This window comes from Salvelinus sp. IW2-2015, linkage group LG33, assembly GCF_002910315.2.
Source record: "Salvelinus sp. IW2-2015 linkage group LG33, ASM291031v2, whole genome shotgun sequence".
Classification (NCBI taxonomy): domain Eukaryota; kingdom Metazoa; phylum Chordata; class Actinopteri; order Salmoniformes; family Salmonidae; genus Salvelinus; species Salvelinus sp. IW2-2015.
The window spans coordinates 11,200,700-11,260,622 of NC_036872.1; the positions used below are offsets into that span (position 1 = coordinate 11,200,700).

General features: G+C 42.5%; 3 protein-coding genes, 1 long non-coding RNA gene and 2 pseudogenes across 7 annotated transcripts in view; 5 read left to right on the top strand and 1 right to left on the bottom strand.

Moving 5' to 3' along the window:
• Nucleotides 1–3,193, top strand: part of LOC111957939 (uncharacterized) — a 7,223-nt gene extending 4,030 nt beyond the window's left edge. For both annotated transcript variants that reach the window (XM_023979050.2, XM_023979049.2), the window contains 2 exons: nucleotides 1–2,446; nucleotides 2,503–3,193. The exon at nucleotides 1–2,446 is cut by the window's left edge and continues 176 nt beyond it. In XM_023979050.2, the coding sequence (XP_023834818.1) occupies nucleotides 1–561 (561 nt within the window). In that variant the 3' untranslated portion in view covers nucleotides 562–2,446; nucleotides 2,503–3,193. The remainder of the gene's footprint in view (nucleotides 2,447–2,502) is intronic.
• Nucleotides 3,194–8,619: 5,426 nt separating this feature from the next.
• On the top strand, nucleotides 8,620–29,761 carry shoc1 (shortage in chiasmata 1). The gene is made up of 26 exons (XM_023979296.2): nucleotides 8,620–8,702; nucleotides 13,548–13,626; nucleotides 13,960–14,089; nucleotides 14,312–14,402; nucleotides 14,568–14,770; nucleotides 15,029–15,191; nucleotides 15,403–15,519; nucleotides 17,808–17,902; nucleotides 18,112–18,375; nucleotides 18,500–18,529; nucleotides 18,689–19,216; nucleotides 19,371–19,547; nucleotides 20,048–20,224; nucleotides 20,498–20,590; nucleotides 20,718–20,899; nucleotides 21,089–21,161; nucleotides 21,408–21,477; nucleotides 21,574–21,752; nucleotides 22,037–22,142; nucleotides 22,248–22,359; nucleotides 22,677–22,792; nucleotides 22,887–22,974; nucleotides 23,069–23,200; nucleotides 26,398–26,544; nucleotides 26,799–27,618; nucleotides 27,821–29,761. Coding segments are annotated over exons 1-26 (4,260 nt in total). The 5' UTR covers nucleotides 8,620–8,700; the 3' UTR covers nucleotides 27,907–29,761.
• Nucleotides 16,381–17,232, top strand: LOC139023558 (uncharacterized). The gene is made up of 3 exons (XR_011474687.1): nucleotides 16,381–16,518; nucleotides 16,686–16,802; nucleotides 17,090–17,232. It is a non-coding gene; the product is annotated as an uncharacterized lncRNA (long non-coding RNA).
• A 2,639-nt stretch (nucleotides 29,762–32,400) lies between the features above and the next one.
• LOC111957370 (T-cell acute lymphocytic leukemia protein 2) lies at nucleotides 32,401–38,217 on the top strand. Of its 3 annotated transcripts, none has more exons than XM_023978163.3 (3): nucleotides 32,401–32,737; nucleotides 32,938–33,233; nucleotides 34,022–38,217. In XM_023978163.3, exon 3 carries the CDS (start codon nucleotides 34,034–34,036, stop codon nucleotides 34,370–34,372), a length of 339 nt encoding a protein of 112 aa, XP_023833931.1. In that variant the 5' UTR covers nucleotides 32,401–32,737; nucleotides 32,938–33,233; nucleotides 34,022–34,033; the 3' UTR covers nucleotides 34,373–38,217. The 3 variants fall into 3 exon arrangements, with proteins under 3 accessions (XP_023833931.1, XP_023833929.1, XP_023833930.1); XM_023978161.3 differs by having other exon boundaries at nucleotides 32,412–32,737; nucleotides 32,938–33,286; XM_023978162.3 differs by having other exon boundaries at nucleotides 32,412–33,286.
• A 6,486-nt stretch (nucleotides 38,218–44,703) lies between these two features.
• On the top strand, nucleotides 44,704–45,400 carry LOC111958116 (UDP-glucuronosyltransferase 2A3-like; annotated as a pseudogene).
• A 3,557-nt stretch (nucleotides 45,401–48,957) lies between these two features.
• LOC139023615 (uncharacterized) lies at nucleotides 48,958–56,219 on the bottom strand (annotated as a pseudogene).
• Between the last annotated feature and the right edge of the window lie 3,704 nt (nucleotides 56,220–59,923).

Sequence of the window (59,923 nt, forward strand, 5' to 3'; positions counted from 1 at the left end):
ATCATGGAGAATGATGCCCACTCCCAAAGACTGTTCCAGGTCACCAGCAGAGATGGTGGAGGAAAGGTGCCCTCTCCATCGGACGTAGTCACCAACGGCACGGGACAGAACGACCTACAGGACCAGAATGCTCCAAAGGTCTGTAACGTAATGTTGATTTGTGATGCCTCCAGCAGCCAGCCCTGCTCTGGGCCTGAGGACAACTCAACAGACACACACGAGACTCTAACAGAGACTTCAACTATGACCTTTGTGGATGCACACACCATTGATGAGTCGGGGGAGACACACAGCCTTCTCTGTGTAATGGAGGTACACATTAATAAGGAGTTTGTCCTCATTGATGATGATGATGACGGTGACATGTCCCTAAGAGAGAAGACTGTCACTAACATGTCCATCATGGATGGTAATGCTGCAGACCTGGTCTGTGGCAGACGGCTGTCCATCTCGACTGACACTTTCTCTGAGTGTAAAGAGGAGAGTGTGGCCCCGGAACCCACTTCACAAGCAGACACACACACTAAAAAGCAGGCCTGTTGCTTCTGTTCCATTCTATGATCATTCTATCTGTTCCTTTTTATGACCATTTCATCCGTTCACACTGTATCAGAGGCAGAGCACATACTGTAGTAAATTTTAGTTTTTGTAATTTTGTATGAATTTTCTATCAATCAATCCCTATTGTCTTCAAAAGCTACCCACTACTCTGCACAAAATGTGTGGTAATGTTAAAATTATGGTTATTTGTCATGTCATGTCACTGCACAGTATTTGCATCGATTTTGCGTTCTTATTTACAGTGTTGGGTAATACGAAATAAAGGTGCATAGTGAAATAATCAGCATTTCTCTTAACTACTTAGGACCACTTTGAATGCTTCTTGAATCAAACACTGATCTGAATAATAGGTTCTCTACAGAAAGCCTTTGAGTGTGTCACGACTTGTGTCACCGGTCTTCTAGCCATCGCCGATCCACCTTTCATTTTCCATTTGTTTTGTTTTTTCCATTTGTTTTGTCGGGGTGGTCGCGAGAGTGCTCGGGGAGGTGTTAAGGGGTTTCCGTTGGTGCTACTACGGTGGAAAGTCCAGACCAGGTCTCCACCATGCGCATTCCCCCCGAATATTCAGTTTTGGCTCTCTTTTTGACTCAATTACCACCCCATCGTCAGGGGGATTGTGCGATAAATCTCCTGGTAGACGCCGCACTTCCCCGGAGTCACGTGTATCCCCTGTCACAGGCGGAGACAGCGGCTATGGAAACATATGTCTCCGAATCCCTGCGTCAGGGGTACATTCGGTCCTCTACTTCACCCGCCTCCTCCAGTTTCTTTTTTGTGAAGAAGAAGGAGGGAGGTCTGCGCCCATGTATTGACTATCGAGCTCTTAACCAGATCACTGTGAAGTACAGTTACCCGCTACCTCTCATAGCCACAGCGATTGAGTCAATGCACAGGGCGCGCTTCTTCACGAAACTAGATCTCAGGAGCGTTTACATTCTGGTGTGTATCCGGGAGGGAGACGAGTGGAAGACAGCATTCAGTACCACCTCAGGGCATTATGAGTACCTCGTCATGCCGTACGAGTTGATGAATGTTCCGTCAGTCTTCCAAGCCTTTGTGGACGAGATTTTCAGGGACCTGCACAGGCAGGGTGTAGTGGTGTATATCGATGACATTCTGATATACTCCGCTGCACGTGCCGAGCATGTGTCCTTGGTGCGCAGGGTGCTTGGTCGACTGTTTGAGCATGACCTGTAGGTCAAGGCTGAGAAATGCTTGTTCTTCCAGCAGTCCGTCTRCTTCCTAGGATACCGCATTTCCACCTCAGGGGTGGAGATGGAGAGTGACCGCATTTCAGCCGTGCGTAATTGGCCGACTCCCACCACGGTAAAGGAGGTGCAGCGTTTTCTAAGGTTTGCCAATTACTACCGGAGGTTTATCCGGGGTTTTGGTCAGGTAGCGGCTCCCATTATCTCACTGCTGAAGGGGGGTCCGGTTCGGTTGCAGTGGCCGGCTGAGGTGGACAGGGCTTTTGTTCACCTAAGGGCCCTGTTTACCTCGGCTCCCGTGCTGGCCCATCCGGATCCCTCTTTGGCGTCCACAGTGGAGGTGGACGCGTCCGAGGCTGGGATAGGAGCGTGCTCTCTCAGCGCTCAGGTACGCCCCCGAAGCTCCGCCCCTGTGCCTTCTTCTCGAGGAAGCTCAGCCCGGCGGAGCGAAACTATGACGTGGGGGACCGGGAGCTGTTGGCTGTCGTCAAGGCTTTGAAGGCGTGGAGACATTGGCTTGAGGGGGCTAAACACCCTTTTCTCATCTGGACTGACCACCGCAATCTGGAGTACATCCGGGCAGCGAGGAGTCTGAATCCTCGCCAGGCAAGGTGGGACATGTTTTTTACCCTTTCGTACAGACCAGGTTCCCAGAATGTCAAGGCAGACGCACTGTCCCGGCTGTATGACACAGGTCTCTTATACACATCTAGATGTGTATAAGAGACAGGTCCCGGCTGTATGACACAGAGGAGAGGCCCATGGATCCCACCCCCATACTCCCATCCTCCTGCCTGGTGGCGCAGGTAGTATGGGAGCTGGACGCAGACATTGAGCAGGCGTTACGTGCAGAGCCCACTCCCCTCCAGTGTTGCTGGAGCCACGCGTCAAGGGGGGGGGGGGGTACTGTCACGACTTCCGCCGAAGTCGGTTCCTCTCCTTGTTCGGGCGGCTTTCGGCGGTCCTCGTCATCTGTCTTCTAGCCATCGCCGGTCCACCTTTCATTTTCCATTTGTTTTGTCTTGTTTTCCCGCACACCTGGTTTACATTCCCTCATTACTTGACGTGCATATAACCCTCTGTTCCCCCCATGTCTGTGTGTGGAATTGTTTGTTGTAAAGTTATGTGCACTTCAGACTGGTTTGCGACGGGTTATTTCAACCCGTATTTTGTTGTTCTGGGTGCAGTTTGTTTTGCCTCATTGAAGTGCTCCGGTTGTTACCTATTTCTGCTCTCCTGCACCTGACTTCCCTGCAGCCAGTTACGCACCGCTTACAGAGTGATCATGTGTTGATTTCCATTTATGTTCTGCTTGCTCTTCTTCACTTTAGATACACTTTTAATACTTGTACTTTTTGTACTAATATGTGTCCTTTGTTTACCGTGCATTCAATAAACTTCACATTTTTTGCATTCCTAAATATTGTAATCAAATGTCTTGAGAAAAGTAATCTGAAGTAGAGGTCCATGCCTGCTCTATACATTCTACGCCTATCTAGTTACAATGTTGTGTTCTCACACATTGAATCCTCCTCTGTACAGTATATGTGGAGAGACCCTAGTGGAGTGTTTGTTTGGTGGTTTTGAGGGACAGGCTGGTGCTTAATCAGGCCTCTCCAGCAGGCGCAGTGTGACATGGGCTCACTGGGGGAGTGATAGAGGGAGACCAGGACCACCTCTGAGTCCTGGTGGGCTGGGTGATGATAGCAGCATGGTGGACTTATCTCCCCCTCCCACACTACTGTATACTAGACTAACTCACTCCCCAAAAACCAACTGGAAACACAGCTCAATGGTGAATGGGTGTTCTCACTGTGTTGACCCTATTGTTGCGATTGGTGAGCCAGTTTTACTCCATTTCACACCTTGTTTTTTTAGCATCAGGGGACAGGGTTTTCCTTAAATACATGTGACAGAGCACCTAGTGTGGGTTGAAGTTATGATGGGTCTCACAAACACTGTGGATAAAGTGGATTCAGGAAAAGGTAGGCTGTTTAAACAAGTAGGCCTGCATACACTTTGAAGATTAATTTACTTTAATTAATTGTATATCACCAATTGTTCATGTCACTCCCATATCTATGTTTATCATTTATACATTGGACTGTTTATTTAACTAGTTTTAAACTTCTCTAATTCATAATGTTATGTTCAAGATGAAGCCCAGGCGGGTTTGCTATGTCATATATAGTAGCTCTTATTGGCGTACACAGCATAACTGTGGAATTTGCTAACGTGTTTTATATGTCTCCCAAAGTGTGGAGTACATAATCATACATATGAAGTAAAACTGAATATGTCAAAAATGCTGATGATGACAGACATGTCCCCAAACCACCATTGCCAACATCACCATTGAGCAGAGACAGAGCGGTGGTTGGATTTCATTGTGACCTCAGCTAACTCTGATACCCATCTCTCAAGTCTGGTTATCAAATCCGCTCAGCACCGCGGGGTCTGCAAAACGGAAATAAATACAGATGCGGATAAGAGGATGTGTAGAGGAGGTTCGTAAACGGGTCAGAGTCAGACAGGTACAGAACGGCAGGCAGGCTCGTGGTCAGGGCAGACTGAATGGTCAGAACCGGGGAAACAGAACTTGAGAAAGCAGAGAGATGGGAAAACATGCTGGTAAGACCTGACAAGACCAGACGAACCTGCAACAGACAAACAGAACACATCTATAAATACACTGGGGAAGATGGGCGACACCTGAAGGGGGGTGGAGACAAGCACAACGACAGGCGAAACAGATCAGGGTGTGACAAGACAGACAAGATTAATAGGAGATGAAATGTTGAGTTCCTAACAAGTTCAGAAAGCCAAAAGCTAGAGCTCTGTGAGACATTCACAGCGATGGGGGCAGACATTTTGATCAAGAGAGACCTTTAGAAAATAAACATACAAATATGTATTTTACAGTTATAAGGAATCTTATAGTTAGTCATTTTCTAATTTGATTATACTATATTTAGAAAGCATCATTTCAAGCCTTATTCAAACAGTTTTGTTGAATAGGAAATACATCATTTAAACATTTTCATATTTTCACATTTGTATCGTCTTTGTACTGTGTACTTCAGCTTGAGTCCTCAAAAGTGACTTCACCTCAGCAATTTATAACTATTTTTACCAGAAAGGTGACATTTTAACCTTTATTGGAGTATGCAGCATTACTAGTTATTGTTTATGGCCCTTCCATGATAAAGTATTACTTTTGGGGATTACTTAGATTACATTTTAAATGACTGTTAGCTTAATTTAACTGGTTAAATTCTAGAGATTGACTGTGGGGAGCCAGTGTTTATATCCCATGCTAAGATGCTATGGAACCGGACATCGTTGATTGGTAGTGTGGTTTATTACCAATGTGTTGAAGGATATTACACCACGAGTTGGAGACATTATACTGAGTGTGGAGATATGCACTTTGGGAGGATATAGAACTTCATGAATGAATGTATTTTAAAGACATGTATTTAAATGTACAGTATATTCAAATGCAAAATTGCTTTGTTGTTGTACTGTATGAGTCAGGAAATGCAAACTTGTAGTGCATTTGAATTTTAAAAAGGCTTCTAAAATTGGTCATTTCCACTTTGAAATTTCAAACCCTATAGAAGGTCTATTAATTACAATCCACATAATAATTCACATTTCCTTTTGCTGCCACCCATAAGGCCACTAGAGGGTGATTTGGTCATTTGACTGTAGGAAAGGGCTACCAAAAACAAATTGATTTCAATGAGAAGAGGTAAACTGTGGGGCTCCACTAACCTTTCCCCATACTAACATGTTGTGGGTCAATACAACTGGCCTGGGGAGAGTTATTGAGTTTGTATGTAAGGATGGATTATACCAGGAGGGTGGAAATAGTCTCTCAACTTGTACACCATCAGGGTAGTGGGGAATTGTTTCAATAATATGCAAAGTTATATTAACAATATAACCGTGAACTCATTATATTGTGTTAAAGTGCTCACATTCAAATTGATGCTGTGTTGTTTGTCATGTTTGCACCTACCAATGGAAGAGAGACGTTCAGCACCTAGCACTCTGTACCAGAAGGGGGTGATGTTGTATTGGGAAATTGGTTGTATTGAGAGTGTGCATCTGTGTTGTAAATTCATGTTTAATCATGATCCTGATTATGTTACAACAAAATAATCAAAACTAGTATTTGTATATACTGTATATTGTGATCTAACATTTTATGGTAATCGTCACAGGATCTCCTTTGTATAATTCAATTGATCTGACTTCTACCATGTTTTTACAGCTAAATGCGGGCTAGCCACTGCTCTGGCCTACTCAGAGGAGATGTGGCAGAACACACGTGTTGTGTTCCATCACTGTCTGGAGGGATTCCACAGCTGGAGAGGAAGGAACACCTCTGTGTGTGACATCACCGGGAAGTGGCAGGCTTCCACACTGCAATGCCAAGGTATGCCATTCATGAATCTGTAAACCATAGTTCACTTGAAAAACCTTTCAGTATATGGAAGGAATTTGCAAATCAGTAACCTTTTTTAAACACGTTGTTTCTCATCTCTTGTGAATACCAGAAATCAAGCCTGCCATCAGCGACTTGGTTGTTTTAATGAAAAATGTTTGCGTTGGAATGCAGACAAGTATGAAGAAGACACAGAACATTACAGAGTAAGTTTATCTGAACAAGGACCATAAACTTTACAAAATTGTTGATTAGAAAATGTGCTCTCTGAACTGCATACACCTACAGTATGCATACACCTTGACATAGTTATTTGATCTGTCTACCTGTCTATTACAGGTAGCATTTGCAGGATTCAGGGACAATCAAAGGTCATTCCATGACAAGAGGAAAGCTCCACAGCTCCACTTCAGACCTTCCTGATATCCACCTGAACCTGCTGCCTGTTACCAGCTATACCATCAGCATCACTGCACTGTGCAGGTTCACTTCCACAGTCACAGCTAACACCAGCCTACAACAAACAACCTCAACTAACAATAACAGTTTGATGATTAAATATTTTAAGGTATTATGAGAAATATGAAGCAGAAATATTGCTTTTAATTTTGACTTTGACTTGATATTTAAATGTGTCAATAACTTCTTCTCTTATAGTGCCTCAAATCAAATACATTTCTATAGAGAAGTTGAGGCTCCATTGCCACTGTGGCTACACAGATCAGCTAACACTGTGGACCCAATTAGATAATTACTATCCCTCTACCTCACTAAATGCTGATTTAGTATCTTGAAATGGGCCCAGTGACGTCTGCCACTCTTGACTGGCTATTATGACACAAACACTTTTCTCTTTTGTTCCTGGGTTTACAGTTTCTTCCAGGTGCCACTGGAGGGGACCCGTGTGTTTGACTGCAGCTCTCCTAAGAATCCAGTCTCCTCCAGTCAGAGGAAGTCCCATGGACAGTACGTCACTGCCCAGGTCCATCTGAGGGATGAGGGGAAAGAGATTACCCTACTATGATTTCTTCTACAACGCTCCACTACAGAATGGCAGAGACTATTACATCATATTACAAGCTGTCAGTCAATGGGGAGGGGTAAGACCAACTGCTATGCATAAAAAATAAATGATATGTGGAGTTTATTCATCAAAACGGAATGACAGTTTTGCAGGTCTTTAACAAAGTTATATTGATTGTTGATCTTATTGATCTCCTGTGCTATTAGTCATACTGTGCCATTTGAACTATTTTCTAGGATTTCAAGCACACTTGTGTTATTTGGGCAAAAGGGAGAGGTACGGTTACCTTTCCTCATCTTTATCCCTTTGGCTTTGTTGTGGTTTAATCAGATTGTTGTAAGATGTTTTCTCTCGTTTGGTAGGTACATCCTACATAATGAAGGTTTCATCACTTTTTGCTGGAGGATCAATTGGAGTCTTTGCTTTGGTCATTTTTGTGTGTATGCCTATATATGACATGTTCTATATGTGCAATTCTTTTTCAGTATATTGATCAAATCTGACTTAATACATCGCCTACTAAACATTTTGTATCCCTTTGTCAGGTTTTGTAAGAAGACATGACAGTCATCGTGATAACTGACTTTTTCAGATGGGTCACACTTGGTAATATCAGCATAATGTTCAACGACATCTATCTGTAAAATTGTGACTGTGTAAAAAATGTTTTGTATTATTATTTGTGATAAAATACAAGTGAACATGTTTTTAGTTTTTTAATTGTTCATATAGTTTTATTATCAGCAATATCATAAATAATATGTTCTTAAAATAGCCTACATGCAATACAATACACACTCTTTACTCTGTAGGTAGCAAAACCTTTTATAATTACATGCATTAATAACAAGTTCAGAATGAAATAGATGTACTATGTTATAATAGATGATAAAAACTGAAGGTGAACATTTATATTATACACAAAATTACAATATTTCATGAAGGAAAGATCAATACAATTTTCCTCATGAATGTCAACTCTGTGTTCAATGTCGAATAATCAGATCATTGAGCTCAAGGAAGCATACAAATATAATTCTGCGTGAAGGATGGGAGCAGAGATCCTGGGTCGTCACTAGTTAACACAGCCACAAAGTCATCATTATGGCTAAACCCCCGGCCATTTCTACAATGTATCTTCTTACAATCAATCTAACCCTAACTGTAACCTTAATCGTAACCACACTGCGAACCCTACGCCTAACTATAACCTTAAATTAAGACCAAAAAGCAAATTTATGTAGACAATTTTGACTTTGTGGCTGTGAATCTGACTTTGTGGCTGTATTGTCTAGTGGAAACCGAGATCCTGGGAGAAAGGTCGACTCGTGACGTCATGATTATCTGTCAAGTGAAGGTCACGAGGGCATCGAAAGGTGAGGTAACACAGAAGTAAAGAAGAGGTTGTTATTTCATTTGTTTTTAGATGAAGGGAGGTCATTGGCGCCGCCATGTAAGTGTCATATAACGTAGCTAGCTAGCTATAAGTATTGAACAAAAATGTATGGTTGGTCATATACAACTAACTTACTTCCTTTTATAGTTTTTTTTTGAGAGCTTGAGTCCATGTCCAGAGCTTGATAGCTAGCTCAGCTAACCCACATTTGATTTATTTTGGCAGTGAAGATAGCTAACGTTAGCTAGCCTCTGTGGCCTGGTTGGCTTTAGCTATCCAACATCATACTAGAGAACGAATGTCAATTTAAAAAGTGTTAGCTAACAGAATCCTTGTAATACCTCGCTTAATGTACTTCATGAGAATAGAAGATAACTAAATTAGGCATAATTTCTATTACAACGAAGACATTGGTTTTGTATAACACTATAACGTTACTCATTATAATATAGTTAATATCTCTTTAGCAACAAAAAGCAACATACAGTAAGCTCATTTAGGCCCTGGGTAATGTATTGTACAAAATACAGTACAGTATCGGCCAAGTGCTCCCTACTAAGGCCTATATCAGAGGAGTTGTATCTTCAACAGGGTGTACTAACTAACTAAAATGAATCACAAGCTACAGCTACAATAAACTATTAGCTACCAGAAGAACATTTAAAAATATATATTTTACCATTATTTAACTAGGCAAGTCAGTTAAGAACAAATTCTTATTATCAATGACGGCCTAGGAACAGTGGGTTAACTTCCTTGTTCAGGGGCAGAACAACAGATTTGCACTTTGTCAGCTCGGGGATTCGAACTTGCAACCTTTCAGTTACTAGCCCAGCACTCTAACCACTAGGCTACCCTGCCGCCCCTATAGCCTAGTCCAGGGGTTCTCAATTTTTGGGGGGCAAGGGATCCCATTTTGTGATAGCAAATTCATCAGGGACCCCCTCATAATCATAACACAACTGGAGTGCGATTAAAAATAGTCTACAAGGAGTTTTAATATGACATCTGCAGGCCATGGCTGGTTGAACCACGTCTCGGCCTGGAGAGGAAATTTTGCAGTTTTCAAGCAAATTTTCTACAAGTCTAAATATTTTTCCATGGGGCAGAGATTTTGAGTTGTTGCCGCTTTAACGCTAATATGCTGCAATTCTACACATTTAGCCATGAGGCAGAGAGAAAACTTTAACGTTTTAAACCTTAAATTACAGTGCATTGATGTGAAAATAAATACATGTTTTGAGTTAAGAAATGTATAAGTGGTGGAGTACTGTGCCTACCAATATCCCTGTGAGCCTCCCAGGCCCATGTTGCCCAGGGTTAAGAACATAATATTACATTGTATTACACACTTTAAACTTATTTCACAGATCCTTTGGCCAAAAGTTGTTTCATCTGTTAGTAATATTCATTATTCATGTATTTTCCTTTTGAGGTCTGCCTGCGGACCCCCTGCAGACCCCACTTTGAAAACCCTTGGCTTAGCCTAATATCAGGATTTTAAAGCTACAGTCTGGGAATATGTTTAGTTGTTTAATTCTCAAAGAATATAGGCTAACATAGCTACATTTGAGCTATAGTGTCCACCTCAATGTACATCTTTTGGACCCCTAAAACTGCATTGTTGGTTAAGGGCTTGTAAGTAAGCATTTCACTGTAAGGTCTACCTACACCTGTTATATTCGGCGCATGTGACAAATAAAATTTGATATGATTTAATACAGGGCAGTTTCCCAGCCCTGTGGAGGTAGAGAAGGGGCTGCACTAACCCAAAGAACACAGCCACGGTGATGCAAACACCGGGAACAATTCCGCTATATTTGATTGATCAAACAGGATGAAAACAACTAGTAACGGGACATAGTTTACCGCAACATATGGAAGTCATGAGAGTCAAAATGATCCTAAAGACCTTCATGTTATTTCCTGCCTTCCTCTCTCCTTCCCCGGGCCCGGGCTGTTTAAGAGCCCTGAGAACTGAGAGACAGCAAAACAACATCACCAAAAGGAATCAGGAACAAGACCTAGATCCCATAATATGGTACATGAGGATAGAAGATTCCAAAGACCACATAATTAACCACAACTACAAACCAAACTAAACCACTACATTACACCCTGTATCTAAGGGGTCTGAACTTTAAGAAAACCACAGTGTGGACCACCACCAGGTAGCGCTCTGCACAGACACAGCACTGGAACAGGGGACAACCAATCCAGATTAAATCCCACATGAAGGCTGCCACTTTTCCAAGAGCCGCCTCAGGGATGTTAACCTCCATTACGGTTGTATACGTTATCTATGCAGTGGAGGATCTCAGTCATGCTCAACTTGAGGAAGAGGATTTCTGCAGCCAACCCAGAGTCAGTAAAAATCAGCCACGTCACCCAACCGTTAACAGGAAGGCCAACTACAAAGTAGGAGACTTGGCAAACAGTATACAGTGCATTCGGAAAGTATTCAGACCCTTTGACTTTTTCCACATTTTGTTACGTTACAGCCTTATTCTAAAATGGATTACATTTGTTTTTTCCCCTCATCAATCTAAACACAATTCCCCATAATGACAAAGTAAAAATAGGTTTGTAGAAATGTTTGCAAATTCTTAAAAAAAAATGTAAACATATTACAAATATTACATTTACATAAGTATTCAGACCCTTTACTCAGTACTTTGTTAACACCTTTGGCAGCGATTACAGCCTCAAGTCCTATTGGGTATGAAACTACAAGCTTGGCACACCTGTATTTGTGGAGTTTCTCCTATTATTTTCTGCAGATCCTCTCAAGATGTGTCAGGTTGAATGGGGAGCGTCGCTGCATAGCTATTTTCAGGTCTCCAGAGATGTTTGATTGGGTTCATGTCCGGGCTCTGGCTGGGCCACTCAAGGACATTCAGAGACTTGTCCCGAAGCCACTCCAGCATTGTCTTGGCTGTGTGCTTAGGGTCGTTGTCCTGTTGGAAGGTGAACCTAAGCCCCAGTTTGAGGTCCTGAGTGCTCTGGATCAGATTTTCATCAAGGATCTCTCTGTACTTTGCTCCGTTCATCTTTCCCTCGATCCTGACTAGTCTCCCAGTCCCTGCCGCTGAAGAACATCCCACCCAGCATGATGCTGCCACCACCATGCTTCACCGTAGGGATGGTGCCAGGTTTCTTCCAGACGTGACTTGGCATTCAGGCCAAAGAGTTCAAGCTTGGTTTCATCAGACCAGAGCATCTTGTTTTGAATGGTCTGAGAGTATTTAGGTGCCTTTTGGCAAACTCCAAGTGGGCTGTCATGTGCCTTTTACTGAGAAGTGGCTTCAGTCTGGCCACTCTACCATAAAGGCCTGATTGGTGGAGTGCTGCAGAGATGGTTGTCCTTCTGGAAGATTCTCTCATCTCCGCAGAGGAACTCTGGAGCTCTGTCAGAGTGACCATCAGGTTCTTGGTCACCTCCCTGACCAAGGTCCTTCTACCCCAATTGCTCAGTTTGGCCGGGCGGCCAGCTCTAGGAAGAGTCTTGGTGGTGCCACTGTGTTCTTGGAGACCTTCATTGCTGCAGACATTTGTTGGTACCCTGCCCCAGATTTGTGCCTCGACACAATCCTGTCTCGGGGGTCTACGGACATTTCCTTCGACCTCACGGCTTGGTTTTTGCTCTGACATGCACTGCCATCTGTGGGACCTTATATAGACAGGTGTGTGCCTTTGCAAATCATGTCCAATCAATTTAATTTACCACAGGTGGACCCCAATCAAGTTGTAGTAACATCTCAAGGATGATTAATGTAAACAGGATGCACCTGAGCTCAATTCCGAGTCTCATAGCAAAGGATCTGAATACTTATGTAAATAAGATATTTCTGTTTTTGATTTTTTATAAATTTGCCTACATAAAAAAAAAATGTTTTCGCTTTGTCGTTATGGTGTATTGTGTGTAGATTGATGAGGGAAACAGTTGAATCAATTTTAGAATAAGGCTGTAACGTAACACATTTTGAAAAAGTCAAGGTGTCTGAATACCCTCCGAATGCACTGTAATATTAATTGAAGAGTAGTCCGGTTATGTTGCTGTAGGAGAGATTAGAGACAGCAGGGTGTTAATTATCAGTGGTGTTCATCTCCTCTTTGGTTGTAGTCTGGCTCGTCTGAAAAATACACCTGGGAGTATCTGTGGACATAAAATCAAAATAGTGGTCAGGAATTTCCAGTCTCTGAAATGTGATTTAAATCACATTATATTGTAGGTGTAAAACTCATTACAGCCGGCACACCACCCACGTTGCTTCCTACTGTGTGATCTAACTGAGTTCTCAAGGATTGCCATCAGACATTTTCATTGGATATTGACGACATGAAGCCAAGTACATTCTTAAAACATACGGATGTACTCATTGTGTACCTTTTTAAATAAAATATCTGTCAAAAGTACATTCATCTTAATCTCTAAGTTGGAGTGCATTTCACAAGTCAAACAAATGCAAATGTTTTTAGACAAAATATGATGAGGAGCCATGATACAAAATACTCTATCTTGCTCAAATTAATCATTTATTATTTGAAAATATTTGAAACTCAATCAAACCTGGGCTGATGGAATGCTCTTCTCTTTAGTAGTGATACATTGTTGTTGTTTTTCTTTCTTTCTTTTTTGGTTTACAATCTGTTGCATCTGACACAGTCCAAATACCTGTGTTTGTGTGTTTATGTTCATGCAGCCACTGGCTCACATGTCACACAATACTATAGGCTAGTAAGTCATGCAAATACAGTATGTTAGTGTTACGGGCCCAATATCCATAATTTAAGTCTGTTTCTCTAATATGATCAATCTATTACAGTTATAACAATTCTGCACAAGTGCTACTCAGATCTTGACTCTCCATTCTTGCTCTACTTTTGTTTGTCCCCCTCCAGGTCTGAAGATGGGTGCTCTTTCAAGTCAAGTCCTATTTTCTCAGCAGTCAAATATAGAGCTCTCGACTATTCTTCTGAGGTGAGTTGACCACTTAGGCCTTTCCCCTCTATCTGAAGCCTGTGTGTTAGCCAATGATTTATCCCCTGTTTATTATTTCTAGTAAACATAAGTTAGTGTTGTATATTGTTACCAAACTTTTTTTTATTTTATTGCTTCCATTGCAACAGGCAAACTCAATCGAGTACAGCTAAAGTATTTGAAATGATTTATTCAAGGTATTATTTTCGGCTTTGCCTCATACCTATAACTGCAGCCATGCTGAAATAAGTAGTTTACTATGCCGTCTCGTATAAAATTGCTTTATTTGAACCTTGGTCTGATGTTAGATTGCATCGTTGTCTCAATCTATAGGCTTCTACTAGTCTCAAATTGACCATGAACTGGCTGGCCCTGCCGATGCCCTACCATCTGGGTAGCAGTGACCTCTACCCCCACACTGGTAACCCCCCTGAGGTCACCTACAGGAAACCATGGAGCAGAGGTATGTTGAGTTACTCTTTTTAATGAGTTATCTACCCGACTACCCAGCAGTTGGCCCTATTCCAAGGTTTTTCAATGTAAATGCTTCAATTATATATGGGCCAACATAGATTTGTATGATTATGATTATCTATAGGAATTAGTCTAAACATTTACATTATTGCATCAGCAGTGGTTAGATAAGAACTCATAGACAAGTTTTTCCTATTCCTTGTTTTGACAGGGAATGTGATTTCCAACTGCAAACTGTTTGTCAGTGGATCTGTACTAGATGACTTGGGCATTAAAGGACAACCAACATGCTCTCTTGAGAAGTAAACACTTCATTTGAAAACATGTATATAGGCTACTGTACACCTACAGTATGTGTGTTTAAAGACAATCCAAATGCTTAAAGTTCAGTTTACACCTGAGAAGTTACTGAAGGATTGTATGCGCTACATTTGACAGGGTTTTCTCATCATTATGTAATTTTTCAGGCTGAGTGTTAGTCTGACCCAGGTGAGAGTGGATCTTCTGGAGGTGATACCGAGCTCCAACCCTAACTCGCAGCTTGATTTAGATAGAGATGAAGCAGCGTGGCTCCTGAGAGAGGCTAGGAAGGACAAGGGACACTTTGTCTGTAATGAATCCTTTAGCAAGAGCACAGGAGAGAAAATGAGCCCAAGACATCAGCGTGACGGTCAGTTCATAACATAATGCCTCAATGCAAATATTCCTACACTGTGTATCAGACAATGTTATTTTCCTGTTACTGGATGAATAACGATGAAGAGGGAAATCCCTTGAATTATTTTGAATTACATATCCAGAGATATCCTGTCCTAAGGTATCTGCTATAAGCTGTGTCTATGTCAGTAGAGGTAAGTTAAAAGAAACAAGTCGCAAAATAACTATGTGGACATGTACTGATATAACCAAACCTGTATTTTCCTCTCAGATCTTGTCATGCCAGAGGAGGTTCTGTTTGCTGATCACTTGCCACAGTTCAGGAAACATCTGCCCTCCATGAAAGCCAAGTTGTCCAGACTGAGGAACCTGCCTGTGTCAGATCCTCTTCTCAGCTCCACTGGAGGCACCCTGTCAGAGGAAGCTATATTCAGGTAGGCAACAGTATTGGGGTCATTTCAGTGAACTCAGTAAGGGAATTGGAATTAAATTAATGAATCATCCTTATAGAAAACCATGGACAATTTTCAATTCATTAAGGATATTTTCATTCATGGTGGTAATATACAGTTGTCTTTGTTGTGTAGTATCACTTAATGATCCGTTTTTGTTTTGTAAACTATTTAATGTCAATTGGGCTTTCAGGCACTGTGTGGCCTATGAGGTACCCCTTGATGCAGAGACGGAACGCTCCGAAACCTGTTCAAACACTGACGAGGACTTTAGCAAAGAGTCGTTGTTGAATGAAGAGGTCATTTATTTGTATTATTATTATTTTAATGTTTTATTAACAACAAAAAACTAAATATAGTCATACTTTGCAACACAGTATGCAAAATAAAGACAATCTTTATACACAGGGTATACACATTTAAAGCTTTTCTGGCGACCTGACTAAATTCACATAGAAATGTGAGTTATAGGTCTAAAGAAGCGGTAGATCTGTTCTTTGTGCGCTATTTTTATGCTTCCCGTTCTTAAGTTTCATTTTTTTTGTCTTTTCCATAACCATAAATATTGTAGTTTCAGCTGTTTGAAGCTGGTGTACAAAGCTGAAAGTAAAATATGTTTCGCAATGGTTTAGATGGTACAATGATACTCTACACTATGACTGCTCGTTTTGTCACATGAACTGAAATTAAGCGAACTATTAGAATTTTAGCAACCAGGAAATGGTGGAGCGATTTCTGCGTAGTGCATCTTTAAACAAAAATATATAAGGCTTCACATGCATTTAGGGTTCGCTTTGCATTACCATTTTTAAAATGTATTCATGCAGCATTTTAAAGTAATTTTCTTGACTTTTCTTTAGCACTTGCATTTATGTATAAAATATTTACAATACATAAAAGAGATTCATTATGTATACTTTGTTCTGATCCAAATCCTGATGATGAAATCAAAGTAATGCATCCTTACCGTCAAGCTGAACCCCAGCACCAGTTGATCTAATAAAGAAAGGCTCAAGGTTTGTCCCCAAAAAACCTTAGTACAAATACAATCATAGAGAATGAAGAGATGATTATACAGGACACTGAGGAGGAAGATTATATAACAAATCTGTTTAGCAAATAGTTACCAGATTGTATAAATTATTAATTTTTTTTCCTTTCTTATAGTCTCTGATGTTACCTGTTGAAATGGACACCTGCACACCCAAGAGAGAAGATTGCCTCCCTTTTTCAAATATTCCTAAACTATTGAATGTTCTACCCGAATTGATAGAGGAGCGAACCTCTTGCCTGGATATGCTCACTAAAGGTGGGGGGGTAACTATATCTAGGAACAGCATTTACCGTGTGGAATGACAGTGATTGAAGCTAATCGCAAAGTCCTGTGTCATCTGTTTATTTAACCTTTAGCCAGTTAAATCATTGAGAAGAAATATTCCTTACCAATAACAACCTGTTTTATGTTCTTTCTTTCAGCAACTCCCTCAGATGCACTGGAGTCAGTGGACATATCCCAGTTTGAAGTGCCAAGGCTGCCAGTCAATGACTCTCATTGTGAGATTAATGAAATCCTGCTGGATCTCAAGTCATCAGGTACCAAACTATCGCTTTACTGTAGATCTCACTTTACTGTAGATCTCACTTTACTGTAGATCTTACTTTACTGTAGATCTTACTTTACTGTAGATCTCACTTTACTGTAGATCTCACTTTACTATAGATCTTACTTTACTGTAGATCTCACTTTACTGTATATTCTCATTGTGTCAATAGTCAATAAATCAACAGAATGGCTACATACACTGTACAATGTATTATCGACATATGGTATAACCAAATCAATGTGTGAATTATTAGAATTTCCACCCCCCTCCTATCAGATCACTTGGTGTTGCCTACTCAGATGGAGATGGACCTACCCCTCACCCTCTCTCCCAAGCCTAACCTGACCCAGCTCTGTCTGGCCTCCTCSCAACTCCCAGCTGAGCAGATCTCTCCACTCTACAGATAGTAAGTCACCTCTTGACCTATCACCAGTMTGAGGGTAAGACTAMAYKGATAATACCATGTATTTTTCATAGCTGGGGTACATTCCTTGGCGTGTTCTACCACTGCAGATGTGGCTGCTTATATCAGGATACAGGATATAGCAACCTGCAATGTTGTTTGTTCTGYGATTCCATCACTAAGTGTGCTGCACCCTATACACAGTACATCATATCTCTATATATGGCTTTGTAAGCGTGCCACTAAGTGATGCAGCGTGCCACTAAGTGATGCAGCGTGCCACTAAAGTGATGCATGCGTGCCACTAAGTGATGCAGCGTGCCACTAAGTGATGCAGCGTGCCACTAAGTGATGCAGCGTGCCACTAAGTGATGCAAGCGTGCCACTAAGTGATGCAGCGGTGCACTAAGTGATGCAGCGTGTCACTAAGTGATGCAGCGTGCACTAAGTGATGCACGCGGTGCCACTAAAAGTGATGCAGCGTGCCACTAAGTGATGCAGCGTGCCACTAAGTGATGCAGCGTGCCACTAAGTGATGCAGCGTGTCACTAAGTGATGCAGGGTCTCATGGGGCCGGTGATTGTCTTGTAGTTATTTTGTGTCTGAGAAAGATCAGGAGGAGATGGAAGAGGCACTTTGGAGGGCAGAGAAGCACCTTGACTTGGTATTGGGCTTTCTTTTGGCAGGTAAGAGCATAGTACTGTAGTTGAATGAGGTGTGTGACATAACAAGACTTATCACAACTTACAATATGCACTGTTACCAGTTCAGAGTTACCTAAGTTCCCTCTGTCACACTTCCTTTGCCTGCATTCATGCTGCATTTTGCACATTGCGTTGTTAGCAGCAGTGCATTACTAAGAATACATTTTCTTCTCTTTGCTAAATGCTAACAGAACCTCAGAAGTCAGAATCCGTTGTGCAGCTCCAGCCTTTGACCGAAGTCTTATTAGGGATTGGTCGGGACAACTCTGTGAGACTCGATGAAGGAATGGAACTATCATGTCTGGGAACAAACTCACCAGGACTGACAGGGATGTATGGGAATGGTTCCTCTGACTTCACTGAGAGTATGATGATCTCAGACCAACCCCACCTTATGGAGACATTGAGCAGTATGATAGAGGACTTCACACTACTATCACCCTGCCAGATGGACAGTAAGTTTGACTGATCTATAAAACTATTGTCCCACTGCTGTATTGCTAGCTACCTGTCTAGGTAACTGTAAATTCTTTCAAAGCGTGAAACTTATTGAGGATGTTGTGTTATCTTGTTTTACAGATATATTGAGTGAATCTGTAGATGACTCTGGTAAGTTTAATATCAGGCCGATATATGAATCAGTTTATTACCATATAATATAATAAGCACCTTGCTGCCGCTATCTTCCGCAGTGCCTCAAAAAAACATTGAAAAGGTGTATAATATGGCTGCAGCAAAATTCTGGATCTCGCTCCTCTCTGTCCCTAGAGTTGTCAGGCCCACCAAGTGAGATCAAAGGCAGGTCTATCCTGAAGAATGCAACGCCCATGGTTGTGCCATATCATCAGGTGAGAGAGAGAGCTGGGAACACAGTCATTTCAGCACCAGCTGTTGCCACTTCCCAGGAGAGAGAGAGAACCGGGAATGTGGCCCTCACAGCCCAAGCATCTACTTCTTCCCAAGAGAAAGAGAGATCTGGGACTGTGGTCTTTTCAACGCAGGCTGTTTCAACGTCTCGTGAGAAAGAGAGAGCTGGGAGTATGGCCATCTCAGCAGCACAGGCTACCACCACTACTTACCTGGAGAAGTTCAACCATGCCGTTAGACCTCAGAAGAAGGAGGGTTTACCTGACCAGAGAGCTAATGTATCCAAACCCGGTGTGAGAGACCGTCACATGAGTCTCCCAGTGGCTAAACCTCAGAAGGACTTAGACCCTCTGTCCACTTTCATGATGTTAAGGGCCCAACAGAGAACCTACGTCTCGGTGTCGCCTCAGAACCATACAAGCACCTCAGGTAAAGTATGAAGTAGATACGATATGATATTTTACTGTCCATGTTCATGGCAATTCACCATGACAAGCAGTATTCACAGCAACATGGGTTTGTGAGATTATTTTAGGCCCTCTAAGCATTTAACTTATTTAATAAGTAAGTGAGTGATTTTCAGTGGCACAGGTGGAGCAGCAGACACCACAGCCACCTACGACAGAAATGAGGCCTGGCTTCGATGTAAAGCCTGTTGCCTATGCAGTCACAGGAAATGACATCAGAGCCCCTGAGGAAATAATTCAGCCTGTCCCTGAGGACAGACATAACAGCAAAGTCATACAAATCCAAGCCACAGGTACAGTGTGATACTGTGGTACACATTGAACTAAATAATCCTACTAAATATGTTCACCTATATTAACAGCTAAATACTGTTACTAAACATGTATATAGCTACAGTATATTGATAACCAAATGCAGACGATTCTGTGAAAACTGATTCCATCGTCCCCTAACCTTGAGCAGGTTGGCAATCATTGTGATGACTCATGTACTGGAGGCAGCTTTGCAGGGTAGTCACTAGCTGGCACAGCCACAATGTCCTAAAATATTTTTTTAAACCTAACCTTAACCACAATGCTAACCTTTTGCCTAACCCTAACCTTAAATTAAGACCATTTCATGAATTATTACGATATATAGTCAATTTGGACTTTGCAGCTGGCCAATCTAGAGGATATCACTCAGCTCTGCCTCCAGGACAAGATTCATCCCAATAAACATCAAGCTGCTAACCATGATACACGTCCAATTCTGAGCACAGTTACAGCCGCCTCCCCTCCCTCTGTGCTGCAGAGAGTCAGTTCTGGGCGTACAGAGAGCTGCAGGCATTTGCTCTGCCCTGCCTGTCCAGAGCCAGGGAGCTGGGGCTGACTAACACAGCCTGTGGAGACTTCAGCACCCTGTACCCGGACCATACACGTTTCCTACTGAAACAGCAGGAGAAGGAGCTCAGCATTCGACAGGGCCAGGGTGAGACACACACACATTTACCAAACACAACCAGTCAGGCACCCATCATGCTTGGACACTGGTGTATATATGTGTTGGCTTATTCTGGCGTGTTCTTCCTTGACTTTCCATTTGTTTAGTAGATTTCTGATCTGATAAACTGTGTTTAAGCCACGATTGAAAGGATTAAAGTAATACAAATTAAGGTAATAATATACTGCAGCCTAGTAATTGAATCTGAACATCTCATTTTATGGCCTGACATTGAAGAAGTTGTTTGATGTTGTGTTGCAGACCCAGAGGCTTTGTTTAACTATGTGGCACTGATACATGTCCTTGTGACAGTGAAGGACCTGCTCTTCAAGTGTGACCTTAGCACTGCAGTGGGTCAGTATACAGGAGTTGAAAATGTCAACTCCAGCACACTGCTATTCAACAATGCTTTTAATTGATCGCAAACCACGGTTTTGTCCTCTATACATATGGAATTCCCCTCTTTTTGGTCCTGTAACAGAGTACCTATCCAAGGCCACAGAGGCCTGTGCGGGGCAGAGTCTGGACAAGCTGGTGAGAAAGCTGGAGATTGTTCTGTATCTCAGTCAGAAAAATCAAGAGCCCAACCCAAAGATACTGGAACTGCAGGAACAGCTTACCACATGGGTGCAGAGCAAGAGCAATGGGGTCCAAAACTCCAATGTGAGTTTTCTTTCCTATCAAAATGCATATGGATATGAAAAGTAAACATTGCAATTCATTCAACATGACAGCTAAAAGGCACGATAGGATCTACAGTATGTGAACTTCACCACAAACCCGACTACGTTGTGAAAGTCATCACAATTGATGACCGTAGTATTTCAGAGGTAAATACGTTTTATATTGTAGGTTCTGGTGATAATAACAATGGACTTGGACTGTGCCAGAGCTATGCTCATTAAAGCCCTGAGCCTAGTCACAGGTAAGGAAACTTTCTCGCTTCTCTCAGACTTGACCTAATATTGTCTAGTTTGTATTACTCAGTAATGCCAATTCAAGCAGACATGGCCTGTTGCGGTGCATTTATCTTACACTTGCTCACGGTTTTTATTTAATAGTCTTATGCAAGATTACTTTAGTAATCAGCCCCACCGTGTGTGTGTGTGTGTGTGTGTGTGTGTGTGTGTGTGTGTGTGTGTGTGTGTGTGTGTGTGTGTGTGTGTCCCAGGTGAGGCTGTAGCTGCAGTGTATCCTGAGGAGAGTCGAAGTAAGCTGGAGGGTTCGAAAATTCTAGATAGGTGATTATCTTCCAAAACTCTATTTATACATACTTCTTTTGTTTATTGGAACTCCTATTGAGAAATGATACTGTCATGCCTTCTCCCTTCTCCCAGCCTGCAGCGTAGCTGCTGTGTGGTGGTGTGTAGTCAGCACATGGGAGCAGACTTCCCCTGGGACTGTTTCTCCCTGGTGGTGGAGTACAGCAACACAGAACACTCGCCCTGGGCTGCCATCTGCACAGAGAGGAACATCACACACATCACCTTCCAGACCAGGATACCTAATTCCTCTGGTTTGTAATTGAACTCGGCAGGAAGATGATTCTTTAAAATGGTGTTAATTGCTTCTTGGCCATTTCTCATGAAATTCTGAAATGATCGATCAATTATGATAATCGAATGTATTTATAGAGCCCTTTTTACAACAGCAGTTGTCACAAAGTGCTTATACAGAAACCGAGCCTTAAACCCAAGAGAGCAAGCAATGCAGATGTAGAGGCACTATGATAATCAATTCTCCTTTCACCAATTACCATTTGTGTGTGCTTGCGTGTCTGTGTTTGTATTAATCCACCAGTGAGTGACCCTGAGTCTTGGTCCCTGGAGCAGAGTGTCCCCTTCGTGTTGTTTGTGACCGAGGGTCTGCTCAGCTGTCCTCTGTTGCTTCAGATACTGGAGTCAACGTGGGTCTTCTTTCCACTGAATCATTTGAAGTCACTTCTGAAATCTGTTGACTTTATTGGCCTTATTTTTTGGAGTAGGTTTGAGGGTGTGTCTCTTTGTTGCAGGTGTAATATGACTGTATTGGAGAGGAGCCACTCTCAGTCCTTACAGATGCTTGGAGGGACTCACCACTATGCTGTGATTACAGTAGACGAAAGCACGGCAGTCATCATTCAAGTAGGTCCTCCTGGCCAGTCCCAGTGAGGAGAGGGCCTTGCTCTGTCTGTCTTTAGAAGGATCTTATCCATTGTTTAGTTGTGTCCCAATAAATGTTCTTCAGAAGAATGTCTCTCCACCAAAATGTACTGTATGCCCATGGCCTTTTCCCTTCATACACTCCCCTCCCTATCCTATTATTACATTGTTGAATAACACATTTCCCCAGTTGATAATACTTTTCTATCTGTTTCTGTCTCATACCTAGAAGAACTGTAGGTTAAGACATTCTCAAACTGTGCATATGTGTTCTTTGCTCTGGTCTCCCCCATCACCAGGAGCAGGAGGAGCTGTGTCAGGAGCGGGCCTGTGAGAGTCTAGTGATTCGACTGACTGCTCTGTCTCTGCAGTACAGCTGCTGCTGGCTCATCCTTCACTGCCAGCAGGACTCTGGGTTAGTACTCAACACCAACGCGCACACCAACGCGCACACATTTCCCACAGATTACATTTTTCAATTGTTTTTGTGGTCGTCTCTGTGGGTGTAGGTTGACCAGCGAGGGCTTCAACAACCTGGTGTTGGTTTACTCCTCTCTGGTGCTGTTTGGCCTCAAGACTGAGGACCTGGATGTCAAGGTAAAATACATTCAGCTCTCATCAAAATCAACCATGCAAGTCTGATACAACATTTCTATGAATCTTTTCTTTCTTTCTTTTCTCTCAATACCAGGTGCTGATTGTATCAGAAGTGGTGGACATTGCCAAATGGATCTGCCAGATAGCCTTCCATACACTGCTGTCCAGTGACAGAGATCCTCTCAGCTACCTGGACAGAGAATGGCTTTCTGTGATTTCCTCAGAGGTGATTAGTAACTACTGTAGTCTAACCAAACTGCCTTTTTATCTCTCAGTAGCATGTGGTATTTTCATCCTTTCCACTGCTATTATTATCATTTGGTTCAGGTTATTAATCAACCTACTGGGGTGTTTACAAACACAACAGGAACAAGATTATCCACATGTATTGATTCCATTTTTCCTAATACTGTAGAGCTTTGTTCTAAAGCTGTATCCGTACCCATTGGATGCAGTGATCACAATATAGTGGCTATATCCAGGAATGACAAAGTTCCGAAAGCGGGGCCTAAAATAGTGTATAAGAGATCATACAAAAGATTTAGCTGTGACTCTTATGTGGATGATGTTAAAAAATTGTTGTTGGTCTGATGTTATTAATAAGGTGCATCCAGACACTGCACTTGATGAATTTATGAAATTGCTTCTCTCAATTATTGATAAACATGCACCTTGAATGTTAGAACTGTGAGGGCTCCATGGATTGATGAGGATATTGAAAAACTGTATGGTTGAAAGAGATGGGGCAAAAGGAGTGGCTAATACATCTGACTGCACATCTGACTGGCTGACTTACTGCAAATTGAGAAATTATGTGACTAAACTCAACAAAAGAAGAAGAAACTGTATTATGAAGCCAAGATTAATTGTATAAAAAACTTGAAATTAAAGTATGGGCAGAAAGACAAATTCAACTCCATCTTTCATCTAATCAGATGGCTTATTCATCACAAAACCATTTGATGTTGCCAATTATTTTAATGATTACTTCATTGGCAAAGTGGGCAAACTTAGGCAGGAAATGCCAACAACAAACAGTGAGCCATCATACTCATGCATAAAAATACAAATAATGAAAGAAAAGCATTGCAAGTTAGAATTTTGGTGGATTCTTTTTTATCAATCAATCAATAATGACAAACCTCCTGGCATTGGCAACTTAGATGGAAAGCTACTGAGGATGGTAGCTGACTCTTTAGCCACTCCTATCCGTCATATCTTTAATCTGAGCCTAGAGGAAAGTCTTTGTCCTCAGCCTGGAGGGAAGCCAAAGTCATTCCGCTACCCAAGAGTGGTAAAGCGGCCTTTACTAGTTCTAACAGCAGACCTATCAGCTTGCTGCCAGCTCTTAGCAAACTGTTGGAAAAAATTGTGTTTGACCAAATACAATGCTATTTCTCTGTAAACAAATTAACAGACTGTCAGCATGCTTATAGAGAAGGACACTCAACATGTACTGTACTGACACAAATGTCTGATGATTGGTTGAAAGAAATTGATAAGAAGATTGTGGGACCTGTACTGTTAGATTTCATTACAGCCATTGATATTATTGACCATTAACTGTTGTTGAGAAAACGTATGTGCTATGGCTTTTCAACCTCTGCCATATCGTGGATACAGAGCTATCTATCTAATAGAACTCAGAGGGTTTTCTTTAATGGAAGCTTCAATAATGTCAAACATGTAAAGTGTGGTCTACAGCAGTCAGCTCTCTAGGCCCTCTACTTTTTTCTATTTTTACCAATGACCTGCCACTGGCATTAAACAAAGCATGTGTGTCCATGTATGCTGATGATTCAACCATATACGCACAGCTAATGAAGTCACTGAAACCCTTAACAGAGTTGCAGTCTGTTTTGGAATGGGTGGCCAGTAGTAAACTTGTCCTGAACATCGCTAAAACTAAGAGCATTGTATTTGGTACAAATCATTCCCTAAGTTCTAGTCCTCAGCTGAATCTGGTAATGAAGGGTGCGACCCAGAACAAGTTGAGGAGACTAAATGACTTTGTGTTACCTTAGATTGTAAACTGTCATGGTCAAAACATATAGATTCAACATATAGATTCAATTGTGAAAATGGGGAGAGGTCTGTCTGTAAAAAAGAGAAGCTCTGCTTTTATAACACTTGCACTCCAAAAAGCAAGTCCTGCAGGCTCCAGTTTTGTCTTATCTTGAATATTGGCCAGTTGTGTGGTTGAGTGCTGCAAGGAAGACCTAGTTAAGCTGCAGCTGGCCCAGAACAGAGTGGCACGTCTTGCTCTTCATTGTAATCAGAGGGCTAATATAAATACTATTCATGCCAGTCTCTCTTGGCTAAGAGTTGAGTAGAGACTGACTGCATCACTTCTTATTTTTTATGAGAGACATTGTGTTGAAAATTCCAAATTGTTTGCATAGTCAACTTAAACTCATCTCTGACACACACACTTACTCCACCAGACATGCCACCAGGGGTCTTTTCACAGTCCCTAAATCCAGAACAAATTCAACAAAGCGTACAATATTATATAGAGCCATTGCAAAAACTGATAAAGCAACACCACACGGCACAACACCTCTCCCCTATTTGACCTAGATAGTTTGTGTGTATGTATTGAAATGTAGGTTACATGTGGCATTTTTAAATGTATGTAGTTCTGTCCTTGAGCTGTTCTTGTCTATTAATGTTCGGTATTATGTCATATTTTGTGTGGACCCCAGGAAGAGTAGATGCTGCTTTTGCAACAGCTAATGGGGATCCTAATGAAATACCAAATTAATGTAGCTAATTTCAGAGTGCTGTAATAGTGCCGATGTCATCATTTAGTTAATTAATGACGGAAGCATACAGTTTACACAGAGGGAATTAGTTGTCCCAGTGGGCGGTCTGTGTGTGCGTGTGTGCGAATGTGTTTGTATGTGTATTTGCTCTTGTGTATTTGGATGTACAGTACCAGCCAAAAGTTTGGACACACCTACTAATTCAAGGGTTTTTCTTTATTTTTACTAGTTTCTACATTGTATAATAATAGTGAGGACATCAACAGTATGAAATAACACATATGGAATCATGTAGTAACCAAAAAAGTGTTAAACAAATCAAAATATATTTTATATTTGAGATTCTTCAAATAGCCACCCTTTGCCTTGATGACAGCTTTGCACACTCTTGGCATTCTCTCAACCAGCTACATGAGGTAGTCACCTGGAATGCGTTTCAATTAACAGGTGTGCCTTTGTGGAATTTCTTTCCTTTTTAATGCTTTTGAGCCAATCAGTTGTGTTGTGACAAGGTAGAAAATAGTAAAAATAAAGAAAACCCTTGAATGAGTAGGTGTGTCCAAACCTTTGACTGGTACCGTGTGTGTCTTTCTGCGTGTATGTATGTGTTTGTTTATTTGGTCTCACCGGCTGCTCTTCCCTTATGTCTTCCCCCCAGGAGGAGAGGTGTCTGCTAGAGTTCCACTGTATGAACCCTCTAGCGGCTCAGCTGATGTTGAGGGGCCCCACTCGCCACTGGCTCCTGGGGGCCTCCCTCTCCCAGCTGCAGGAGCTGCTCCCTGAGGTCCCTCACAAAGTCATCAAGGTGACCTGGCCAGCCATCTCCTCTCACGAGTTTCCTAGTCTTGTCATACACCTTGCCTTCATTGGGAAGTAAATATGGGGTTGTATCTTACTTTTTTGTATATTACCATGTAGATGTATGCGTTTTCCATATGCTATGGAACATATGCATCGTCATCGTTACAAACTTTGTCTTCGGTTATGTTTTATCAGCCAAACTCTGTGATGGTGCTATATGGATAATACAAACTTGAAATAATGACCTTCTTATTTCAGCTCTTCAGTGACACCACGTCTCTGTACAAGCTGACTGCGGCTGCCTCCTCCACAGAGTCTCACACTGACTTCACTCATCAGAAAGACCACAATAGCCCCACTGAGCCTTGGGCCACAAGCAGAGACAATAAATACACACACCCCGACCCTAATACAAGCCGCGACCCACACGCCGACTGCAACCGTCACACACACCGCGACCCAGAACCATTCAACTCCAACTGCTTCCTCGCTGGCTCCCCCAGTGCTGAGAGTGTAGCGGGGAGGTTCTATGAAGAAAGCTCTGTCATGACCAAGGAAGGCGGTGACTTCCAGGTGGACTTGAGTCCTTCCTTCGGCTCCCAGCAGGCCCCTTTTCAGCACACCTGGAGCCACAACCCATGGGAGGTTGAGGAGAGCGATGAGCTGAAGTTTGTAGGCTGGAATAGAAGAGGAGAGGAGTGGACGGGCAGCGCACCCCTACACCAGGAGTCCTGTGGCTCCCCCAGAGACTACGCGCCAGAAAATCAATTTCCGACGGGCCTCTCATCCTCATTCAGCTACAGCACCAACACACAGAGACCAGCGTACTCCGACAACCAGATGTACTCGTTCTCTACAGTAGGGTACAGTGACCGGCTGCACTACCCTAATGTCAGCCACTACCCCAGCTTGGCCTCGCCTAGAGGATCTCTGTCATGGGGGGGCAGTAGCAGTGGCAGCCCCTACAGCACTGCCCAGGGGAGGGGAGACATGAGTGTGTCACCTGACTATGGGACCAGTTACAGAACGGGGATGGAGAGGAAGAGGAGAGCAGAAGGCCCAGAGATGGCTGGCACAGGTGAAGACTGAGAGTAACATGTTTAGAGTGCTGAGAAATCAAGTTTACATTTAAATAGGTTTTCAGAGAACTCCTTTAGTCGTTTGGAAAAGTTCCAATATAGCCTGAAGTGTGAAAAGAACATAATTATTTATGTAAATGTGAGCAATTACGAGATTATTTTGTCCTGTTCATGTATTTTACTATTCTTATTTCCCCCCAGTTTTAACGCCATTGAAGAGGGGAAAGCTCAGTTATGAGAAGGTGCCAGGCCGAAGTGATGGACAGACAAGACTAAGGTTTTTCTAAAATGTCTCATATTTATGAAGTGGCAAAATAGTAAGATTGACCTGAAAAATGACCAGAAAACTCTTAAAACATACAAGGATAGAATGCTGTCAGTCCCTTGCCCTGTCTACAACTAGTGATATTCAGTATGTAAGAAATACAGGTACAGTGCCTTCCAGAAAGTATTCATACCCCTTGACTTATTCCACATTTTGTTGTGTTACAGCCTGCATTCAAAATGGATTACTTTTATTTTGTTTTGTCACCCATCTACACACAATACCCCATAATAACAAAATGAAAACATATTTTTAGAAATCTTGGGAAATGTATTGTAAAAATAAAATACAGAAAAATCTTATTTACATAAGTATTCACACCCCTGAGTCAATACTTTGTAGAAGCACCTTTGGCAGCGATTACAGCTGAGTCTTTCTGGGTAAGTCTCTAAGAGCTTTCCACATCTGGATTGTGCAACATTTGCCCATTTAATTTTTTTCAAAATTCTTCCAGATCTGTCAAATTGGTTGTTGGTCATTGCTAGACAACCATTTTCAGGTCTTGCCATAGATTTAAATCAGAAGTATAACTTGGCCACTCAAGAACATTCAGTTTCTTCTTGGTAAGCAACTCCATTTTATATTTGACCTTGTGTTTTAGGTTATTGTGCTGCTGAAAGGTGAATTAATCTCTCAGTGTCTGGTGGAAAGCAGACTGAACCAGGTTTTCCTCTAGGATTTTGCCTGTGCTTTGCTCTATTCCGTTTCTTTTTTATTCTGAAAAACCCCCCAGTCCTTAACCATTACAAGCATACACATAACATGATGCAGCCACCACTATGCTTGGACATATTGAGAGTGCTATTCAGTAATGTGTTGTATTGGATTTTCCCCAAACATAAGACTTTGTATTTAGGACAAAAAGTGAATTGCTTTGCCACATTTCTTTGCAGTATTACTTTAATCACTTGTTGCCTACAGGTTGCATATTTTTGAATATTTGTATTCTGTACAGACCTCCTTCTTTTCACTCTGTCAATTAGGTTAGTATTGTGTAGTAACTACAATGTTGTTGAACCATCCTTAGTTTTCTCCTGTCATAGCCATTAAACTCTGTAACTGTTTTTGGCCTTGGTGAAATCCCTGAGCTGTTTCCTTCCACTCCGGCAACTGTGTTAGGAAAGACGCCTGTATCTTTGTAGTGACTAGGTGGAGTGACTAGGGATATTCAATGTCTTGCTTTCTTTTCTTTTTTTAATCATTTAACAATAGGTGCCCTTCTTTGTGAAAACCCCCCTGGTCTTTGTGGTTGAATCTGTGGTTGAAATTCACTACTCGACTGAAGAACCAATTTATCTGTATGTGTTGGGTTCAGAGATGAGGTAGTCATTCAAAAATCATGTTAAACACTATTATTGCACACAGAGTGAGTCCATACAACTTATTTAGGCTTGCCACAACAAAGGGGTTGAACACTTCTTGACTCAAGACATTTCAGCTTTTCATTTTAAATGTTTAATTCCACTTTGACATTATGGTGTATTGTGTGTAGGCCAGTGACACAAAATCTCAATTTAATCCATTTAAAATTCAGGCTGTAACACAACATTTCTAAAAAGTCAAGGGGTATGAATACTTTCTGAAGGCTCTGTAATATACCATAGGTTCTTGAGTGTTTTATAGGACACTATTAAATGTTCAACTGTTGTTAGGAAAATAATCACACATTTTTGTGTAAGTTGTTTTTTTAATAAAAATGTTGTGAATCTTTTTATAAGAAGGATGCGTGTAGACAGATTTGTGTAATTTTGACTTTTACAAATTCATATAAAAATTACATTAAAGATACTTTTTAAATAAAAGCAATCTGAAATGTTGTCCTCGATCTTTCTTTGCTTTTGCCAGAACATGTTAAGCATTGTATCAGGACTATGAACAAGACCGGATTAATATTTATGAACTCAATTGAATGTATGTCAGTAATTTCCATCAATTCAAATGTTCACTTAGTGCATTTCTAAACATCTTCTGTCTAGTCTAATGCTTTCATCCTGTGACCTTTCCGTAGCAGTCCACTGTCTCCATGGTTGGTGTTTTTAGCTGTGCCGCAGTGAGAAACAGCAGGTGGACTGGACATCAGGACTGCAATAAAAGCTCTGTTCACAAGCATAGCCACTGTATTTACCGACAATAAGGGACTAAGACTATACTGGTCCCAAATACCTCAGTTACAACTTGTAAAAATGCTTTATGTAGTCAGATAGACACTGCATTTCCACTGCAATGTGAATAGTTGCTGAGAGAAACATTTTGCAGGGTTCGAGAGAATTCCAAAAGGAATACTACATATATTCTATTTGGGAGATGTGTGTGAAATAACCATTGGGAAAGTAAAACGTGCTTTGTATTTGTTTTTGCTGGGGATTCAGGTTTATATGGATTGTCCCTGCACTGAAAATAAGGATAGTTTTTGCTCTGTAATTGACCTGCAATTTAGTCTTTGCCATTCCGACTTGATACATGAATAATTTTAGACTCTAAAATTAGTCAGTTTACGTTAGATTAAATACCAAGATACATTATTATTACGAATACTACTTTTACATAGAATAATATTTCATAATCAGAACATTTTATGAAGGTTCTATTTTTCCAGCTAAAACTGATAGTCTCCCCCCCACTTCATTTCAGAGCTCAAAAGGTAGTTTTTCATTTAGCACAGAAATCCTCTTATCACTGTCTCTCAGAGTGTGGAGAGAGTGCTTATCTCCACCAGCCAGCAGACTGAAGCCTGCTCCCGCAGGAATGAGCCTCAGACAAAGAGCCCCCGAGGGCATTGATTCCTGCCAGCAGCAAACCTCCTCTGTCCATAAGCTACACACACACACACACACACACACAGACACATACACACCATAAATAACCACCAAGCTAGCCTTTCGTTTCGGTTATATGTCTCTGGCCACATTGCCTTAACAACAAGCCCAACAAAAAGACCAAAAGGGGGTGTTTTTAACGGCAAGCAAAACAAAAGCTGAGGGAGAAAATGATTAAAGAAGTCCAACACGTGGAGGCTAAATCAACATCAGTGTAATGGTCCAGTAATTGGTCCTGCCTGCCACACTTTGGCCCTGGATTGAATAGGTGACATATTGTGAGAATTAACAGGCTGTTCAAATCTAACCTTCAAAGCAGAATTCTTCCCTAACCACCTCAAAGGTCAGGCTACTACTGTGATTGTTTTATAACACTATGTTCTTCTAGATAAAGTACTTTGATTGGACAGGCTCTCGATGTGGACGTCAGTTGAAAGGAGACGGTAACATTTACTTTTGTAATTGTAGTCTCTGCATAGTTGTTTCTTTAGCTACACTGATGTTTCTTTTTATTCTGATGACACCACTACAGCATGGCTGTCTTACTGCATTTGATGTTTATACAGTTCAATAAGATCTACAATTGAACAAAACTGACTAATGTATTTTTTTCTCACTTCTCCATAGGAGCTTCATGTTGTTTTCTTCAGGGTCGTCAAGCCGATTGGTTCTTTACCCCCACACACTACCCTCTGTGACAGGAAAACCAAAGCTAAAGCCGAGCTACAGTCCACAGCTCTTCAGATAAAAGTCCTTTGCTGAGCTAAATTTTATGATCATGGTCATGGTGGGGTAAATGCTCTGGGAGAGTGCTGGGCAGCGTTCAGCAGGAAATTGTTGTGGAACATTGCAGATAGAAATGTCATGAATAAATCTGACAATGTGATTCCTTATTCTACATGTCAGAGAGGCATGTTTATTCTACATAATACATTTCTATCTTAACATTCCACAAAGTTGTGCCCTGGCCCTGCTGAATGCGGCCCTGGGGTGTATTCATTAAGTCTTGCAACGTAAACCGTTTACCGTTTAAGAACCAAATGGAAGCAAACAGAGCAAACGGTACGAAACTGGGAGGGATCGACCTGAATTTGTCCAATAGAAACTCAAGTTTTTGTTGCAAAACAGTTTCCGTTTGGAGTTAACGATTTCGTTGCTAAATGTTTTGCAACAGAATCGGCGTAATGAATACACCCCTGGTGTGAGGATGGGGACGTAGGGACTGGCTGGCTGGCTGAAGGGGCCTACTGCCTGCTGTGAGTGCGTCTGCAGACCTGAGGCCGAGTAGAGTGGAGAGAACAGGGGAGAGGGGGACCCACCACTGCAGGTGCAGCCCCTTGGAAGTGCAGCAAGGCCCATGAATGGCAGCAATTCAGGGCCGGCCCCATTGGGCCTGTTCTCTAGGCCCCAGCGCTAATCCCAGGCCCTAATCGGATTATGTAAATTCCTACTCCACACAGAGAGACTTTTATGGAAGGCTGCGTCTTTGAAACAACACTTGAAGGGTGTAAAAAAGAACATTAACAATTGGTTAAACTAGACTTCGTTTTTAAAAATCTGAAACGGAGGTTGAAAGTGGGAGGCAGAGAGAGAGGGTGTAGGAGAGGTGGGCCGAGGAGGAGGGGTTGTAGAGAGATGGCTTGACTTGCGCTCATGCTTGTGGCTCAGGGAAGGACCAGCCCGCTCGCTCCCCATGCTCCCCCTGTAATTTATGTGTGGCCCCTGGAATGGCTCAACAAGATTACCATAGTCATAACAAAACGCACATTGTTAAACTGTCAATCTGGATATGGTATTTTTACCTTTTGTGGCCCAATCAGGGTGAATTCAGTGGTAGCAGGACTGGTGATATCAAAGTTTTACTGAATGGGTTACCCATGGTTGATGTTTGCGCATAGAAGGGAACAAATGTCCGGAATTGTAAGGGAAGGATCAGGAAGGGAAACGTCTCAGTTTCAGCTCAATAGGAATTTATTTGTAAGCGTAATGTTACCTTTTAAAAGTCACATCGTTGCGTATTAAAATTCATGAATCATTTAGTGAAATGACTCAACAAAAAGGAGTGGATGATATGAAAGTAAAAGTTTTCCAATATTCTCTGAAATTGTTAAACGTATGATATTACATCAGTATTCATATGTTTACCGCTAACCTATTGGTAATTTCTTTGTTTACAGACAGAATAGAACACCCAACGGGAAACACAGTGGTCTGGGGCTGGAAACATCACTCTTGAGTTGAACACCACAATGCAGCAGACTGGAGGAGAGGCTCAACGACCGCACACGTCACACAATAGGGGCTCACCCAGCTATAAAAATGTGAGATGTATGCGCCAGCCTTCCCTCTCTCCATCCCTCCCTCTCACACACAGTCATCAGAGTATGAGAAGGCTGTGACTGACTGGACCTACTACACACAGGACTGGACTACTACATCGGGCTACTGCAGCAGCCAACACTGATGACCTGAGGTACACACTTCTGCTACCTGATACCTCTGTCTGCACGCTACAGCACTTAACAGGTGAGATCAGGGACAATAAGTGGATTTTTGTTTTTTCCTCTGAGGTTTTCCTTTATTGAATTGTAAAATTGTTAGAGTAAAAAATAGTTGGAATGAAAATGTTAAGGAATCTCATGAAAGATGGAACACATTTTCCGTTTGTATTTTTTGTGTACCATTCAGGAATAAATAGTTCAACACAACAGAAGTGTATTTATTTGTATGTACGCTAATCGTGACGAACACACTAGCATCCTCTGTATGCATTGACTGAAGGTCAGACCTTTTCCATAAACATGTATTTTCATGATGGTATTTCTCATCTTCTGAAGATGAAACTGAATTCCAATATCAAATACATTACATTAGTCATACTTAAACTATATTATACATCTATTTCTTACAATTACGGTGTTAATGCACCCTATTTCAGTCATCGTGGAGATTTAGGTGCAATTAAAATGTTATGTGACACCACCATACAGCATTTCTGCCTGGGGTCTGCACCAGAAATGGCACCCTATTCCCTATACAGTGCACTACTTCTGATTAGACAAAAGTAGTGCACTATAGTGCCATTTCAGACTAAACTCCAGAGAAAAACATGTCACATAACATTCAAAGAACATTTACTTTTGCCATGGGCTAAGTAGTGCACTATATAGGGAATAGGGTGTAATTCCAGTAGAACAACACCGTGGTAGTTTTGAGTCTGTGTAGATTTCTCTCTAAAACGCTCCACTCTCCTCCCTCCAGGAGAGCAGCACGATGACCAAGAAGGTGTTCACCAACACACGGGAGCGATGGCGGCAGCACAACGTCAACACTGCCTTCACTGAGCTCCGCAAGCTCATCCCCACCCACCCGCCAGAGAAGAAGCTGAGCAAGAACGAGATCCTGCGGCTGGCCATGCGCTACATCAACTTCCTGGTGCAGTTGCTGGAGAGCCAGAGTGGTGAGCCGGCCTCGCACTCCCCAACCGCCCTGCTCACCTTCCTCAGGGGCAATGTGGAACGTCTCCACTCCTCCTCCAGGACCTGGGGCCTGGCCAGCGACACTGACGCCCCCTCCCCTGGATCAAGCTGTGACAGTACCGAGGCCTGGTAGTGTGCCTGCTGCAGTTTCCTCTGATGGGTGATCATCATCTACCACTCCCTGGGGTAAAACTGTCTGTCACCATACCCACATCCATAGACTCCATTTTAGCTCTGCAACACTTGAGGGGGACAGTGTTGGTGGTGATGGCAAGCAGAGGATGTTTGTGTGGTGTTTGTGGGTGATGCCCTCCCTGCTGAATTAAAGAGATGGAGATGGATTTATTTAGCCACACTTTTATGTTGAAATTATGACAGGGGATGATGGGAGCCTTGTGAAATGTAATCTGTTATCTGCATGGATGTACCGGTAGCTTGGATGTATTCCCATCTTCATGTCTGACATGTATGTTCATCCTGTCGGTGGTGAAAGATGTCTGCATCAAAAATGTTTCGTTTTGAAATGAGAAATGATGCATTAAGGCCATGAAGGACAATTTAAAGGATTAAGAAATAGAAAATGTCAAGGAATTTTTTTGGGGGGGGAAATTCATTTCAGGAAAGATAAAGTCTTGTCCAATTCACCAAGGACTACAATCCAATTACAAAAGTCTATGGAGATTTTTTGTTGTGTGCTGAATCTCTGATTCTGACCTTGCTTATTTGCAAAGCACTATTTATTATCAAATCCTGCAATATGACCACATTCCTTGAGTGACACATTGATCTTATATGTATTGATTACGTACAGTATTGATTGATTATTTATTTGGACGACAGGGAATGAGCTGTAGGATATCAACTGACAATTCTCTTTGAAATATGTTTCAATTGTAGGACTGTTGTATGAACACATACCAGGAATAGTTGTCTGTCCGTTCAAGTATTTATTCATCTTGCTCTTCTTGTACAATAGGCATGTCATGTAGCCAAAGATTTTTATTTTACCATCTTTTCTCAAGGCTATTGTGATTAATATGCTTTTTGTAAAATGTTGGTTAATATTGTTAATGTTATTTATTGGAACTATTTATTTAATAAATTATTTGTAAATTTAAAAAAATACTTTGAATTTATCAAAAGTAATTAAGTACCATCCTCTTATCATTAAAAGACACCATGCAACCATTTTTACTAATGTAACAGAAAGTGCCGATCCAGTAAGTCAAGAGTACAGCTGCTCCCTGTGTGTTTGTACTGGTCCATTCTGGATCCCCTAGTCTAGTAAAGCCCTTGTTCCCTCTCAATGGGCCAGTAATGGCCATCCCTCTGATTGTCCACTACAAACACCCTGACCACCGTGTGGACACAGAGACCACCCCTGACCTCTGAACCCTTATCTAGTGTCCGAGGGCAGAGAGAGGAGAAGAGTAAAAGGACAGCTTAACTTGTGCCCTGCAGTCACACAGGTCACCATGCAGTCAAACCCTGACCACTGACCACTGACCCAACAAGCAGATGTAATACTGCTCGTCCTGAGGGTCTCCCATGGGCTCTTGGAGTGTTTTTCACATCACAAATCTTTGTAAACAAAGTGAAAAGCTTACTTACGGCCCTTCCCAACAACGCAGAGAGAAAAAATGAAATAGAAAAACAACACGGGGAATAAATACACAATGAGTACCGAGTCGATATGCAGGGGTACGAGGTTATTGAGTTAGATGCACTACATGACCAAAAGTATGTGGACACCTGCTTGCAAACATCTCATTCCAAAAGCATGAGAATTCATATGGAGTTGGTCCCCCCTTTGCTGCTATAATAGCCTCCACTCTTCTGGGAAGGCTTTCCACTAGATGTTGGAATATTGCTGCGGGGACAAGAGCATTATTGAGGTCGGGCACTGATGTTGGGGGATTAGGCTTGGCTCGCAGTCGGCGTTCCAATTCATCCCAAAGGTGTTTGATGGGTTTGAGGTCAGGGCTCTGCAGGCCAGTCCTCCAACACCGATCTCGACAAACCATTTATGTATGGACCTCGCTTTGTGCACGGGGGCATTGTCATGCTGAAACAGGAAAGGGCCTTCCCCAAACTGTTACCACAAAGTTGGAAGCACAGAATTGTCTAGAATGTCATTGTATGCTGTAGCATTTCGATTTCCCTTCACTGGAACTAAAGGACCTAGCCCGAACTATGAAAACAGCCCAAGACTATTATTCCTACTCCAAACTTTACAGTTGGCACTATGCATTTGGGCAGGTTGCGGTCTCCTGGCATCTGTCAAACCCAGATTCGCATGGTGATCTTAGGCTTGTGTGCTGCTGCTCGGCCATGGAAACCCATTTCATGAATCTCCCGAAGAACAGTTTTTGTGCTGACGTTGCTTCCAGGGGCAGTTTGAAACTCGGGAGTGAGTGTAGCAACAGAGGACAGACAATTTTTACACGCTACGCACTTCAGATCTCAGCGATCCCGTTCTGTGAGCTTGTGTAGCCTACCACTTCAGTAAGGCCATTCTACTGCCAATGTTTGTCTATGGCGATAGCATGGCTGTGTGCTCGATTTTATACACCTGTCAGCAACGGGTATTGCTGAAATAGCAGAATCCACAAATTTTAAATGGTGTCCACATACACTATATATATACAAAAGTATGTACAGTGCCTTCAGAAAGTATTCACACCTCTTGACTTATTCCACATTCTGTTACAGCCGGAATTAAAAATGGATTACATACCTTTTTTTCCTCACCCATCTACACATATCATGACACTAGGCGAGACCCAAATGCAGACACAGGAGGCAGATGGTTGGAGTTTAAGATGTTTAATAAATCCAAAAGGAATAGGCAAGAGAATGGTCATGGACAGGCAAAAGGTCATAACCAGATCAGAGTCTAGGAGGTACAGAGTGGCAGGCAGGCTCGAGGTCAGGGCAGGCAGAATAGTCAGGCAGGTGGGTACAGAGTCCAGAACAGGCAAGGGTCAAAACCTAGAAAAGGCAAATTAGGAAACCGGGAAAACCACTGGTAGGCTTGGACATACAAGACGAACTGGCACAGTGAGACAGGAAACACAGGGATAAATACACTGGGGAAAATAAGCGACACCTGGAGGGGGTGGAGACAATAACGAGGACAGGTGAAACAGATCAGGGTGTGACAACACACAATACCCCATAATGGCAAAGTGAAAACATGTTTTTAGTAATGTTTGCAAATGTATTGAAAACGCAATACAAAAATATCTCATTTACGTAAGTATTCACACCCCTGCGTTAATACTTTATAGAAGCACGTTTGGCAGCGATTACAGCTGTGAGTCTTTCCACACCTGGATTTTGCAACATTTGCTCATTATTCCTTTCAACATTTTTCAAGCTCAGTCAAACTGGTTGTTGATCATTGCTAGACAACCATTTTTAGGTCTTGCCATAGATTTTCAAGTAGATATAAGTAAAAACTGTCTTCTTGGTTAGCAACTCCAGTGTAGATTTGAACTTGTGTTTTAGGTTATTGTGCTGCTGAAAGGGGAATTCATCTCCCAGTGTCTGTTGTAAAGCAGTCTGAACCAGGTGTTCCTCTAGAATTTTGCCTGTGTATACATTTTGTTTCTTTTTTTATCCCAAAATACTCCCCAGTCCTTAATGATTACAAGCCTACCCATAACATGATGCAGCCAGCACTATGGTTGAAAACATGGAGAGTGGTACTAAGTAATGTGTTTTATTGGATTTGCCCCAAAAATAAGACTTTGTATTCAGGACAAAATGTGAATTGCTTTGCCACATTTTTTGCAGTATTCCTTTAGTGCTTTGTTGCAAACAGGATGCATGTTTTGGAATATTTTTATTCTGTACAGGCTTCCTTCTTTTCACTCTGTCAAATAGGTTAGTATTGTGTAGTAACTGCAATGTTGTTGATCCATCCTCAGTTTTATCCCATCACAGCCATTAAACTTTGTAACTGTTTTAAAGTCATCATTGGCCTCATGGTGAAATCCCTGAGTGGTTTCCTTCCTCTCCGGCAACTGATTTAGTAAGGACCAGTGGTGTGTATTCATAGATGACAAGGGAAGCCAGGCTTACTCAAATTCTTAACTGATAAAAACAAAATCGAATGATAAAATAATGTAGCTTTTGTCTCTCTCTGTTTTCGCAATTTTCCATCAAATTTGCAAGTGGATGAATCTCACAATAGCCCATGTATCTGAAGCTGTCTGGACCTAAAGAGTATAACATTTTTCTGCCGTAGCATTTAATTCATTGATGCCAGCAAGCCTTTGGCCTCCCTTGATAAAAAAAACATATAGAATAATGAGCGAATCAGCGTTGAGCTGAGCTCAACTGTGGGTTGTTCTGGTGCAGCAAAACACCCCCGAAGGGAAGCCAGCTTGGATTTGGCTTCCTACTAATCAAATCACTTCCTAAGCATAACGTAATTTTCGTTTTTTCTGTTCTGTTTGTGCTGATGTTCTGCAGTAGCTATATGAACAAAAATATAAATGCAACATGCAACAATTTCAAAGATTTACAGTTACAGTTCATATAAGAAAATTAATTAATTTTAATTAATTAATTTTGCGGTAATCTATGGATTTCACATGACTTGGCAGGGGTGCAGCCATGGGTGGGCCTTGGAGGGCATAGGCCCACCCACGTGGCAGCCAGGCCCAACCACTGGGAAGCCAGGCCCAGCCAATCATTATGAGTTTTCCCCACAAAGGGGCTTTATTACAGACAGAAATACTCCTCAGAACCCCCCCAACCCTCACCAGACGATCCCGCAGGTGAAGAAGCCGGATGTGGAGGTCCTGGGCTGGCGGGATTACTCGTGGTCTGACAACATTCAATTCTCTGGCAACAGCTCTGGTGGACATTCCTGCAGTCAGCATGCCAATTACACGCTCCCTCAAAACTTGAGACATCAGTGGCATTGTGCTATGTGACAAAAGTGCTCATTTTAAAGTGGCCTTTTATTGTCCCCAGCACAAGGTGCACCTGTGTAATGATCATGCTGTTTAATCAGCTTCTTGATATGCCACACGTCAGGTGGATGGATTATCTTGGCAAAGGAGAAATTCTCAATAACAAGGATGTAAACAAATTTGTGCACAAAATTGGAGAGAAATATGCTTTTTGTGTATATGGAAAATTTCAGGGATTTTCTTTTAGCTTATGAAACATGGGACCAACACTTTAAATGTTGCGTTTAGATTTTTGTTCAGTGTAGCTTGCTAATTCTCTGTACAGACAGACCAAGGACTATGACAGCAATTCAGTTCTAACCATATATTCATATTTTGTGGCACTGGCCTGAGACGACTGAAGTTCAATATGTAGCCTAGATGTAGCCTAGTAGGCTCACGTTAACTAGCTAGCTAACTTCGTTTGTTCATTGTTGCCCATGCAAGAAAGTTAGGCTAGCAAGCATTTTAGCTAAGTAGCCTATGACAACAAAAACTAAAAGTGTACTATATGACAGAGTCATAGACCGTTTAGCCAACATGAATAAGAGGAGGATGACATTGGCATTCAACTAGTCTACATGTAGGTCACATTTTTTTTATTTTACTTGCGCACACACACACACACATAAATCAGTACCATGGACAGCAACATGATATTTAGCAACAATGATTGAACTAAATTGTTTTTTGATATCTAAGTTTGTTTTCGGTGTATTAAACTAACATATATAGCCTTGTTGATGTGTAAATGTTTAAGTTGAAATGGTGCTGGAAAGCGGAGGCAGTGCTCCTGTTGTCTTTGTGCTGACTTGTGGTAACTCCTTGGTTCTAAATCAGTAGTTAAGTAAATTGTCAAAAATATTCCATTGGGTCAATGGTGGTAGTTATTTGGTTAAGTATTTAACTAACTATTTAGCAGTGTTATGGCTTGGTGGTAGAAGCTATTCAGGGTCCTGTTGGTTCCAGACTTGCACTGGTACCACTTGCCGTGCGGCAGCAGAGAGCACAGTCTATGACTTGGGTGGCTGGAGTCTTTGACAATTTTTGGGCCTTCCTCTGACACTGCCTGGCATAGAGGTCCTGGATAGCAGGGAGCTTGGCCTCAGTGATGTAAGCACAACCCTGTAGCGCCTTGCAGTTGGATGCCAAGCAGTGATGCAGCCAGTCAAGATGATCTCAATGGTGCAGCTGTTGAACCTTTTGAGGATCTGAGGGCCCATGCAACATATTCTGAGGGGGAAGAGGCGTTGTTGTGCCCTCTTAACAATTGTGTTGGTGTGTGGACCATGATAATTCCTTAGTGATGTGGACACCGAGGAACCTGAAGCACTCGACCCTCTCCACTACAGCCCCGTTAATGTGGATGGGGCATGATCGGCCCTCTGTTTCCTGTAGTCCACGATCAGCTCCTTTGCCTTGCTGACGTTGAGGGAGAGATTGTTGTCCTGGCACCACACTACCAGGTCAGTGACCTCCTCCCTATAGGCACTCTCATTGTCGTCGGTGATCAGGCCAACCACCTTTGTGTCGTCACCAAACTTAATAATGGTGTTGGATTCGTGTGCGGCCACACAGTCGTGGGTGAACAGGGAGTACAGTAGCGGACTAAGCACCCACCCCTGAGGGCCCCGCGTGTTGAGGCTCAGAGTGTTGTTGCCTACCCTCACCACCTGGGGGCAACCCATCAGGAAGTCCAGGATCAAGTTGCAGAGGGAGGTGTTCAGTCCCAGAGTCTTAAGCTTAGTAATGAGCTTGGAGGGCACTATGGTGTTGGAACGCTGAGCTTAAGTCAATGAACAGCATTCTCACGTAGGTGTTCCTCTTGTCCAGGTGGGAGAGGGCAGTGCAGAGGGAAATAGAGAATGCATCATCTGTGGATTTGTTGGGGCAGTATGCGAATTTGAATGGGTCTAGGGTGTCTGGGATGATGGTGTTGATGTGAGTGATGACCAGCCTTTCAAAGCACTTCATGGCTACAGATGTGAGTGCTATGGTGCACTAGTCTATTAGACAGGTTAACTTAGTGTTCTTGGGTACAGAGACAATAGTGGTCTGCTTGAAACATGTAGGTATTACCAACTTGGTTGAACATGTCAGTGAAGACACCTGCCAGCTGGTCAGTGCATGCTCTAAGTACAAATCCTGGTAATCTGTCTGTGAATGTTGACCTGTTTAAAGGTCTTACTCACATTGGCTACGGAGAGAGAGATCACACAGTCATCTGGAACAGCTAGTGCTCTCATGCATGGTTCAGTGTTGCTTGCCTTGAAGCGAGCGTAGAAGGAATTGACCTTGTCTGGTAAGCTCGTGTCACTTGGCAGCTCGCGGCTGGGTTTCCCTTTGTTGTCCGTGATAGTTTGCAAGCCCTGCCACATCCGACGAGCATCAGAGCTAGCGTAGTAGGATTCGATCTTATTCCTGGTTGACGTTTTGACTATTTGATGACTCGTCGGAGGTCATAACGGAATTTTCCGCTTACTGAGGCAAAATGTCACTGAAGTCAGATGCCAGTGTAGGTTACATAGGCTTGGCCATTTCTCTGTCCAATGGTTTAATTTTGATATTTTCCCTTGATATAGATACGCACATATTAGATTTAATAGACTTGAATTCCTGAATTTCCCTGTAGGCTCTCTATCATGGATTACTATATAAGAACTGTGAAATTTGATTTAGAAAAATACATAACCTTACAGCACAATAAAAGGAATGTATTGAGAACAAAGGCCTATTTTGTCAAGTAAGTACCCATTGTTACCCCCACTTATGGGCTCACGAGTGGCGCAGCGGTTTAAACTGCATCTCAGTGCAAGAGTCGTCACTACAGTCCCTGGTTCAAATCCACGCTGAATCACATCTGGCCATGATTGGGAGTCCCATAGGCTGGTGCACAATTGGCCCAGGTTTGGCTGTCATAAATAAGAATTTTAAATAAAGGCTAGATTTAAAAAAAAGAATAATGTTCTATTAAATACAAAGAAAATACCAGTGGAAAAAGTCATGTAAAATAAAGTGCTACCGTAAACAGAAAGAAAAGTTTCCTTGTTCCATTGTGTTGGCCGAGATGTCATCAGCTAAGACGACGATTACACCCCAAGGTCACAAGTCTACAGCTCTAGTCACCTAGCCTGGTTAAACCAGCCTAAACGTGGAGCTCACCATTGTTAAACATTTAACCAGCCTACTAATCACCTATTGACACTGTTTAAATCTGCCCCATGTCCTGACTGTGCCAACATGCTGCAACTACTGAGCTGAAGAGTCAACTGTGAGTTGGTGTGAGGCTTTTGGCCTTTTCTCCACCACCATTAAACCTGCTAATGGTGTGTAAACGGAGCAATGTGCAGCTGCTGGACACAGGCATACAGCCTGTGGGAATGGACAGGCGACTACTCTTAATCCATTGGGGATACACTAGACTAGAATCATACTTTATTAGGATGATAGAACTACAGTACCAACAAGTTCTCTATGCAGTTATATCCCCCTTAATCCATCCTCAGTTACACAGCATTCCGGTTGTTTACAATGTATATATACAATATTACTATGTATATACGTCTGTGTCTTTTTGCTGTGCTAGTATTGATATATGGTAGAGAAATTGCACACATTATGCAGTACATGGATTTATTGTTGCTCAGCAAACTATAGAACTCTTTTAAGGCCAAACAAATTTTACATTTTCAACACAACACATAGGCCTTCAGTGTAATCATATTGAATCAAAGTATCATTTACTGTGTCATTTATGCACGTTATTTGCAGAAAACATCCAAACACAGTAGATGCTTCAATGCTAACTCACTAGCTACTGAAAATCAAATCTGTATTCTGCTCATCTCATTCAAGTATATTTGCCTGATTGACTATTCTCTCCCAAGTACAGGGGTAATGGTCTATTGACAGCACATTTCCTTATCTGCGTCTAGCACACTGTCTGAATCTGTTATCACAATGGACCAGATCAGTGCAGGCAAGCCCTCTCACTCCCGGCTGAGGCGCCATGAAAAAGAATTTCTGGAGCTGGGTGCCAACCGATAGGCCCTGAGCTCTTTATCCCCTTAAACCAATTCACACTCTGCATGTTTAAATATTTCAGCCCCCCCCCCCTTCCCTATCCCCTCCTTTCCTCCCCCTCTTTTCTTCCTACCCATTGCTCTGGTCTTCCCCCAGCAGCGTCGGCAGGGAGAGGAGGGCAGCCCAATGAAGGATGGATGCAGGTGCAGGCTCATCGAGGGAAGGGGGACCCCATTGTTGGCTGGACAGCACCCTCTCCTCTGGAGCACTTTCTTACAGGGCCTGACACAGACAAACCCACATTCTAATCAGATTATGCAAATGTATACTTCAAAAAGCAACACGCTGTAACCCACACCCAGGCGCTGAGAGGGAGAGAGAGAGGGGTGAGAGAGAGGGAGGGGGAGGGAGAAAGAGAGAGGGGGGGGAGAGAGAGAAAGAGAGGGGTGGGAGAGAGAGAGAGGGGGTGGGAGAAAGAGAGAGAGAGAGAGAGAGAGAGAGAGAGAGAGAGAGAGAGAGAGAGAGAGAGAGAGAGAGAGAGAGAGAGAGAGAGAGAGAGAGAGAGAGAGAGAGAGAGAGAGAGGGAGAGGGTGGGAGAGAGAGGGAGAGAGAGAGAGGGGTGGGAGAGAGAGGGAGAGAGAGAAAGAGATTACTAAGGATGGTTAGAAAGAGGAAGGAGAGCAGAGGCAGCCGTTTAGAGAACAACAACTTATAGTGTATACTGAACGCTCCACGCCAAAAGTTCACCTTATTAATATAATACCCACGTCCTTCATCATAAAAGTAGCATCGAACTATAAAAGGAAGGCTGACTTTCTTACAGCCAGGCAAATTAAGCATTCAAATCCTTATTGTTTTCACAGACACTCCTGGATCCAATGTCAAAAGGAATCTACAATGATAATGAGGGGGGCCAGAGTGGCATGTAGGAGATGACATTATTTCCCAGAGAAAAACAGTCAGTCACAATACCACAGCTTCCTAAAGGACCCTGACCCTGGAAGAACTCTGTGGCCCCACACTCAAACCAGCTGCCTCATTCACCTGATCACTATACTAGTACTACATTTCACATTAAAAACAGAGATTGGGTCATCTAAAATAAACTATACTATACTTAGTGAGAAAGTTTACTTAGTTTAGAAATGTCTATTCCCAATTATAATAATTGTTTGTCACACACATAATAGTAACACAAACATTTACAATAATGACTTCCATTCACTTTTATATTTGTTCTACTCTGTTGACTTCCTCAGTTTTTTTAACCATGTTCAGATTTACAATGTAGGCTTTTACTTTTCACCCCCAAAGACCAGCTGTTGGCTCTTTAATCTGGTGACGTGCGATACATTGAGTGCAACTATGATTCAGAGTTAAAGTTATTCTGTTAATGTTTGCTTTACTTGAACGACTAGTTTAAAAGGGATTGATTACAGCTGAAAGAGTGCATACCCGTTTGAATAATCACAGTTATATGTATCATAAGGCACAGACTGTTGGAAGCATATTAGTTTGGCCCACTGAAGCCAGTCACTGGATCAACTTCAAGCAAGTATTGGACACTGATAGACAGAGGACACAATGTTACCGTGCTGGTGCACTGTGCTTCTCTATACACGGACCCCACGGAATGCTGTTGTTTCAGCTATGAACCCTTTCATATCTCGGTCTCTGTGGAAGCCTTGGAGGATTTCCTTGAGGAGTTCGTACACTTCTCTGTGAACGAGATGGACTACCTGTACTACTAGCAGATCAACTTGAGACTTCATGAACTTATACAAAAATAAATTCAGTTTAACATGCAGATTTGGAACTTTTTGGACTGTTAAGGTAGGAGAGAGTCATGGGGAGACTGAAAGAGGTCAAGTACAACCAACTGTTAGTTGACCCCATTTAGCGGTGAGCTGATGACTGAGATTCTGGCCATTCCTCTCGTTTAGAACCTGCGTTTCTCTATCGCCCACACCTGGGAGAGGCTCTGTGAGCAGCTTCCCACCCCACGGTCCTACGTCCCCGGTGCCATGGTGAAATGAATGGGCAAAATAAGCTTCCTGTTCTGAATTTTCTGTTCTCTGCATCCCAGGACATGACAATACAGTCTGTGGCCATGATACTGATACTACAGTGAGGCTATGGGTGAGCTCATTTACAATATCATTGGATGAGGTCAATTTAATGATCACACCACAAAACAACAGAGTATAGTGTATTTTTTAAAGTTTAAATGGATGTTCTAATGCCAATACTACTCATGTTCTACTGATTTGTAGTAATTTGTAATGTCTAATTTTATTGGAGAAATGACTTTATTACTGACCCGGAGCATGGTGTAACAGGCAGGCAGCTGCAGCTGCACTCAATGTGTGTATGGGGTGCATTCCAATACTCTAGCAATGATACCAATAGGTACTCAAGGGCTACGCCCACTGGTGGCGTGTATGTGTATTATGGTTAATACCACATTCCTCCCCTCTTAAATAAGTCCTTTATTAGGATATACAATATAATACATTCCCTATGCTCTTCTATTGCGTTAATGAACTCATTATGAAATAAAGTTCCTCTAACTGAAACGTTCTTTATAACTTGTTATGTACTCTACTGATCCAAACAATAAACATGACATTTCACATGTTCACAATAATTGAATTTTCTTTTCACATGCATAGGTAACTGTTATGTATTTCATTCTTGAGTCTCATTTACTGTGAGTCTTTTAGTTGTCTTTTAAAAAACAATTTATATCAGTTCTTTTTTTTCTTGTTCAGAGTTAAAGGTTTTTTAAGCAGCTTGGGAAGCTCTGCATGCCTCTGTGAACGACGAACACTGGGGGTAGTATTTATTCTCAACGGTGGAAAAGCCACCCGCTGTTTCTGAGCCAGGCTCAGAGTATTTGACTGAAATTGGGTTTTTCTCTTGGTGAACTGTTTTCTCTGTTACTGTCTCTGTCTGTGGCACGTGCACCACAGAAGCACTTGGATAGCTAGAGAACAGCCTGGCCTCTGCCATCACAACTGGTAACCCACTTGTTGTTCCTTCCCATCTGGAAATAATCGGATCAACATGTCTGCAAACCACTTTACCATCTCCCAACTTTACCTTGTATGGGACAGGACCAGTCACTGAGTCTATGAATCCAGAAATCCATTTTGACCCCTGACTGAAATTTATGGTAAGGACAGGGTCCCCCTCTCCAAAACTTCGGCCATTGGTGAATTTGTCATGGTTCTCTTTCTGTCTGTTTTGTTTGCGTTCAACTTTCCTTTTCAGGTCTGGATAGACTAGGTCCAGTGTGGAGCATCTTCAACGACCTCGTAACATCTCAGCGGGAGAACGTCCTGTTGTGGGTTGAGGTGTTAGTCTGCAGCTGAACAGAACACGTGACACTTTTGCTGCTACGCTCCCTTCTGCACTTTTCTTCCTCATTTCTTTGAATGTCTGTACTGCGCATTCCACCAGTCCATTTGAAGATGGATGATATGGAGCAGATGGCACATGCACAATACCGTTGTTTCTGAAGAACTCTTGTGTTTCTGTACTCATGAAACAGGTTGCATTGTCGCTCACTACCCTCTCAGGTATCCCTTGATTACTAAAACTCTGTCGTAGGCCATGAATGGCCCTGCGTAGTCTATATGAAATCTTCTCCAAGGTTTCTCTGGGAAGTCCCAAGGGTGGAGGGAAGCTGTTGCTTTTGCCTGTGTTCCTGACGTGTTACATGTCTTGACTAGATTCTCTAGCTCCTTATCTAGTTTAGGCCACCATAAGTAACTCCTAGCCAACCCCAGGGCGACTCTGATGTAGCTGCTGTAGGATAGCCTGGCATGCTGATAGTGGAATAATCACTCGTGCTCCCCACAAAACGCAACCATCCTGTACGCAAAACTCTGTTTTCCTGACTCTGAAATTCAATCCCTTCTGTTTGTTGTGGTCATCCCCTTACCATATATTGTCTAACTCTAGACAGTACTGTATCTTTACCTGTCCAGGTTCTCACTTGCTCTGCAGTCACGAGTGCCGTGTCTGTCCACGAACATCAGCACTCTGTCCTCTTGAGCTGTTATGATGGCGTTGAAGATGGCTCAAGGCATCTACATTCCCATGGTACTTTCCTGCCTTGGAAACGATGACATACTCATACGCCCTCAACGTCACTGCCCACCTCTGAATTCTCAGAGACACCATCTGTGGAACTGCCTTCATTTCTTTGAAAAGAGACAGTTAAGGTTGATGATCTGTACATATGGTAAACTTCCTGCCATATACAGTGCATTCGGAAAGTATTCAGACCCCTTGACTTTTTTTTTCTTCAAAAATGTATAAAAATGTTCCTCATCAATCTACACACAATACCCCAAATGACAAAGCAAAAACAGGATTGTAGAAATCTTTGCAAATGTATTCAATATAAAAAAATGAAATATCACATTTACATAAGTTTTCAGACCCTTTACTCAGTACTTTGTTGAAGCACCTTTGCCCTCTTCTTGGGTATGACGCTACAAGTTTGGCACACTTGTATTTGGGGAGTTTCTTCCATTCTTCTCTGCAGATCCTCTCAAGCTCTGTCAGGTTGGATGGGGAGCGTCACTGCACAGCTATTTTCAGGTCTCTCCAGAGATGTTAGATCGGGTTCAAGTCCGAGCCCTTGCTGGGCCACTTAAGGACATTCAGACTTGTCCTGAAGTCACTCCGGAGCCGTCTTGGCTGTGTGCTTAGGGTCGTTGTCCTGTTGGAAGGTGAACCTTCACCCCAGTCTGAGGTCCTGAGCGCTCTGGAGCAGGTTTTCATCAGATATCTCTCTGTACTTTGCTCCTTTCATCTTTGCCTCGATCCTAACTAGTCTCCCAGTCCCTGCCGTTGAAGAACATCCCCACAGCATGATGCTGCCGCCACCATGCTTCATCGTAGGAATGGTGCCTGGTTTCCTCCAGACATGACGCTTAGCATTTAGGCCAAAGAGTTCGATCTTTGTGTCATCAGACCAGAGAATCTTGTTTCTCAGGTGTCGCTTATTATCCCCGGTGTATATATCCCTGTGTTTCCTGTCTCTCTGTGCCAGTTCGTCTTGTTTGCCAAGTCAACCAGCGGTTTTCCTTGCTCCTATTTTTTCCCCAGTCTCTTTTGGTTCTAGTCCTCCTGGTTTCGACCCTTGCCTGTCCTGACTCCGAACCCGCCTTCCTGACCACTCTTCCTGTTCTGTCTTCAAGCCTGCCTATCCCCTTGTACTGTTTGGACTCTGATCTGGTTACTGAACCCCTGCCTGGCCTGACCTCGAGACTGCACTTCGTCTGGTACTGTTTTGGACTCTGACCCGGTTTATGAATTCTCGCCTGTCCCCGACCTACATTTGCTTACCCCTTGGATTAATAAATATTGGAGCTCAACCAGGTGCATTCTGGATTGCTTGTACCTTGTCATTGAGTGGATGGATACCCGTGGCGTCTGTGTCCTAGGAACACTGCCTCGTTCCCTATGAAGGTACACTTACTCCGCTTGAGACGTAAGGCCGCACTCTCCTCCCCGTCACCAGGACGTCATCTCTCCTCCCCGTCACGAGGACGTCATCTCTCCTCCCCGTCACCAGGACGTCATCTCTCCTCCCCGTCACCAGGACGTCATCTCTCCTCCCCGTCACCAGGACGTCATCTCTCCTCCCAGTCACCAGGAGTCATTCTCTCCTCTGCCAGTCACCAGGACGTCATCTCTCCTCCCAGTCACCAGGACGTCATTCTCCTCCCGTCCCAGGCGTCATCTCTCCTCCCGTCACAGCGACGTCATCTCTCCTCCCCGTCACCAGGACGTCATCTCTCCTCCCCGTCACCAGGACGTCATCTCTCCTCCCAGTCACCAGGACGTCATCTCTCCTCCCAGTCACCAGGACGTCATCTCTCCTCCCCGTCACCAGGACGCCATCTCTCCTCCCCGTCACCAGGACGTCATCCAAGTAAATGGTGACATGTGGAATCCCTTGACGTACGCCCTTGATGGTCCTCTGAAAAATAGCAGGACTGCTGGAGACACCAGACGGTAAACGTTTATACAACCCCTTGTGTGTGTTTACTGTACAATACTTCTTAGATTCCTCATCCTGTTGCTATGCATGGCTCATATCTAACTTTGTGAACTTCTGTCCACCAGACAGATTTGCAAATATATCCTGTTTTTGGAATTTGGAATAGGATACTCTCTTAACAGTCAATTTGTAATTCCCACAGTATTGTCAGGTTTCAAAACAGGCACTATGGGAGCTGCCAATTCCAAGAATTTGACTGGTTCCATAATGTCCTCTCAAATGCCTCTACCTTTGACTTCATGTTATAAGGCACAGGTCTTGGTTTGTAAAACCTTGGTGTGTCCTCCTCGTCTACATAGATTTTAGCTGGGGAACCTTTCAATGTTCCTCTTTGAACACATTCTCATTCTTTGTAAACACCTCTTCCAATGTGCACCGTTGACCCTCATCAATCTGATTAAATGTTCCCCATTCTAACTTCAGTTCTTTTATCCTGCCTCGACCTAGCAGGTTCTGATACGACTCCTTCGGGTAGCTGAGTCACTGTGTCTCTGTGCTGCACAGTTACATTAGCTGCACCTAATGTGTCTCTCACCTGTGTACGTTTTGAGATGCAGAGAACAAGTCAAGCTTGGAAATGTTGCACTGTCCTACAACTTTGAGTACTCTGATCTGTTCATTATGTTTACACTGCACCCTGTATCCACTTCAAACTTCACATCTGATTCAATGACTTTCAATTTCAATGTGATAGGATCCACTTTTAGAATGTCATCTGACATGTTGTACATTGTAAACATATCCTCTTCTTCCTCTTTGAATTTTGTTCAGCTTCCCCACTGATGTAAATGTGTCCCATACTTTTGTACAAATTTTTCTTAGTTTTGCTTTCCTCACACTTTTGGATTGGAACAGCCCTGCATGCGCGTTTTATAGATCCTTGTTCACCACAATTATGGCACTTCCTCCTGAAAATGGCACTCACTTCCCATGTGATCACCTTCGCATCTGTAACATACTTTCACGTGCTCACCTAGCTCGTGCTGGTTCGTCTTCCTGAGGCATCCTTAGCTTGTGCACACTTCCCTGGTATGTCCCTTGTTTCCAAGTCACATTAACACTGTCCACACATTTTCCCTGGATTTCTTTTACACCCTTGTTGGCAGGAACAATGCTATAATCAAATGTAAGTCCAGTCTCGGATAATAACTTCAGTTGGATCCAGTCATTATTTATGCTGCAAACTAGCCTCTCAGAATTTCCTTCAGATTGTCCCCATAATTGCAATCTTGTGCCAGTATACGCAAGACAGCTACACAGTCCACAACACTCTCATCTGCATTTCTGTTGCTTGAATTAAACCATTGCACAATCTCACTCGGCTTCCGGTTGAAATGTGCTTTTCGCAAACTCCACTATATCCTCAAAGTGTTTATCCCCAGGCTTACCAGGACCATGCAGATGTCTCATAAGATTGTAGGTTTAGCTCAACAGAATGGCTCTTTTCTTGACATAATCTACAATTTCATTTGCCTTGAAAAAACGACCAAGGACTTCACAGTATTCCTCCCACAACTGTGTCTGATGATGAAAAGGAGATACCTACACAGATAGTCTGATGATGAAAAGGAGATACCTACACAGATAGAACAAGGAAACAGATATTTCACTAGATGTATAAATGTGAAGCATCTGATTGGCGTTTCCACTCACTACCAAATATGACATTCTGCTCATTTTCTCATCAATGAAACATTTGATCTCACTACAGTTTTCTGCTCCCAAAACTACAATCTGTTACGAACAGAGTGTACTAAGTTTTGTAGACTTTACCCTTTGCCAAAGTAACAAAAAGTTGCACTGTTTAGGAGTGCAAAAGCGAATTGAGTTATTGCACACGTGCACTTCGCACACAAGGCGTTCCTTAACAGAAATACGCAAATGTCGCTAGAAGGTGCATTCCAATACTCTTAACAATGATACCAATAGGTACTCAAGTGCTACATCCCCTGGTAGTGAGTATGTGTAATGACGTTAATACCACATTACCCCTATTTTTCTGGGAGGGTTGCCTGTTTTGCATGTTATTTTGGTATTAATATGTGTCACATGTCACTTTGCAAACAATGTAAAAAATTAATAAAAATCATTGAGTTAATAAAGCCGCATTCAAGCATGGTCTCTTTGTTTTCTTGAGTAAGGCAGCTCCAAAATGCAGGTGTTTCAGTCTAGCTCAGTGCTTTCAGTGGTGGGGAAGCCAGCGGAAAATATGGAGTGTAGGGGTTGCTAATGTTCTCTAGTTGCGCCGTGATTAGCTCAGTGCTCTGTCACTCATGGGGACACTATGTCACTGACAAATCTAAGGGTAGAGCTCGAAAATTCTAGCCCCTTGGGTGCTGCCATACAGTTACATTAGAAGTGCCCATCCAAGAAGGCTCAAGGTCATTGGCCACAGATAAAATTGTCAAATCACGTTATATCTACAGTAACTTTGACTCATGTCAACATCATACTTAATCTTAGCTAGCAGTCATCATCATGAATCAAGTCGACAATCTGCTGGCAAAGCCTTTTTAATCCTTGTCATATGAAGAGAAGAATTTATAGATAAAACGTATCGGAGCTCATCGGCCATTGGACTTAAACATTACACAACAAGTTGGAAATTGCAAATTCAACAATGAGTGGTTTGGAAGGAATCAGTGGTTAACTGCATGCATTGCAAAGCCATCACTAGCCTGCTATTCAGTGGAGTGGGTGTGTGGTTCCACGTCTGGGATTAAGGGTCTCTTTTCAAACTTAAAATTATAAACATTCAACATTGACCATGCTGTCAATCCAGCATGATTTCTGCCGCGCTCAAAACAACTGTTAACCAGAAACTGGGAAATCTGACTTCAGTGAGTACAAGACAACTGGGAACTCGGGAAAAAAAGCAACTGGTATCGATAGACTTTCCATATCGGTGCGCATTCAGTAATAAATAGTTACTACTAATAACTAATGCAGCTTAACTCACCTTAAGTGCGCAGAGGTCAGTTTCTAAGCGTTGGCCAATCAGTATAGTCGCTGCACTGACAAAGCTCAGAAGAGTCTCCTGAACATCTCGTATGGACGAGCTTGTTCCTTTCACATTAACTTCACTGATGCCTGAAAACCTGATCAGGAGAGAGCATTAGTGACTGCGATGCCATCTTTGTTTAAAATGCTGGATAAAATAAAGCAGTCTGTCAAGATTCTATATTAATTCTGGAGTGTTATGTGGCCCTTCCTGGTGTTGTAGTCAATGACTTCATTATCAGCTTTCACAAAAGGTGTCATAGGTTACCTGCAAACTGGAGTTGACAAAAGTCACTCTAGCCAGCTCCAGACCATGAGTGGTAATAGCACTGAAGGAAGAAAGACTAAATCTATTAGTCATACAGTAAACAAAATAACTTTACCAGATCACTACTATGGCAACGTGGACATTGATGTTCAAAACACACTGACCTAACTTTAATTGGCATGTCATGCAAAAGGTTGCCTATGATTTCCATAATCAGACTGTTGAATCTCACCGTTTCACAGTCGACTGAACACCTCCAGGCAGCCCTAATCAGAGGCAGGTCTAGGAAGGGTACTGACAAAGCCATCCAGGCTAATTGTGTCGTGGACATGCAGCTGAGGGGGAGACGTATGTGGGGGATACGAAATGTTTCATGACATCTTTGAAAAGTCTTATGGTTAACAGGTGCTATGCCCCGTTTGTCTTCTTATTACCTTGAAAACGTGGCATCCAGGGCATCCAATGACACCCTCACAGCAGCTATGGTGTGTTTCCCTCCACCTGGAACTGTACAGTAGTAACAAGTTACTCAAACAGATTACATTTCTAAATTCAGAAATGTGGAACATACCGTAATGTCCTCTCACCCTTCTTCTCAACTCCCTTCCCATTGTGGTAGTTACACTCCTCCTTGCGAGTGTGTTTTCCCACTTGGTTCATAGAGTAAGTGGCCCCACACCGACAGAAAACCCTCTTTAAAGCTTCCTTACCCAGAAACAAAAAACACACAAGTTGCCAATTAGGAGTAAAACAGGACTAGCCCTGAATGCAAATACATCATAAAGCTGAAGTATGCCCTATTCTGGCACGATGGGGAATGATGAACAGAGCACAAAGAACAGACCCATGTTGACTACAATACCCAAAGTAGGCCAGTCCTAGGGAAATGAATCATACCACAGCCTATAGGATATATTGCCTACACCAAGCATGTAAAAGGCATGCTTATGACTAAATCAGTCACATTTCAAGAGGTGCATTTTTACACTTGGTCAGCCCTCAGCAATATACAACTGAACAATGCTTTGCTTCATACTGTACTCACGGTCAGTGAACATCACTGAAGCCATTTTAGTCCACCTCTACATCTTTAAGTTTGCGCTCACCTTAGCAGGGATGAAGGCAGTAGGGAACAGGGGAAATGGGTGAAACTGGTGTGACTGGGTATGGACTGGAGTGACTGGAGAAACTGGAGTGACTGGAGTGACTGGAGAACTAACTGAAGTGATGGGCAGAGTATAGCTTCCCTCTGGGAGGATGAAGTGCAGGTTGTTGCCCACCTGGGTGGTTGTTCCCACAGGTATGATGTTCACACAGGCTAGCAGGGAAAAAACACAAGCAATGACTTTGTACACACAATATCAACATGTTCCCATATCCAACTGTCCAAGTATCCTACCCAATGTGTGAGAGTGTGGGTGTACCAGCCTGGTCTGTTGATCCCTCTTCAGCTTGTTGGCTTCCTCCAAGAAGATACGGTAGCATTCCTCCACAAAACCACTATCAGATAACTCAATACTCAAGCTCCTCAGAACTCAATAACTTGTTCATTCACTTCTTCTATGGTAAGTGGTTCAAAAGGAGCAGATTCTAATTCTATTCCATTAGTTAGCCAATATAACAGCTGGCATTTTGTGATACCACCGTGCTTCTACACCTGCATTGCTTGCTGTTTGGGGTTTTAGGCTGGGTTTCTGTACAGCAGTTCGAGATATTAGCTGATGTACGAAGGGCTATATAAAATAAACTTGATTTGATTTGATTGGATACCCGCGGAAGTGGCTGCTTGCTCTACAAAGTTTGTTGCCGGAACTGGACTAGGCAAGGCAAAATCATGCCCTGGAGTTTGGCCTGGTATTTTCTGAAGACATGGCACTGATGATACGCTTTGTACAAGTGACCAGAAGCTCTGTGTTGCGGTCTGCTTATCTCTCTGGGTCTCAATGGGGAGTTTATGGGGGGAGGAGATCGAGGGAGGGACTAAAACCTTGTGAGGTAGTGAAGATACATGTCCATATAAGACTTCATTGGGTTGAAGAGGGTTACTGTTCTCAACACAGTTGGAGGCAAGCTCACTTTCAAGCAAGTCAGGCTCTGCCATCAGTAAGTCGACATCCGCATAGCCAACTGGATCATTATGGTGACGTGTCTGTAAAGATGAAGCATCCATTTCGGGACATTCAAGTTCTGTCTCAGTTACTTTCCGCAGTGGCCTCAGCCTCTTAGTAACAAACTATTCTCTCACTTTAACTCCTCAGATTTTCCAAGCATTTTGAGAGGTCATCGAACACACTCTCAGCACTGTGTCTACCTTCAATTTCCTGACTAGCAGAAACAGTAGATATGACAACACTTATAACCTCATCTTTCACAACCTCAGACACTGCAGGTGGGGATATGACTTTGACTACTTCAGGACTAGGAGTGGACACAGGAAGTGGAATAGCAAGTGGAGCATCAGCCACAGCAGGAACAGCAACAGGAACAGGGTGGACTTCCGCTTTGACTTCCTGTGGAAGGTTTGTGGTGGTCTTACAGGGCTTCTGAGCTCGACTCTTCTTCCTGTCGCTCTCCAGAGGTGGAATATCAATGATGAGGACCCCTTCATCAGTCATCAACTAGCTTGTTTCTACTAGCTTGTGAGGGAGTGAGCTCTTGAGAAGTTTGCTTTGGTTCCCCTTACAAACATTCTCTCTCGTCCTATTCACACTTTGCCCACTTATCCCTGTACTTAAAACAATGACTAGATCACAAAGAAGCTGAGACGTTGGACAAGGGCTATTATTCCAAATCAGTCCTCTGTTTGGAGTTGTCAAACACGTACTTCCTCCTAGAAGGAGAATAGACTGTAGTGGACTGCCTGTGTGAAGATTTGGTGCTATTTCCATTCAAATCTTCACCTGCCGTTTCAGATTTGGGAATCGAGACTTTCTTGGACTCTATGCTTTTACTGTTAATCTGCACAGTTTGGTAAAGGGATAATCTCCTCTGCTCCTTCTCTACCTCATTCCCATTCTCTATTTCCTTGTTAATCCTCTCCAACTCCAAAAGGCAAGGGTCTTTGTCCTCATTGACCTGTGGGGCTCCATTGATGGAAGTGGAACGGGTTTTCCCATACACCTGTTTATGGAGAAAAAGTCAATTTTAAACAGATTTGTCATTAAGAATATTAAACGATGTAATAAAATCCATTGCTACACATCACATGACACTTTTTCCAAAGTGAAATAAAATGCAGCCAAATGATATTGCCTTCCATCATTCCTTACAAAGGCAGGTTAATGCAATAAGGTTATAGGCCGACTTGAAAACAAGTAATCAGATCGCAAATTGATTAAATAAATGTGCTCCTGCCCATTACCATTTGAGAATGGCATGTTGGAATTAACTAATAGGCCTATTTTGAAAAGTATGGCGAAACCAAAGGCAAGCTGAAGAAGAGATACTTTGGGAAATTTGCATGTAAATACATTACAATAAAACTAGACTAACCTGCCACTTCTGTTACCAGTGATTCATACAGGGTGTTGTCCAACATTCCTCCCTCGACTTTGACATGCTTGTACAGACAGTAAGGCCTATCACAGAGGTCATGTCTGAAAAATGGATAGTATAATTCAGCAAAGAACCCACTGGAAGGCAACATCGGCAATTTATAATTTATCTGTATTCCCGGTATGTTTGATCAAATTCATTAGCGCGTGCACGCTTTCCATCAGTGGCCCACTCACATCACCATGCACCTGTCATGATGTCAGTGTTAGCTGGGGTTTTATAGCTTCCGTCATGGCGGAACATTCTGCCAGAAAGGAAGATGCAAAGCGAGACGGATAACTGGGAGCCCAACAAGCGAGGAGTTTTTGAATAGAGGTCAATGAGAGTGTCGAATTTGGTTAACATTTATGGGATATTTCATCAAAAGTTTCGTAATGATTAGGTTACGAATATACATATATATAAGTAGGACACACAACTTTGAGAAAAAACACTTTATATTGGAGTTGTGCCTGGTCGTCATTAGTTACCACAGCCACAAAGTCATGGGATTTGCTCATTGGTTTTGTTGGTAGACCTACATTATGCTGAAATAGCCACAATAGCCTGTTGGCTACTGTTTTAAACTGTAAGGGTACAGCCTTAGTGTTCCCTGTAAACGTGTGCTGGAAGTTGCACAAAATTCTCAGAATGTTTACATTTTTGCACACAAGACAAAAAATTTGCTCAGTGCCCCAAAAAATGTGAGGGAACATTGGCCCCCTCCTGTACTCCCTGTTCACCCATGACTGCATGGCCACGCACGCCTCCAACTCAATCATCAAGTTTGCAAACACAAGTGGTATGCCTGATTACCAACAATGACAAGACAGCCTACAGGGAGGTGAGGGCCCTGGCGGAGTGGTGCCAGGAAAATAACCTCTCCCTCAACGTCAACAAAACGGAGCTTATTGTGGACTTCAGTAGAGACCAGAGGGAGCATGCTCCCATCCACATCGGCCGCAGTGGAGAAGATGAAAAGCTTCACGTTCCTTGGCGTACACATCAATGACAGTCTGAAATGGTCCACCCACACAGACAGTGTGTTGAAGTAGTTCTTCAACATCAGGAGGTTAAAGAAATTCAGCTTGGCCCCTAAGACCCTCACAAACCTTTACAGATGCACCATTGAGAGCATCCTGTCAGGCTGTATCACCGCCTGGTACAGCAACTGCAATGTCGACAAGCGCAGGGCTTTCCAGAGGGTGGTGCGGTCTGCCCAGCGGATCACCGGGGACACACTGCCTGCCCTCCTGGACATCTACAGCACCCGGTGTCACAGGAAGGAAAAAAGATCATCAAGGACCTCAGCCACCCGAACCACGGCCTGTTCACACTGCTATCATGCAGAAGGCGAGGTCTGTACAGGTGCATCAAAGCTGGGACAGTGAGACTGAAAAACAGCTTCTAACTCAAGGCCATCAGACTGTTAAATAATTAAGGCAGTTATACATTTTTTAAAAACATTACAGTACATTCACAACAGATTTCACAACATATTAAGTGTGTAGAGTAGAGCTTATTGATGCTCAATGTAACCCATAGCTGTTGTCAAGCCATTCAGGTCTTTACCTTAACCCATTCTGGCCCATTTCAGGAGTTAGTTTAGTTTATTTGGATAGGAACAAATACAAACACATTGAACAAACAATTGTCCTATAGTGTTTCCTAACTCACGCTCATTTTCAACACCTATCCCTAGTTGGACTTTAATGGAAACCAAAGCGAAGAAATAAGTGCATAATCAATGTTTAAAATAATAATAATCACATAAAAGAACATCTGTACATTATCATAATTATATCACTAAGCAGATGTCAGTCAACAATTAGACGCACAAAGCAAGTCTCAAACATCCAGTATATACCCCTAATATTTACAACTTGGACGTACAGCGCTCTTAATGGAAGCACTTCATACAGTTAATACATGATTGCAATATTGGAGCTGTAGCAACCAGTTGTTGGGGTTTCTTTTGAAACATGTCCCAGCAGTTTATGTTCTTCTGGTAAAGCGTTCCATGCATGTGTCTCCTCGGTAAGAGGACTGACCGATAGAAGTTTTATATAGAGGGACCTTGCAGTTTCCCCTGGTGCACCCCCTGGTGGACATTCCAGGCCACTGCAGCTTCTGCATGTGTTTGGTCAGGGATTTTGTGGCAATACCATTGAGACACTTAAACACAAGCTTCACATTTGCAAATCTGATTAAGTTTTTAAACGCTCAGTACATTGTACTATTTCAGGATGTAACAGTGATGGTACCGTACAATGGCTACCCGGACTATTTGCATTGAGTTGCTGCTATTCTCTGTTTGTCATATGTGCATAGTCACTTTAACTATACATTCATGTACATACTACCTCAATTGGGCCGACAAACCAGTGCTCCCGCACATCGGCTAACCGGGCTGTCTGCATTGTGTCCCGCCACCCGCCACCCACCACCCGCCAACCCCTCTTTTACGCTACTGCTACTCTCTGTTAATCAAAAAAAAGTTCATTAAAAAAAAGTTGTTAAATTCATTTCCAGTCTGTCCTTGATCAGACAACACTCTACCCCAACACTCTACAGTCACTTTTTGTTTTACTTGTGGATTTATCAGGCTATTTATTTGTTTGCAATATTATTGCACTATTTCCTTTGGCCTCTGTTAAAACGTTCACATAATGTTTTGTTTTTGCAGCACGTAGTCCTTTTACCACGTAGTCCTTTTTTGTATATTTGCATGTCAGTACTCCTGCGACTTTTTAGAAACGTTTATAATGCAGCATCGAGTTGTTTCATGAGTTGAAAAAGAGAATTGTCTAGCCATGGTAACTGCATTTTTCATTGATTAGTGCTTTGAGAAACTTGTCCACAACTTGTCCAATAGTGGATATCATTTCATCCCAACATTGATTTGTCTTATGTTGTCGGTCAGTAATTCTTTCAGGTCAGTAATTCTCTTTTACTAACTTCTCCGTATCCTTTCTGGGGATAGCCAGGGGGTTTTCTGATATTTGAATACCCAAGGAGATGTTTTTTGTTGAGTTTTCTAACAATAAGGGTAATGTTGTGATCTGAGATATCTGTTATCGGATGGTGGGTTTTATTGACCAGTTCCTCTTTGTTGGTGAAAATGAGGTCAATCCGTGTTAGGCATGTTCTAGTCATGCCAATTCTAGTCGTCCCTTTCACCAATTGAGAGAAGTGTGATTTGGTCATGACAGATTTGAGTTTCTTTTTGCCTTGCTTGTCCAGCCAGTTAATGTTGAAGTTGCCTAGGATTAGCCATTCAGACTTAGATTTAAAACCTTTGATCAGTTCATTTAATTTATCATAAAAAGCAACAGTACATGCTCCCGAGTGGCGCAGCGGTCTAAGGCACTGCATCTCAGTGCTAGAGGCATCACTACAGACCCTGGTTCGATTCCAGGCTGTATCACAAACAGCCGTGATTGGGAGTCCCATAGGGTGGCGCACAATTGGCTCAGCGTCGTCTGGGTTTGGCCATCATTGTAAATAAGAATTTGTTCTTAAACTGACTTGCCTAGTTAAATAAAAATAAATAAACAAGAATGTTGAAGTCCATTTGTGCTGACAGAGTAATATTTATGCCAAGACATTCAATGTCGTTGTCAAGTAGGACTTCATAGGGTCTTTGATGTAAATCAATACTCCCACTCCTGGTGTTTCTATCGTGCTGCTGTGCTGTTTGTTGCGACTTGGCTACCTGCCAAACGTTTCGTTTTTTACTTTTAATAACGGTTTAATCAAAACTCTGCATTTAACACATTTACCAATGTCTTAGTTTTCCCCTTGCTCAACTTTTTT

What these genes read in the sequence shown, in the direction of transcription:
- shoc1 (XM_023979296.2), top strand. An exon ending in ATCACCCTGCCAGATGGACA is followed by an intron (nt 18,376 to 18,499) that starts GTAAGTTTGACT and finishes CTTGTTTTACAG; the next exon opens with ATATATTGAGTGAATCTGTA. An exon ending in CAGGATACCTAATTCCTCTG is followed by an intron (nt 21,753 to 22,036) that starts GTTTGTAATTGA and finishes TTAATCCACCAG; the next exon opens with TGAGTGACCCTGAGTCTTGG.
- LOC111957370 (XM_023978163.3), top strand. Translation starts at nt 34,034, where the DNA reads ATGACCAAGAAGGTGTTCACCAACACACGGGAGCGATGGCGGCAGCAC.